At 41.9% G+C, this 72,089-nt stretch overlaps 2 protein-coding genes across 2 annotated transcripts; both read left to right on the top strand.

Annotated features, from left to right (window-relative positions):
- The first annotated feature begins 14,917 nt into the window (after positions 1-14,917).
- LOC141982951 (prostatic acid phosphatase-like) lies at positions 14,918-34,357 on the top strand. Its single transcript, XM_074945554.1, has 11 exons — positions 14,918-15,031; positions 16,340-16,435; positions 18,370-18,456; positions 19,317-19,469; positions 22,542-22,640; positions 25,850-25,945; positions 28,313-28,445; positions 28,958-29,040; positions 30,235-30,341; positions 31,754-31,922; positions 34,253-34,357. The coding sequence occupies exons 1-10, from the start codon at positions 14,918-14,920 to the stop codon at positions 31,908-31,910; spliced, it is 1,125 nt and encodes a 374-aa protein (XP_074801655.1). The 3' UTR covers positions 31,911-31,922; positions 34,253-34,357.
- A 7,068-nt stretch (positions 34,358-41,425) lies between these two features.
- On the top strand, positions 41,426-68,515 carry LOC141982950 (prostatic acid phosphatase-like). Its single transcript, XM_074945553.1, has 11 exons — positions 41,426-41,542; positions 49,247-49,342; positions 50,462-50,548; positions 51,595-51,747; positions 54,902-55,000; positions 56,998-57,102; positions 57,950-58,082; positions 63,401-63,483; positions 64,090-64,196; positions 64,800-64,959; positions 68,160-68,515. The coding sequence occupies exons 1-11, from the start codon at positions 41,429-41,431 to the stop codon at positions 68,169-68,171; spliced, it is 1,149 nt and encodes a 382-aa protein (XP_074801654.1). The 5' UTR covers positions 41,426-41,428; the 3' UTR covers positions 68,172-68,515.
- Positions 68,516-72,089: the final 3,574 nt, after the last annotated feature.

Genomic DNA, 72,089 nt, shown 5'->3' with positions numbered 1-72,089 from the left:
TTGCAATTGTATAACAGTGGTAACAGCAATGACACAAATGGTCATCTTTCTTATACATGGCATCACAGGCACCATACGTGCAAACTGAATGTGCCCAAAATGCATATCAGAAACTGATATGTCACAATAGGGTTGTGGTTCACCTCAATGACTAAGCGCACGTCCTTTACCCCAGATTCTGAGAGCACTGCAAATGGTACATAGGTTTTGAAGTTTCATTGTCTGTCAAATAGCATTTCACTTAATTTTTCACATCGTTAGCACATTTGCTATAAAACTTTATACTAGATACGTACAGATAAATACCCTTCCCTGAGTAAGTTAGGCAGAAACTCTGCTTGCTTAATACAGCCCTTGATTTTTAGTAACAAAATGGAAACACTAAAATAAATAATTGCCAGGGCATGGCTGCAAGCCAGACACTGCACTATCTCAAGAGGATTCCCCGGTACAATCGTTGTTATTTCAAGAGACTAAAAAATTAGGTAATATTTTCTTGTTCTTCTAATTAGACCCAGGGGAAAAAATGAACCAGCAGGACTCCCTCATTCCTTTTTAATATGAGAATATAATGTCTGAAGCTCATTAAAGATGACCTGGTTAGGAATTACGTCTTACATGCATACCCAAAAAACAGGATTTTATTTCTCTGGAACCTATCTAATTTCCTGTTCATTAACAAGCCTTTTCTTGCTTTCTGGTTATTTGGGCCCATTATTTTACAATATATTTCCCCATTTCCTTCATTTCTTTTGCTTCTCCCTCCTCCATTAGGTGTTTAAGTGCAAAAAATACACATTCATTAAGTGTGAAAATATACATTGTGATACCGGTGTAACTCCCCTCCTACTAGGTGACTTCATTCTTGTATGTATTCATAGCCTGGGTCCTTCAGTCAGGATGGTATTGGCCTTGACTGTGATAACGTCTGTTGATAGGCAACAGGATCTGAAGTCATCAATTCATGGTGGTTTTGCATGAGACCTCTCACTTTAATCAAGATGAGCATGCAATGGATGTAACCCAGCCTATAAGAATAGTCTTACGGTGCACAGTGTGGCTTAAACAATATTCTAGGGATTCAGACTTAAGATCATCAAGACAATGGGGAACCCTCTGGACCTCCTGAAATTAGATCAGACAACGTGAATCTCTTGGTATTTAATGTCTCCACAAGACAGAAGTGAAGTGACTCAATATAAATATGTGTAACATGCTTCTTATACTGTATTCTGTTAAATATATGGATTTAAAGAAAAGTATTGAAGGTTAAGAAATAATATAAATGCAACATGGAAGAGGAGCAAACGAAACCTATAAAGATGGACCGTGGAAGCTGGAGTTCTGTAAAAACAAACCCAGAATGAATTCAGGTTGGGTTCCATTTCATCTGAGTCACCACTGGGAAGGGGCAGTAGTAGCTGGATAATGGGTTTTGGGCCATTCGTCATAATTCTTTCTGAATAGTTATCTGGACCTCAGCTGTGCTAGGACTAGAGCCTTTCTTGACCACACAATCTCTTGTGCTGACAGGCTTTGAATCACATCTTCCTGCTCTTTGGAAGGAGTGAGTGGATGATAGCCAATAGCTTTTATCTGACAGGGATGGTCAAAAGATTTTTTGTTTGTTTATCTTTCCAGATTGTGGGAAAAGAAACAATGATTCTGTTCAGAAACAGCAATACCGTCCAGTGTGAGAAAATAATCATGTCATGAAGCTGTGACACTGCATTACGACACTGCCATTGTCACAGGGTGATGCTGTCTTGACAGTACTGCAGCCTCAAAAATAAATCTGGGACTTCTGGGGGACACAAGGCAGGCTTACAAAAGTTGGGTCTGCCTCGGGATTTTGGAGATGGAAGGCAAGCCTCCGCAACCATTTCAGAATTACATTTTGATATTTGTATACGCATTAGCCAGCAAGTTTTCTCCTTTTCCTTCTTCCCTGTCCCTCTATTCCTTCCCCCCCTCCCTCTGCCCCAACCACACAAGCAATATTCCCAGAAACTCCCAGGCTAGATATGTCATTACAGCAATACGCTTCTTAATAGAATGAGTGCAGTTAGATATAGAGTTCTAGCAGTGTATTAATGAAAGGTTCAAAAAAGAGCAAGCAACATTTAGCCTGCCAGATCAACATGAAATATTGCTTGCAGGAAATTAAAATGCCTGTGCCCTTATATGTGTTCAGATATCCTTTTTGTCACCAGGTGATAATGAAAACAAAAAAAAAATCAATGTCTTGAAATTCATTATTTTAAGTAATGCTGACAGAGGGTGAAGAAAATACAGTGCAATTCAAGAGACCAGCAAAAACTGGTTTTTGAAGCAGGAAGCTGAGTTACATTTCTCAGTGACAGAATTAGTCTGGGAAGAAATATGGCAGGAGTGTCAGAAATGTATCCATTTCTTACAGCTATAATTTTCCAGAACAAAATTTTATACATCTTCTGTCTGACACCAAAGCATCTTCATAAAGCAAGTTTAGCTAACCATGGTAAATTCTGGAGATGCACTACCCTAACACACAATCTTCTCTTGTCACAAAGATGGGGGCCATATTTGGTACAGTGTAAACTCCCAGGGCATGGATGACTTACCTAGTGGGTGGAGCAGGACTTTGCATGGTGGGTGTGGTGGCGGTTCAGAGTAATGGTGAGCACAGACCCAGGAGTCAAGTACCAAGCCGAGAGTCAAGTGGGAGTCAGGGTTGAGGAGCCAAACCAAAGGTCAGAACCAAAGTCAGAATTAGGAATAAGGCAGGTAGGCAAGACTAGACTGGAACTCACAGGAGTCAAGGCTGGAATAAGACTGGAACCAGGCTGGAGCAGGGGGCTGGAGGTAGGACCATGGCTACTGCAAGTATAGGCATGGTACATGTTGAGCAGCCTGTATGCTACTGCCAATGCAAGGCTGAAGTAGCAGGCTACTTGCTCCCTTGCCCAATCAGGAGGCATCACCCTTTGCAGAGGGTTCATTGGGCCCAAGCTGAGCTTGCTGGGTTGCCTAACAACCAGGCTGGGAGCCATCTGTGCTCCTAACATTCATATGCAACATTTGATCAACCTTTTCTTACACGTGTTTAGAAAGTTCGTGTAACTTTTGATGTATGTAAATACAACGACGCTGCCCTAAGTTTGAGAAAATGCTCTCTGGAAATTCTTTGGGGCTGAGAGGTAAAAGACCTCTTGCTTCCCATCCTTCATGAAAGCTTACTAGGGAAGTTGAGAGTGCTTAACACAGGCAAAACAACATATTATTCCCTAACCTCATTCTTGTAAATGGTTGAACCATTTGGCTGAATCTTTCCAAAAATTCAGCCTGAGGCAGATATGAGACATGGGAAATGTGTCCTGAACTGTCAAAGTTTAACAAAGTTATGAGCAACTGAAAACAGAGTTTTATAATGAGAAGTGTCATGCAACCTTCATAATAGGCTTATTATAGTGCTACCACCCCTGCCTCTAATATATACAAATTGTACAGTGTTCTATCATTTAAAAAGCATAAATTTGGATCAATCTGATTCATAATTAGGTGTTAATACAGGAAGATGTGCTAACAGAGGGAGGTATGAGCTTCATGCTTTAATTGCATGGAGCAACTGTTAATTGAGAGCTATTCATAAATTTGTTGATCATTACTCGTCCCTTGATTTTTTTTTTTTTTTTTTTTGTGAGGAGGTGGAGATGAATTTTAGGTACTTTTGTTCCTTGCTGGAAATGTACAGGTCATTTGGCTTAAACCCTGAACTTTTCAAGTAAGAGTTGTTACACATCTTCAAAATCTGTAGGACAGTATCAATTTTTCATAGGTCTTTCTCACATCCCACCAGCTAAGATAAGCATGTAGGGCAATTAAAGAATCCTGAATTTATTTGGGGCATGACTGTTCTGCATTGATCTGTGATTATGTTGGATCGTGGATGACATGGCTCGAACAGTCTCATTACACATGGAAGCAACTTGTACTGTAAACAAATGTACATTGCAGTATCAGTGCACTTATAAATTTCCCTTCAAAACAAATGAAAATAGGTGGAAATGCTGATTTTCTTTAGTGAAAATATACGTTTTACCAAAGATAATGTGAGATGACAGAGAAATTTAGTAAGAACAAATGAGTCTAGAGGTCAGACTTAAGACATGTAGAAATAAGACAAAGAAAAAGGTGTGAGAGGACGAAGAGAATAAGTTTTTATTTAGTCCAGCCTGATCTTAATGATTATGTTGTGCAAAATTAATCCATAAAATTAGATTTCTCAGTGAGTGTGCTGGATCCATGTGCCAGCAACAATGAGAGAGTCCAAAGGGGAAAGTTAATTAAGGGGTTATGATAAGAAAACACACACACCTTTTCACCAGTGCTATGGAAACAATTACTGGACACAAGATCATTTTCCATTCAAAGGGTTCTCCGGCCCCCCACCTCACCCCGCACTGATTGTTCTCTACTACCTGGTGTCCAGTTCCCAGAAGTTTGACAAGGAAACGACCGGAATGAGAGTTTCATGGCTCAGAAACAGCTGGTATATGCCTGTATGCCATACTGGCACTTCTATGAAGCTATTACCTGTCTTTCCAGAATCTCAGCTTTCATCATCAAATAAGTCTCAAGGAGAGTTGGTCAGGAATCTTCCATCAAAATGTGGTGGGAAGGTTTATAGAAAATGAGTTTTCTGCAAAAACAAAATTTTCTACACATAAATGTCAATTTTGCTGAAAAGTTTAGATTTTTCATTTCAGTTTCAACATTAAGCTACATTCACCTGACCTATTGTGGTGCCTCATGGGAGTTATAGTTTAGGTGCTTCATATATGCATTCTCTTCTATAGGCTTGGCTATATCTTCCAATGTTGCACCATGACCTCCCCTCTAGCTGAGCCAGCATGGTGCATTATGGGAGTCCCATGACCATGGTGCATCATCAGCAATGCAATATTGCTCAGCCCACAGGGAAGAATGGAGTCATCAAACATCTGTACTACAACTCCCAGGAGACACCACAGTAGCCGAGGAAGATGCAATTTAAGTTTGGAACTGTCCAAATGGAATGTTTCGATATTTATGAATTGAAATTTTTCAGAACATTTCCTTCAATTAAAAGTTTTGATATTTCAACCTTTCATCCCAATTAAGGACAAAAATAAATGTTACAGTTGAGAAGAAAGCCCAACCATGTGAATGAAATGTAACCAGTCCAGACATGAGTCTCCAGAGAGCACAGAGCAATAACTTGGGGAGGTGTGAACTCAGGTGCCCCAGTGATGATGATTTAAATGTCAACATTGTTAATTATTTCATTCTTCAAGTGAGAAAAGAGGGGGAGGCACAGGTCTGCAGATTTTATTCTCAGTGACATCTCATTTTGGTGCAACGCATGGGTAGTGCATGGCCGATACTACCACTTTTTTTTAAACCAATCTAGAAGCCAAACCCAAGGATTATAACAGAGTCCATTGGCACATTCAAGCAACTCCATGGGAGAGCCAAGATCAAGAAGCCTAGTAGAGCCAAGCAATACACATGATCATATTTTGGTTATCTGTACAATCTACTGTGAGCTGTATCTCATTTTGGTGAAGCTTATTTTGTGGGCAGATCCTGAAAATGTGCCACCACTTTTCCCCCCCAGTTTAAATCCTGAACAGTTTCTTCCCTGGCCTGTTCCACTAGGAAAGGAGACCCAAAAGGCTCCTACAATTGCACGAATCCTCCTCTATGAACTCCATTTCCCATGAAGCCCAAATTCTTCCTCACAAAACCCTTCCAATTAATCGCAAATTGTACATTGTCTCAGCGTGGGGCCAATCTCCAACTAAATCAAAATACCTCCTTTCCTTTTGGACCCATTTTCACCACAGAGTAACCTCTGTAAGTCTACTTCTGGAAGAGTTCCATGATTGTCAGCTTCCTAACTTCCACCACAGCCTCAGCACAGCACTGCTATAAAAATGAACTGGTAATTTTTCTCCAACCCTTACAGGAAACCTCTCAAGAGAGGCAATGAAACAGGTAAAACTCAAGCGCTACATCTAACACCCTCCCTTCCAACTCTATTCCCCAGAGAGAAGCCAGAGAGGGGGGAAAAAACTACTTCAGAAGACATTGTCCCAGTTCTCCCGAACCGGAAGTTTCATTAACAGAGCCGATATACACAAAGTTCATTGATGCATTGATTAAAGACTAGAAGGGTATCACAGCCAACTGCAGCTATTCAAAACAGACCTCTGTTTAACCTCTGCAAAGGTCCTCTCTGGAGAGTAATTTAAATTTGTTTTATTTTGTCAACAACCCCTGTCTTTGTAAAAGTTACTGGACTAAACTCTGTTAGTTATGTAAGCTTGTAAAATGGCTTTGGACAATGCATTCTTGATTTCTGGCTGAAAATCTACTAGTCAAAACTTCCCAGCATACAACTAGAACTCCAAACACAATTATGAAAGAGAAATAATTGTCAATCAAGAATATGTTACAGTTAGACCAAACAAAAAGAGAATGACTTAGGACAGAAGCTAGCACTAGATGGCAATATACCTTTGTAAAATAATTCTTCTAGGACACAGATATTTGCACATTTAATTTTGCTAAATAGTATACTACCTACTTACTGCTGTAGATACAGATATATGTTGACCTGGGTCTTTTAAAAATAAACTTAGTTTTTTCATTTCTTTCTTTCTAATTTAGAATTACACCTCCCCATGCGCTAGTCTAGAGATGGTTAAAATAGAAAAAGTGATTTATAATTTTAATCCAAAGTATGTTAGCCACTATTCATCATTTATCAGTCTCCTGTTTTAAAAGTTTCAGTCATTCAATCAGGAACACCACAGTGTGACTTAAGTGACCAATCATACAAACAATGAATAGCAGCTAATCAAAGTGAACTATATATGAAGATCCAATAGAGTGGGCTGAAATCTGTACACATTCTACTTTATTTGACAAATACTTTGTATATATCAGGGTTGGCTTGTAAAGGGTTTATGAAGAAAACATGAGTGCTACATTCGTTATATAATCCATACAGAATGAGCAATTCAACTTGCTCCACTCTAGGCACAGTATATTCACTCTCCTTTCCATCACCTTCATGGTCCCTTCTCAGCTGCCCCCTCCCCCTTGCCAGATAAAGCCTGGGAAACCAGGTCTTTCTTCCCATGTGTCATCAAATCTAGGATGTGATGAACCAGGGCAGGAAGTTCATTCCAGAACCAAGGACTCAACATTATCAAAAATATCCTGCCACCATCCCATTCTTTTTAAGCCAGGAGTGGGCTTTGAGTTAATGAGCATTAGAGGGTGGCAATTGCTCCAGTATCAGGTGTAGTCAGGGCCAAATTATTAAAGCTTTAGGTTTTAAAGAAGTTTACATTATTTTTTCCTGGGTAAGGGCAAGTAATGCCTCTTGTAGATTTGTATCCTACCTTTTAAGGTCATTCTAGGAAGAACAGACTGGTAGTTCATAGAAAACCTTAAAGGCCAAATTCTATTATGTCACCCCATAAACAGCTCATTTGAAGTCAGTGGAATGTACATCAAGACAGAGCTGGTTCTAGGGGCCCAACCTTGCACTTATTGATGTCATTTGGAGTTTAACCATTGACTTCAATAAGAGTATCACTGGGGTCTTGAGGGTAAAATTCCCATCTCTGATCTGCACTGGGTATCTCTTGATTGCAATACTGATCTTAGTTCTCTATTTTGCTCTCATGCTGTGCACGGAGCACTAACTGAAGTCTGCGTGTAAAGTACGGAATAGACAACAAAGATCACAGTACAGGCTGGAGAAAGAAATTTTGCCCTGTTTGTTTTTAGGTAGTGTTTTATAAAGTGTTGGGAATAAGTACAATATCACCCAAAACCACAATGTAGTGTGTGAGAATCACTACACAACAGAACAGTATAAGGCCTTGTCCACATTATAACTTTAAACTGAGTTGATAACTAGTTAGGGGCATGATGCATACTAAGTAACTGTGGCAGCTCACAGCAATTTGCTCTTGCCAGTGCCCTGTGCTGCTTCACGGCTACTTGTTGCTGGCACACTTTTTTTGCAGCAAAAAAAGGACTTCTTGGTCGTGACTGAGGACCTGCCAATCATCTTTGCTCCCAACTCTATGTGGTAAGATATCTCAGAGTGAAACAGCAGATGAGCTGCTGGTGCCATTCTGCTCATCGCTTTAGCCATTGCTGAAGCACTATGGGATGCCTGCCCAGATTTTCAGAGAAGGCACAGACACAAACATAGTTAGGGAGCATAGGAGGTGTGGATGTAAATGATCATGTTAGGAGTAAAGCTGCTGCCTGGGCACCCGTTAACTGTGCTTGTTGTAGTCAGATCAGATGAAATTCACAAACTAGTTTCAAAAACAGAGTGTATTTAAAGTGTAGACAAGGCTTTCAAGTTAAACCTCAAATAGCTCAGTCCTGCAAGGTGCTGAACATTCTGGCACTGATTCAGCAAAACATTTAAGCATTTGCAGGATCAAACCCAAAGTTATTTCCAAAGTCCAAACTACATAATTGTTACAGCCTCCAAAACACCTATTTCCATGGCCTTGGTGTACCAAGCCTGCTCTAGACTGCCTTTGGCTTTAGGTGAGGGATTCTAGATATATAATCCATAATTTAGCCCTAGCAACAACAGGAACGTTTTAATGAGAATCCCTCAGCTAAAAGGAACATTAGAAAACTCCAATGTGTACTTCTTAGTGAAATCACCAGATAAGCGAATCAGCATTGTTAGACACAGTGCAGTGACTCCCAGAAAAATGCAATTTGTGTGGCAGCAATTCCTACAGTGACATTGTGACAGAGTGCTGGGAGTTAGCAGGTGAGCCAGCACTCTGATCACTCGGGCATGAATTAGTTTCACCACAGAGGTCTGATTAGGGAATGGAATGGAATTAGCTAATCAGGCTGGGTGAGCTAAAATACTAATTAGCTCATCAGCTGAGGCACAGGAAGGCAATACTGAGATAGAAAAACAGGGCTAACTGAGCTCAGTCTCACAGAGAAGGGAGACCTGTTCACCTCCCAGGCCCTGGAGAAGGGCTGAAAGCACAGGGAACACTCTGAATAACATTGCTGCACAGGACTGTAAAGATGTTTGTGGAGGGAATATAAGCAAGCATCATGGTGTGGATACACAACCAGTGGAGCTGGAGCGGTTTCTGTGATACTAAAAGGCAGGAACAGCATGTGGCCTGTAACAGACATAAATGAAAATGATGTCAAAGGGGAATATTCAAAATATAGAAAAAATACGGAAACTGCCTAAGCAAGCATTGAAATCATCCCCCCCAAAAAATGAATCAAAAATACATTACTCAATGCAACTGTGTTACTATAGTAGAAGCGAGCCCCAGAATGAAATGAAGGTATGATTTAAAAAAAAAAGTAAAAACATTAAGAGCAAAAGAGAGCAAGAAAATATAAGAAAAATGGAAGAAAATGGTCACAAAAGAAAAATAGCATTTCTGAAACATATTATGCATCTGCTAATCCTTCACATCCAGTTCAGAATATAAACACTGGAGATGGAGAGCTATCTATCCATAGAGGTGTTCTTACTGTACGCATCATCATCATCATCATCATCTATGTCCATTATTAAAGAGAAGTTGCTGGGTCAAATTTCATCCAGATTTTATGTTTGTGAAAATTGTTGGATTTTTTTTAATGCCAATGGAAACAATTTTATTTAAAGCAAATATCTGTCTCCCTATAGCGTTTGCATTTTAAATATTGTTGCATTGTGCTAGCACAGTACCAGAAAGCATTCCAGCTGAATAGAACAATTGCTTTAATCACAGTTATTGTAGTTCACAAAGTTAAATACAATTATTAAAATTGAAAAGAAAGTATTCTGAGGTGCACAAGAACAATAGCTGGATGCCTGACTACACACACAAATCGTTTTGTGGCTCCTGTATGCTAGCACCTGGAGGAAAAACTGCTGGCTTAAACCTAAGACAGACTGCTGTGATGATGGTTGGATGGAAGAATTGTTGTCCTCCTCTTACATCAAAGGTATCTGGCCCTCTTTGTCAAAATCATGTGAAGTCTCAGAGACCTGCACAACTCATCAATAAGTCTAAATGATCAGGTAGAGCAAAGGGTGAAAATACTCTTCTTCCACATCAGGTTTGCTAGGGAAATAGCACCTATATAAAGCATATAATCATATTGGTTGGCATGGATGACGATGTGTCACTATGACATGGGCATTTTGACATACTATGCCATTGTTTTCCCTTTAAAGGAGATAGGACATGGGACAGGAGGGTGACAGGATAGGACAGGGCTCTGAGGTGACACTGAGCATTCACTCCCTCATGTGTTTAGCTGGGTAATTCTTGCTCACATGTCAGGATCTAACTGATCACCATAGGTGGGACAGGGAAGGAATTTTCCCCTCAGTTTCAGATTGGCAGTGACCTTGGAGGGGTTTCTCCTTCCTCTGCATCTTGGGCTGATAGTCATTTGCCAGGATCATCTGGTTATTTCTCACTTAATTATTTCCATACCATTGCAGGGGCCTCAGGCATTGGTGCACCTTGGTCCCTCCTACTCTCTGCCTGTGGCACATAGTCCCCTGTGGGCTGTTATACTTCTGTCTAATTTTAGTTGCTGGGTTTAGGGTGGGGTGCTACATGGTGCTGGTGACTGATGAAACACAAGAGTTCAGACTAGATGATCTGCGGGTCCTCGCTGCCCTTAAACTCTGGCTCTAATTCCTTCCTCCTACACGCTAATCTGGTTCTGTAATCCACACTCCAGATAAGGTTACTGGAACTTGCTGTATTTGGGGCTGCAGATGCAAGCAGCGGAGGGGCTCCATATTATGCAGAATTCATCAGTCTGCCTCCTCTACGAACCAAAGCCACAGCGACTGCCCCCCATTGTGTGTGATACCTCTGTTGGCTACCATTCTGCTTCCGTTACCAATTCAAGACCTTGATCCCGATTTTACAGTCATAAATCAGTAATGGACTAGCTACATGAGCAACTACATCTCAGTCTATGCCGACCCCCACCCACGTCAGCTGTGCTCATGAGTAAGAGGTGATCTTCAACTGCTGTAAATGGACGTAGCTCCGTCAAAGTTAATGGAGCTCTGCCATCCTACATCAAATGAGGACCTAGCACTATATTTATACATATCCCACGCACAGCTCCCTATATCCAGGAAAGGGACATGGGCAGAAAGTTCTAGGAATTGCACAATGGCCTTCAGATCATGGATCTAATTCACCTGTGCAACAATTAGCTGCAGTGATGGAGTCTATGCAAACCTTATGATAGATAAATCTGGAGTAAGTACATAAACTGGTTTAAAGTTAGACATAGAAGTTAAACAGAGTATAGTCTAACCCACTATACACAAAAGCACTTTTAATAGTTGCCGATTTATGTTACAAGGAAAAGTTTAAATCTATTTATTATACTTTAACTCTGTACTGAAGAGGGTTGAAAAATATATGCCAGTGTAAAAATCTTTAATAAAAACAGTACTTTGGCTTGGGCAGAATCCATTTTTGTTGAGGTGGGGGACAATGTGTCACTGTGACACGGGCATTATGACAAGCTATGCTATTGTTTTTCTCCTGACAAAAATAGATGAAGAAACCTAATGTAAGCACCAGCCTTTATCAGATTCAGCGACGCCCAACTATATAAATATTGCAGAATGTTTTTACTGCAATTAGTTGATTACTTCAACTGGAAAGGTTAGTTGAACTGACACTCACTCTTCTTCTCTCCACTCCCCATGATACGAGAGCAAAACAGCTTGGATGAGAAAGATATGGCCTCATGAAGGAGTCTATTCTTTCATAGGTGTGTTAGAGAGTTACCAGTGTAACTTTGACTAGATCAAATTCATCCCTTGTATAACGTCACAAAGGGAAAGAAGTTACACCTCCAGGGGTGAAGCTGATCTTATAGTATGTTTTAGAAAGTGTTAGCTAAGACTGTGTGAAGGTTAGCTCCCCTCTAATACTGTAACCAGTGTCATTCATGGCACAATTTGATCCAATTTGTCCTTTTGAATTTAAAAAATGTGCAGTGACACAATAGTGTCACTTTTAGGCATGTGCACTCTGAATACTAAACAAACCCTAAGTTTCCTAGATGCTACTGCAAAGATCCAGCTGACCAATATTGTCTCATTGTTTCCTTCTCCTCCCCGGTCAGGCTGTCTGTACCCATCTGTTGTCTGATACTTATACTGTATGCTCTTTGGGACAGGGACTGTCTTTTTGTTCGGTGTCTGTACAGCGCCTAGGAGCATGGGGTCCTGGCCCACAACAAGGGCTCCTCGGCACTATGATAATACAAATGATAAATATATCCTGTGAGGTTTTTTTTAAGATACCACCACATGGCATATGCTCTAGAGGTATACCTATATCTAAGTATTTATACCATGCTCATAAGCATCCTACCAAGTTTATCACAATCTGATATCACATGATCTAATTTTCTTCCTACTTGCCTAAGGGAGTCATGTCATTTATTTGTTTGGGGTTTTTTTGGTCGTCTTCTCCTATTGTCAGTTGCTTTGGCTGAGGATGTGTGCAAACTGAATTGAAGAAGCAAATTTGACATTTTTCTCTGAATGGGGTTAAATTTTGATGATTCTCATTAAAATCAAAAGGGAGTTTCCAAGGTTGCAAAGAGGTTCTGGCTGCCAAGAAAGCACTGCTCTCAGGAGATTCATCCTCCATGTTGATGGCTTCATAGTTTCTGTGGAACATAACTGATGAGGGAGAATGCCCCCACAAGGGAAGAAAGGTACCTACATGGGTAGGGTGGGATTTTCAAAAGGACTTTGCGTTCTCCTAACTTGGCTACCTTCAACTGGAGCAGCATTAGGTGAACACGTTTTGAAAATTCCTCCCTTAGAGCCTCTCTCTTATTAGTGCTTGCAACATAAATACATAAGACAAAACAGAAAATAATGTTAGCTTTTACAATGCCATTTTGTGGCCTACAGCCAGAATATTTTCAGCCTTATTGCTATAGTCCTAGAATAAAGTGGGAGATAGAGAGTGCTTGGAATAAAATAACATTTGAGGACTGTCACTCTTGGTACGGATATGTTTTTCCAGCTAGATCTACACAGAGTAGGTGTAGGTTTGCCAGAAGCTGGGAATGAGCGACTGAGAATGGATCACTTGATGAATGCCTGTTCTGTTCAGTCCCTCTGGGGCACTTAGCACTAGCCACTGTCAGAGGACAGGATGCTGGGCTGGATGGACCTTTGGTCTGACCCAGTGTGGCCATTCTTATGTGTATATGATGTATTTATTGTGTCCCTTGGAAATGGAAGATTGCACATTTTCCTCAAAGAAAATGTATGAAGCATGCCTGCCACTGGAGAGGGCAAGTTATATAGAGCATCGATGCCTTGCAGCAGTTGACCCTGCTGTGCCAGTGTCTACCATTTAAAAAAGAAGTCTTCCTCTCAACAGACTGAGGCAGCTCTGGATGTTGTTCCGTTACTGGGCTCAAGTGCTCACAAAAGCAGAAACAGTAGAAAAACCATCTTGCAAGAGGATTTTTTCCCCTGCCATCTGAATGCTTCTGAGAGGCATCTCTTCAGTTCTGATGAATGTGCACAATGTGAATGTTTTTATTCCAGGAATTAGAAGTGAGCAAACTCCAGATCTGGTAATTAAGGCAGTTTTTATTAATTCTTTCTTTAAACTATATCCTGTGAATTGTATACACTTGTTTTAGGCTGCAGCATGACATCTATGACATTTTGTCAGCTATTTCCCTTAACGCTACTATTTGCTGGCAATTTTTCATCACCAACAAATTGCTCCCAATTTTTACGTATTAAACAGGTCTTAACTTACTTATGAAGACAGGTATTATATAATGTAAGGAGGACAAATTGTTAACTGATTAAATGTCAAGACTTATGTGTTAAAATTTAGCAAGATCAAAAGTCACTGACACAAAGATGTAATTGCACCAGAGGAAGACCAATAAATTGATCAGATCCATGGTGTCTCAGCTGACCCTGATTGTGAACCAGATACTTTTTCTTTAAATTTAACAAATAGCAGGATGATTAAAGAAACATCTTCTGACTTACATATGTTGCGGCACTAAGTACGTCTGCTGCAAGAAAAGTTAACAAGCAGAGAAAGATTTACCAAGAATTATGGCACGTTAGGGGAAAGTTCTTTAAAGGAAATTAGTAACCATTGCCACTGGAGATATTATCAATCCATTGCGTGAGATGGGAAGTTGTTGGACACATTTTTATTCTTGCCAGTTAATTTAGAGCTAATAAATAAAAACACCTGTTTTATTTCTCCTAAACCCCACAGCCAAATCTAGAAATGCCCAAAGGGATCCAATAATGGAAGACTGACTATTGCCACCACTGTTGCTATATACATTCCAATACAAAGTACTGAGACAAAATGTGTTTGCTTCTCAGCTGTTGGCAGTTATCTTGGGAGACACTTTTGGATATGGCATATTAAAACCACACCAGCATACTTGCAATGTTTTCATTTATAAAGATGCAACACTCAAACAGATCTATGATGGTGTTACTAGGCTTTAGTTTAAACAGCGTAAGCACTCATGGTCAGCTTGTATCCAGCTGCACTGTCAGGGTGCATGGGGCCCGAGGAGCCCCTCTATCACGTGCATCCTGGATAGCACCAGAGTGCCCTGCTCCCTTCACAAGTCCCCTGGCATGCAAGTAACCCAAAAGGGGAATAAGATGAGCAGGAGGCAGGACTATGGCCCATTTCTAGAATTCATAATGCATAAGACTGACTCCTCCCCTCTTATTCATCTAACTGTGTGTCAGATCTGCAGTAGGGTTCTGTCCAGCCCAAGCACTTGGTGTACAAAACATTCTTAAGCTATTGCAAGGATGAGAGTGAGACGGCTGCTATGTGGAGTCTGGAGTTTATGCTTCTTGTTTAGTCTTTTCTTGATTTTGCTTCACCAAACCACAGCGAAAAGAAAACTGAAGTTTGTGTCTGTAGTAAGTATATGGCAGTGTTAATTTCACTATGTGAATGGAAGGAATTTTTTACAGCACCTGCGGTTTATTGTTCTTGTGTTAGAAAGTGTTCCCCAGTGAGGGAGGGGGGGGGAATGTTTTGTAGACATTTAAATATTTCCTGAATAGTCAAGCTGTATTATCGCTTCCCATAGAAAAATAACAAAGTCCCAAATTTTAAAGAACAGTTTGTAACTTTGCTTCCTTTTTGCAATCTCAGGTGATACTGAAGCAAGCGCCTTATTTGTGACATTAAATGATCATTGCAGAATGCCTCTTTTGAAGTTGTGAAATAGATGAGATGCCATAACTAGTGTTCACTTAGTGGAGAATTCCTCTTTGCCTTGGAACTAATTTATTGCTCTCAAGGGAAAGCAATGTCTCCCTTATGTGTAATCAAAAACAGATGTGTGCTGCATTGAATGAATAAACAAACAAACAGTCCAGATGCACGCCTGTTGCAAGTTGGCACAACTTGCGTTGATTTGCAAGTTGCCCTGGTTACAGGAGGTCTGAATATGGCCTATGCTGGACATAGCACATGCATTTAAATCACTTACATTTTCTTTTAGATGTAATCTTAAATTTTATTTTATTTCTATTTTGATGATTCAGGGAAAGAATTAATTGTGTAATACTTAGTTTTAAAGTCATGTAACTAATAGGTATGTGTGGTCAAGTGAATTATACAGGATTATAACATGGAATGGAATGAAAAGGGACTTCAGGATAGATTCAGAGTTTTCACAACTATCTTCCCTGAGTTTAGATTTTAGATTATGATACTTGCAATATTTGATATCTTCCTGCCTACACACTACTGTCTGAGAGGAACTTTTATCAAGAAAAATTTGACTGGTAGTTTTTTCCACACAGATTGTCCTGCCTGCTTAATGTAGTGTGACCTATTCCTCCTATGTTATCCTGACCTCTCCAAAATAGATCTGGCATATGATATACAAGACTATTATACAACTTATACAGATTGCAAATGAAACCCTGAGCTAGCTATTTTTCAAATGCAGAAGAATAGAGTCCCTATGCCGTGTAAAGTTCACAATCTAAAAAAATAAGTTACTGTAGGTCTGTGACTAGGGCTCCTAGGCACAATTGTAATACAAATAATTATTTATTATTAATAGATATTATAGACAACAAACACATGATAGATGTATTAGTACACAGCATATACAGCACTCGCTATTAATGAAAACACTGATGGAATTGCAATAATTACTTCTAATAAAAAAGAAACAATTATGTTGAATGGAATTCAATCTATTTTGTCAGGTGTTTCGCCATAGTGATTATACCCCGTGTGAATCTTTTCCAACTGATAAACACAAGGAAAATGCATGGCCACAGGGATTTGGACAACTTACTAAGGTTTGTTGGCTTTACGGGGGCCCATATTGAAACAGAAATTGTCTTTCACATGCTAAAGTTTTAAGGTGGTGGAACTGTATTTTGGCAAGCAATGACTCCGAAAAGGACTTAGAGGTCATGGTGAATAACCAACTGAACACAAGCTCCCGATTTGATTCAGTAGTAAGAGAGCAAATGCAATCCTTGAATATATACGCAAGGGAATATTAAGTAGAAATAGAGAGGTGGTATTAACATTGTATACAGCATTAGTGAGACCATTACTGGAATCATGTGCGCAGTTCTGGTATCCATATTTTAAACGGCTGTTGATAAATTTGATAGGGTTCAGAAAAGAGCTACAAGAATGACTCAACATCTGAAAAAAATGCCTTCCAGTGACAAACTAAAAAAGCTCAGACTAGTTAGCTTAACAAAGAGGACGTTAAGAAGTGCCTTGATCAAAGGAGAACATTTCTGATGGCATGAAGCTCTTTAATCTAGGAGACAAAAGCATAACAAGACCCAGTGGTTGGAAACTGATGCTAGACAAATTCAGACAAGAAATAAGGAGTGAGTTGTTTATAGTGAGGGTAATAAACCATTGGGCTATCTTACATACAGATGTGACAGATTCTTCCTCACCTGAAGTCTTTAATCAGGAGTGCATGTCTTCTTAAAACAGATGCTTTAGCTCAGCCAGAAGATATGCACTTAATTCAAAACCATGGGGTGAAATTCTATGGCCTGTGTTATACAGGTCAGACTGGATCATAATGGTGCCTTCTGCCCTTAAAATCTATGAAAGTTGGGGTCACATTTGCAGTACAGTCTTTCGTGCAGATGGTATCTACAGACGCTAATATTTCATCTGAAACAAAGTCAGCACTCTACCTCCATTCGTTGAACAGGTGTTCAGGTGCTCAGCACCTTCCAGGATCAGGTCTTGAATTTCTATCTTTGTCTATTATGACAATGCAAACATCACAATACAAACAGATGCACTGCTGCCTTTTTAATCCAATTTACAGAAAACTGCATCTAACTAAACAAGAAATATGGGAACTCGTCCCTACCCCATCCTGCTCAGTTCAATAAGATATAAATTTCAAAGGCTAACTACAATGATGTAAATTGTATTTGTACACAATGTAGCTTAATCCCAAACAACCCCCCTGCCCATTTTTTAAATGGCAACAAAATTAAATGTTGAAAGGACTATGTTCATGAAACTCTAATGTTTCACAATTACAGTCAGAGTGAGGGAATCCAAAAGCTAAGGCTGTAACATCAATTTTCCCCCTTCCTACATGCCCACCCCCCTTATAAAAATATTTTAAGGTATTTTCTTAATTAGGATGTGAATAGTGTTTACTCATGTGAGTTGCCTGGTTAGCAGACCCAAGGTAGTAATAATAAATGAAATAATAATGGATTTACTTAGCTGCTTTCATCCACTATTATTATTATTAAAATGTATAATACCATGTTGAGGTTAAAAACTGTTGCATTTCCTGATTTTTGTGCTTATGACTATGCATCTTCAAATTGTATGACTATAGATGTACTATATTTCATTATATATTACCGTATATGTGGAAAATGTTGCTTCTCTTGGATAGCTTAGATTCTATGCAGCGTAAATGTTGAGATACCTGATAGACAAAGATTTAAAATAAATCAGATAGAAAGAGACGTGAGTAGGGGAAGCATGAGTGCCTAGCTAAGGTTCTTGCACATAAAGCAATCAGATGTGATGTTTTCGGGTGGGTTTTCTTGGTTTTATTTTAAAAATATCCCAGGGCATCCTGTGTGGCCAGATCAAAAAGAAGGAAAATAACCTATAGCAATTATTTTATCTACTGCTCCCTCCTCTTTTTAAAAATCAGCTAAACCTGAATTACTCATCCACAGCTACCTTACATTGGCACTCATCAATATTGTTGCTTCCACAGCTTGGAATACAGCGGCAATATGAGCTTGGGCAATACATGCGGAAGAGATATAAACATTTCCTGAGTACTGTATATAACCAGTTTGAGGCAAGTATCAGAATTAGCATGAAGGACATTTTTTTCTACATACTAATGGGACTTCCTTAAGACATGAGGGGTCTGATCCTGCCTGGTAACTTACACTGAAGTCAACAGCAGTTGAGGGTTCTCAGACTCCCTGAGGTTGTGGCCCAAAGTTTTGTTCAAATTGATTCATTATAGAAAGATAACTGAAGAGTTAGTGCAGAGAGATCTTCACTTCAACTGTATATCAGGTTTGGCAAGAAATCAGATTACACAGAAAGTTGTGGTGTTTGGGTAAGCCTGAAAAATATCAGTGTTGTATTTGGATTCCAGTGAACACGGAGATCATTGCCTTAGGACCTCACTAATAGCAGCCTCACTTCAGATACTTCATCACTTCAGTGATGCAATAAGCCCTCCTGTGTAGGCCCACATCCTCCTTACCATGGACCTCAGCCACTCTCCTGCTTATGAGAACCTCACAACTGGAAATTCCATAAGACACTATTAGAATCTCTTGGCTGCTCTCTATTTGATATCTTTGTCTGTTTCATTTGGGGGTCCAGTAGCTCATCAGATCCATTGCTGCATCCCAAAAGCTAGCTGGCCAACTAGAGCCAGTTGAATTTTTTCCACTAGAATTTCTAATGGGGCTGCTATCACATTCCAGCTCACTATCCCCACCAATGTTTGTTCCTGCTCCAACTCACTGCTTCCTCTCTTCCTTACTATCCCAGGTTTCCTTTTTGGCCTCAGTCCTTTTGGATGCCAACCCTCCCTTCCCATTTCCAGTTCCCTCCTTTCCCACTAAAAGTCAGACAATTAATAGGAGCAGGGTTCTGTTCGTGAACACTAAGAAATAATTCTTTCTATCCTTGCTCCAGATTTATGTTCAAAGCACAGATGCTGATCCAACTCTTATGAGTGCCCAGGCAAGTCTTGCTGGGCTGTATCCACTGGCAGGTAATCAGGTCTGGAACCCCAAAATTCTTTGGCAGCCAATCCCAGTTCACACTGTGCCAGTGTCACATGACAAGGTGAGTACAAATTGGGGACTTTCTGCTTCAGAAAGCCAAAATATGTGACAAAGAGTGAATGAAGTGGATGAAAGTGACACTAAGCTAAGGCATCATACACTAAGAACTGATAGCATGGGCAGCAGCATTATGTTGAGATTCCTCAGGAAGAGAATTCCAATACACAGCCTTGTGCTTAATGAAAATAGAAAGATCTAAGTCTAAAATGTAAGGAAGTGAATTTGCCCACACTGTATGAGAACACAACTCAGAGCTGGTAACAGATTAACCCACTCTCTTGGCTTGCACAGATACTAAAAATAGCTTGCTCCACTTGAGAGCTGGGAGAAAAGTACATTTTTCTCCCACAATTCTTTAGGGCTGTGATTTTAAGTCTTTTCTGATCCATGACCCACAAAATGGCCAAAAGAATTGTCCCATGTCTCACCATATTCCACAGTGAGATTTGGAGTGTGGGATAATGTTTTAGCTATTTTCTCAATTGCTAGTTTTAAAAAAGTTGGGGTTGGTGCTGCTGAGGGTGAGGCTTGTGAGGTAAATAGATCATGCTACTCCTTTCCCTCTCTTCTCCTCCAGACCCACACAGTACTCCACTCTGGGGAGTGGGGAACACTTTTCCAAGGGGATGTGTTGAAGCCAGCTACACAGCCACTTGAAATGCTGCTTCCCCTGCCCCAGAGCTGGGACTTGGGCAGGGAAGGGGGAAATATGGGCAATGTCAGGAAGGGAGCAAGGCAGGAGGAGTAGGGAGAAGAGAGTGAGCTGTTCCTTCCTTCCCTTTCTTAGGCTCCCACTGAGTCCTACACACCTAGGAATTTTGCAGCTCTCCGTGGAGGTGCGCCCCACTGGTTGAGAACAGGTGGCCTAGAGCACTGGTATCAAATTCAGCAAAATGTCTCACATTTTTAACCAAGTGATCAGAGAGCCATACCCTGGCCATATAACATACACAAGTGAATCAAATTACTGTAAAACATTTCTGTCACCCTTATTTAGCTTGACCACTGAATGCTGCTGTCAAGGTTCCTTCCCCACTCTGAACTCTAGGGTACAGATGTGGGGACCTGCATGGAAGACCCCCTAAGCTTATTCTTACCAGCTTAGGTTAAAAACTTCCTCAAGGTACAAACTTTGCCTTGTCCTTGAATCCTATGCTGCCACCACCAAGCGTGTTAAACAAAGAACAGGGAAAGAGCTCACTTGGAGACATCTCCCCCCCAAAATATCCCCCCAAGCCCTACACCCCCTTTCCTGGGAAAGGCTTGATAAAAATCCTCACCAATTTCCATAGATGAACACAGACCCAAACTCTTGGATTTTAAGAACAATGAAAAAGCAATCAGGTTCTTAAAAGAAGAATTTTAATTAAAGAAAAAGTAAAAGAATCACCTCTGTAAAATCAGGATGGTAAATACCTTACAGGGTAATCAGATTCAAAACACTAGGCAAAACCTTAAGTTACAAAAAGACACAAAAACAGGAATATACATTCCATTCAGCACAGCTTATTTACCAGCCTTTTAAACAAAAGGAAATCTAACACAATTCTAGCTAGATTACTTACTAACTTAACAGAAGTTCTGAAGAGCATTCCTGACCTGGTCCCAGCAAAAGCATCACACAGACAGACAGACCCTTTGTTCCCCCCCACTCCAGCTTTGGAAGTAACTTGTCTCCTCTTTGGTCATTTTGGTCAGGTGCCAACAAGGTTATCTTAGCTTCTTAACCCTTTACAGGTGAAAGGGTTTTGCCTCTGGCCAGGAGGGATTTTATAGTTCTGTATACAGAAGGGTGGCTACCCTTCCCTTTATATTTATGACAACTGCCCTGGTCTGATGCCCATTGCAGGTACTGCAGTCACTAGAAACTAAATTAATAAAAAAATTCTCATGAATAGGAAAAATGTAAAAGTAGATGTGATTCCCCCCCTCCTCATTATTTATTACATTTTAAATTACTATGAATATACAGCAGACTTGACTTCAGAAGTGTCTTTCTATTCAAAGAAAGTGTCCATCAATTACATCAAGAAAAGTCATATCTATTCATTAACATATGGTTAGATTTCAGGATGAAATGGCTCAAACAAGTAGATTTTTAAAGCAACAAAAACACAGGTGTGCATATATCCAGGCTAACGATCTCTTCAATTCTCCAAGGTTTTATTTAAATCTCTTGTTTTAATTGTGCCACAAGTACTCCTTTTCTTTTTGCGAATACAGACTAACACGGCTGCTACTCTGAAACCTGTCATTATTCAAGGCACTGCATTTAGCCATATGGAGTAGAAATCTATCAACTTCATGATAAATCTCCTCACTGTATTTTCCACTGAATGCATCCGATGAAGCGAGCTGTAGCTCACGAAAGCTTATGCTCAAATAAATTGGTTAGTCTCTAAGGTGCCACAAGTACGCCTTTTCTTTTTGTTTTAATTGTGTGGCTACAAACAGTTTTATTAATTATTTTGTGAGAGAGGACAAAACACATGTTAGTAGGAAAGATACTTGCCTCTTCATTGCAAATTAGTTGTAATTTTGGTTTTTACTATTTAAATTTAATGCCGATAATTTCAAATAAAAATTCTCAGATAACGCAAATACACATTCTTAGACCATATAATCTAAGCCGTCTTTAGCTTGTGGTGAGAGTAAACAAAGTTTTCAAAAATCTCTAAGACTGAACATTAGGGGTGAAATCACCCCTGTGCAGAAGGCCAGCAAAAGGCATAGGCACCATTTAAGCCCTATTTTGAAGGCTTAAGCAGTATATGAGCTTGCAACAGCCTTCTGCACAGGTGCAGATTTCACCTTGACTGATTATGTTCTAATTTTCAACCACAGCGTCTTTAAGCAGGGACTTCAATAAAGGTTTAATAGTTATATTACAGAAGTGAGTCCACAGGGCTATTATAGTTTACCTTGGCTGAAAGGCACTGGGAAACAAACCAAAACCCCTGGTGCAGTTTGGCTCAACTAACACACACATGAAAAATGGAGTCTCTTGAGAGAACAGTAAATAGCCAAATGGGAAACACCCTGCCTAACTAATCCATTGTATTTTTTGTTTTAGTTACTACACTTACCTTATCCAAACTGTCCACGATACAACGAACTTCAGAAAGAAACCTTTGCAACAAGGGCATTTCGAAGACACTTTAAACACTACAGGGTAAAGAACACAACATATTTTCAGTTGTGGAAAAAGTCTAATTAAAAACTGTTTGTAAGGGGTTGTTCGACTGACCACTGGACAGTGATGCCTCCTGGTGGTTCTGGGGTTTAGCTCAGTCAGGCTGATGCCCCTGGCCGTGGTTACACCCAGTCTCCTAGGTTACCCTTGTCTCACTCCAGAAGCCACAGCATCCACTTTGTGACTCAGCTGTCTGGCTAGGTCACTATTGTGGTTTGCTCTTCCAAGGGGAATGTATCAAGCAGTCTCAGGCAGTCTTCCACTTCACTGCCTCACAGTGCCACTCCTGCAATGACAGGCAGGGGAACCCAGGCCCACCCTCTACTCTGGGTTCCAACTCCGGGACCTTCTACACAGCAGCCAAGGTGCATCCTCTGCCCCTTTCTGCCTTTCCCTGAGCTGCTTCCATATTCCCTGGCTTTCCCCACTTCTCTGGGTTTGCCAGTCTCTTCACTCCCTCCTCCCAGGGAGTAATTTGAGGCAAACTCATAACTGCAGCCCCCTCAAACACATCTCCCTTCTCCCAGGGAATAACTGTAAACACCTTCCCAGCAGCCCCATCTGCTTCCAATTTCCTGTCTTTTGTAGAAGCCCCACATGTCCCTCACAGGTGAGCTTCTCTCTAATTAGCTGCCTCCAGCCTAAAACTCCCCTATTTGCAGCCTAATTAACTTATTGGCCGCACCTGGTCCAATTCAGCTCTTGCAGGGCCAGTTTGGGGAGTACACTCCATCACACTGTCACTCATGACAGAATTAGCCAATGGTAGGTCATCAGAATGGAAATCAAGAGAGTTTGTTGTGATGTTCCCCTCTGGTGTTATCTGGACTGGTGATCTGCTGGGTCACTCCAATTCTTGACTCTGGGAGCCAGCCTTACCCTGTTCTGCTCTGAGAACCCCCCACTCCTGGGCTGTTCACGCACAGCCTCTAGCATGTAAACTGCTCGTTGGATTGTGCAACCGAATGACACTAGCCAATATCTCCAGTCTCAAACACAACCCTAGGAACGTCCATCTTGCAGTGCCCAGTTATGCCCGCTGGACGCTGCAAGTTCAATATGAGTTCGTCAATTTAACAAAGAAATTGATATGTGCCAGGCTTGTTATTCCAAGGGGAGTCTCTGACATGCTTCAAACTAAATGCACTGCTTCAGGTAGAATAAACAAACAGATTTATTAACTACAAAGACAGATATTAAGTGATTATAAGTTAAAGCATAACAAATCAGATTTGGTCAAATGAAATAAAAGCAAAACACATTCTAAGCTGATCTTAACACTTTCAATGCCCTTACAAACTTACATGCTTCTCACCACAGGCTGGCTTGTTGCTCTTCAGCCAGGCTCTCCCCTTTGATCAGTGCTTCAGTCACTTGGTGTGGTGTCTGTAGATGTAGGTGGAAGAGAGAGGAAGAGCATGGCAAACATCTCTCCCTTTTATCATGTCCTTTCTTCCCTCTTGGCTTTGACCCCTGCCCCACTTCAGAGTCAGGTGAGCATTACCTCATCGCAGTCCCAAATTGACCAGACAAAGGGGTGTGACTCACTCTAGAGTCCAACAGATTCTTTTGTTGCTGTCTAGGCCAGCGTCCTTTGTTCCTGTGAGTCTGGGCTGGGTTTGTCCCATACATGCCCTGATGAGGTGTGAACTGCCTCTCTGCTCTTGGGAAGTTTTTGCCTGGGCTTACTTTGAGCCATGAGGGCACATTTTCAGCCTCATAACTATATATATGAAATTACAACCTATAACATTACTGTAACAACAATTACTATAATATTACCATAACAACAATGCTCAGTACATCATGAGCCTTTCGAAGACACCCGACATGACAAATTTCGTATTGGATACTACACAATCATATTATAAAGATGAACATGGGGATGTAGGGTTCCCACGACGTACAGAACGTCACACTTATATATTCTTCTTTTAACGCAGGTATTTCATTCCTACTAACATTAACAGGCCTAACTACCACATATTGGAAGGAGATTATACCCACTAACTGATTATGAAATTGTAAAACCTGCTAGTCTGGCCTATCTACACCAAATGACAGGTGCAATTTTAGTGAAGATAAACTCTTGGCTACCATGTATCAAAACTCCACCTATCACTTGGATAAGTGAAATCTACAAAACAAAACTCAGCTCAGCTCCAGACCAACCTCTCCCTCTCTGCTCAGTCTCACATCCACAACGCCTTCTCTGACATCTCTCCCCACATATGCTCTTCTGCTAGTTCAGATGACTCCTCCTCCTCCACAAAAATCTCCTCACTATTTTTTCTCATTGTCATGTTAGAAAATTCCCACCATTTCACTGCAGTCTCAAACACCTCTCTCTCCCCTTCATGTCTCGCATTCAGGTTGTTGCTCAAATGTTTCACTTCTTTCACCACAACATCTCAGATGCCTCTCCCTTCCTCCACATCCCCACTATCAAAATCCTTACTGTGACTGGGTTAATCTTCTGTCAACTCCACTGCAACGTCCTGCTCTCTGGCCTATCTGACTTCCACTTTCTAACCCTCAAGTCTAACCAAAACTTTGCAGTCAAACTATCATCTTCCACTGCTTTGACCATGTCACCCCTTCTCAGACTCTTCACTGGCTCTGCAACTTGGCACCACATTCAATCTACTCATATTTTACACAGTTCTGCCTCTGCTTACTGTTCACTTTTGTCTCTTGCCACTCTCCTGCTCAATACATACTTTGAACTAGTTCTGCTTCCCCACATGGTCCTGTTTACCCCGTTCCCACAAAGTGCCTTGGTCCTTTTCCCCATGTTTCCTCAGACATCTGCAATCTCCTCCCTGATCCAGTAGGTTATGCAGCCTCCCTCTGCTCCTTCAGATCCCATCTCAAAATCCTTTTCTCCTCCTACAGTGTCCCACATTCCCACAACAATCTAAGAAGAAAAAAAAGTCAACATTTTTAGAAGGGGAACTTGTGATGTATATATCCTATAGGACAAGCAACCTCAACCATGTTGTGTGTAAACTTCCTTTCCTCTTGCCTGTTGTCATCTCTCCCTGACTTGTAGGTTCACTGGAACAGCATCTGTCTTTATTCTTCCTATAACAATTGCATATACTACTAAGGCATTATATAGGAATGTCATAAATGAGCAAAACAAAAGCCTTTCATCATATTTAATGTTTGTTGTTTTTGTCTTCCAGCCGTTTCTGAGATTTTTAGCAGTTCACACAGGATACTCATTGAAGAGGCTGAACACTGAAAGAATTATAAAAATATATGACACCTTACTATGTGAGGTAAAAGTATATAAGAAAATTCCCCTAAGATCCAATTCAGACATGCTACAGTACAAGAAGGATTGATGTACAAACTTCATCCTCTGCTCCTTGTGGTTAGAAAAAAGCTATACGTTTGCAAGGAATAGGTGTTTTAGAATGTCCAGAGCTAGGGATTCTTACCAGACCAGTTGCCTCAAATAAGTGACACACATATCCTTCATCCAGTTCTATGCCAACATAGCTCTTTTTTTTTTTTTGGTTAACTTTCTTGTTGCCCTAAGTACCATTTAGAAAGTCTATCAGTCATATTATCACCACAGTTCTGGAAGGGAAAAGATGAGGTAACTTTTAGACCCTCTGCTTGTCGTATTATTTATACAGGACCATAAAGATGCGCAGCGTTTATACTAGTAAAAATACATGGATTGGCCCAGAAAATATAATCTTCCTCCTCAAAGATTTTAGAGTCAAATGGTGCAAGCAGGTACAGTAATAATTAGGTAGTAGCAAATGGAGTAGTGTGTGGATGGAAACATCTGTAAGATTCATTGAACAAGTGGGATTATGGCAGTAATTTGAAGGAGGCAGAAGGCTACTGGTGAATATTGTTTGGGAGGCTATTCTGAACATAGGGACTCTATGTCTTCCAGTGCAGGAGCAAACAAAAATTGAAAGGTCTTGCAATGTATGTTGTTGGTTGTTGTTTTGTTTGTTTGTTTTCTTTTATTTAAATAACTGTTTGGCATATTACCTAGAAGACTAAAGCAGTTTTAAAGTAGATTACATTGTGGATGCAAACTGCCCAATTGTATCATATTATGCAATAAGTTGCCATCTGTCCTGAATTTTCCACGATAGTCCCAATTTTGCCAAGGCAATCCCACATGGGACATTTCCCAGATCTCTACATTAGTTCAATGACCCATGAAATGTCAACGTAATGGGAAACTGCAACTTGAGCATGTTGCAGCAAGTCATCACCACATACCAGACAGAGATGTGCCAATGCAAGGGCACAATGCTGTATTGCAAACATCATGGTGTTCTGAGACAGGAGTTTATTCCATCAGGTAAGCTTACAAGATTGCCCATCCTTGTTGGTCATCAGTGGCCCTTATGCCAGAGAGAATTTAACTAATTAGTAGAGTACTTCCTCCAGTGTTGGACTCTGAGTATGGGTCCTTCATGTTGCTCAACGGGGACTCCCACCACAAAAGCAACAACTCTACCAGCTGTGCAAAAAGAGTCTTGTTGTTAGCTGTTTTCATGCAGCCACAGTAAAGTCACCTCACCGTATTATTTATTATTGGTCATATGCCATTTGACTTCTAGGTAACTCCAAAGACACAGGCACTTGTTTGCCTGCAGCAATGCTATGAAACAGTATTCACTTAGCATGTCCTCTTCTTTCTAAACAAATCACGTTTGTTAAAGAAAGAAATAATACATTGTGACCTGAGCTGATTTAACCTGACATTATCCATTGTTTCCCCTGTTTAAACAAATCCTGTCAATAATTAGCAAGTCCTTGTCAGGACATAACAGGTAGTATGGAAGCAGGTAGTTCTGAGAATGCTCCCACTGTTTAGCTCACTTAAATTGTCACACTTTGATAAGGGTACACTATGTTATGACAAAATAGACTGGTTTTGTTAAACAGGAATTCAGTACAAATCTGGAGCATTGTGTGCATTTCCTACCTCTTCACAGTGGTAGCCTTTAACATATCTGACTCCAGCCCCAGAGGCAAACATAGCCTCATTCTACTTTGTTTTGGGGACTGAGGCAACATCTGTAAGAGTTGGTGTAAAATGGGCCAGAACTCCCCAACCCTCACCAGATGTTAGGTTGTTCCAAATCCAGATATAAATGTGGCAGTTTGAGCCATTCTCTGGCTCACTGATTTCTCAGAGCTGCCAAGCCAAAAAGTCTTGACTGCCATGTAAGTTTTGCTTGAATAGGGGCTTCTGGATGTGGCCCAGGAACTTACTGACAATAGAAAATTTTCACTAAGACACAAGATTCATCCTTAATAATTTTTGATGATGATCATCCCACTATACATGCAGCCATTTTTGTATATCCCTCCCTATTAGTGCTGCGCCACCTCCTAGTCTTCATGAATACTGTCATCTCTTCTTACCCTTTAAAAGTCTTTGCTGTCTTTGAGCAATATATTGATATAAATGAGAGTTCTACCACCACCCAAGTGCAGTGTCTGGTCCTTAGTTTAATATAAAATAAAGAGAAATCTTTAATTTGGTCAAACATTCAGGATTTGTATCTGAATGTACCAGAGCATTGCTGTTGGCAACAATACAAAAGGAAGCAACACAATCTGGTAGAAATCAGTGAGAAAATCATTGTTTTCCTTCTTTGCTGTAGGAGATCAACAATTACACTTTACCATCATGGGCCACTCATGGTGTCAGGACTAAGCTTCTAAAGCTCACAGAACTGCTGCTACGGGCAGAATTTGGGCTCCACAAACAAAAACAGAAGTCCCGACTCCAGGGAGGTTAGCAAAAATACTTAATTCTAAATGAGGTGAGAGTGTGATGGGAAAACAGAGTGGAAAGGGTGTACAGTCAACATTGGAATTCATACCATATTTAGAACTATGGAAGCTGCTATATACACATATATTACAAGGTGATCACTATCTATTCTTACTTGCACACATGGAAATCAGGAAGTTACAATGGAGTTACTCTAAAGAGAGGGCCAGACTCACCAGTACACTCTGGCTTCTTTGTACTACTCTTGTGAACCAACCAGTTAAACAAGTTTATGGCTGCTTTCAGCCACTGGGATCTACCAATGAATCTGGCCCTAAAATTGGTGCATGTGGGAACACAATCAGGCCCATTATTTATAAAAAGATTGGGTCAGATGCATCAGTACATTTCAAAAAGTAGCTATTAACCCATGTTAACTAATCTACCATGTGTTTAAGCACTTCCTCATGTTAAGAATATCAGCACAAGCTCCCTATACCATTATTGTCACTATTGCCCTATTTTCTTCTAGGTGTTCTTTTAAAAGATATTCTGAAACATCTCTCGACTGCCAGAAAGCCTTCCAACCAGCGAAAGATAATTATCTATTCTGGAGTGAGTAATTTTTTTTCTTTTATGTTGGATTTTTGAAGTTGTCAACTATAGTAAAAGACATGGGACTTCATTTCCTGCATCTAACAACAGTTACACTGGGTTTTCTTTCTTCTGTGGCTAGCTTTAACCATTTCATAATGATTTACTTAGGAAAATTTAGCTCAGGTACATACAGCATCGCATTTCCCAGTCCAGCCTAGTGGCTTACTTCATTCTTAAGCTGTTTTGATTGTTTAGTAAAGAAATCAAAAGGCTTGTCCAAGGTCTTGCACTGATCCAATAGGACTTCCTTGATCTAGAAACCAGCCTACTGCTGCTTTTTTAAAAATTAAATGTAGTGATTTTAAAAGGTGCTGGACTGGCTGTCTTAGATACTGAGGTTTTCTATTTTTGCACAGAACATGCACCTTCTCCCAGTGAACAGGGAGAGTCGTGGATTACTGATGGCAAAAACTATTTATAGCCCAGTTAGGTTGTCAGATGTTGGACCTTAGGGCCAAATTCTTTCAAATCTGACCTCTAATTCTAGATGCCCAACTGGAGAAAGCTTGAGCCCTACTGTAAGAAGACCGGAATATTCCCAACTCCCATTCACTTTCACTAGAGTTGCAAGTGCTCAGGTCTTCTGACGCAAGATGTCTCAGGTTGAACATTCAGAATTAGAGGGCACATTTGAAAGCGTTTGGCCTAACAACTGAGGTACTCAAAATTGAAGGCCACTTTTAAAATTTAGGCCTAAGTCTACCATTGGACTGGAACTGATAATTGCCAGTCCTGGACCTCAGCCCAGCATGATTCTGGGCAAATTAATATATATTTGGGATGAAAAAGAAGGAAACGTTTATGTGGCAAGTTGTTATTGTTATTTTTAATGGCAACTGTTTGAACCCGCTCTGAGATTTGGAATATGAGTAGTAGTCCCGGAAGGCTGATATAAATGCATTTTATCACATAGGTATCTCCACTCCAGGAGAGATGTATTTATTTCTGGAAAAAAGCTAACTTTTTTCAAAGCTATCTTAAAATAAGAATAATCAAGGATACAGAGATCAGAGGCCAAGTACCTATTCACAGAGTTGTGCAACTAAAGTGAACTGTGAAGCTGAACTGGTGGAGAAATTATCGAATGTTTGCTCAGTAATGATCACATCATTCTCAGGAACTCTTTAATGGGAGTGATTCTTCTGTTTACAGCACGCTGCTACCATTGTTGCCTTACAGATGGCACTCAATGTTTTCAATGGAAAACTCCCTCCATACGGTGCTTGCCATTTTTTTGAACTTTACCAGGAAAAGGATGGGTAAGTATCTGGATAAAGCTGTGTTACTGAAATGTACTTTTTAAAAACCAATTTACTGAAGCCCCAAAGTATTTTATAAATAAAACTGGTTTTGATGGCCAAAATTGAGCTGCCTGGACACATTGGGCCTTAAATAATAATAGGGACCAATTAGCTTAATTATTATAATCTGAGTGACTTTAGTGCTTGTGAAAGGCACCAGGTTCACAGCCCTGGAGCCTGAAGTCTCTCCCTACAGTATAAGCTTCCCCACCAGTGAGTTTCAACCCTGCTCTAGGATCACCTCTAGTGGTGAGAGGTTTTACTCAGTCCTCTGACTCTCCACTGAGAGTGGATCTGTAGAGTTGAGGATCCCCAGGTCCCTTCAGCTCCCAAATTCCCCCTCCATGCTGGGGACACAGGGAACCCTTGCGGAGCAGAGCAACATAACACCCTCCCCTGGCTCACAACACTCTTTTCACTGTGAAATCACACAATTCTGGTGCCTCAGGCTGAAGGAACAGCTTTTTCCAGACCATGACTAGTGCTAGTTCAGGGATACTAGATGCCATACAAAATGGCTGGACACCAGGTGGGATTGTCAAATGCATCTAACAGGACTTAGAAGCATAAGGAGTTGGGCATCTAACTCCCTTGGGTCCTTTTGAAAATCCCACCCCCATGAAAAATGCCCTAACAATAAGGTCAAGTAGAGAACATACAAATCTTCCAAGGAAAGATGGTGAAGTTTCAAAATAAGTTGTTAAAATTAGACTGGACAAAACACCTTGAGAACGTACAGGAAAGCCGGTCATGTCAGCGCAGGAAAATAGCTTAGATGATGGGTTACCTCGGGAGGTGGTAGAATCTCCTTCCTTAGAGGTTTTTAAGGTCAGGCTTGACAAAGCCCTGGCTGGGATGATTTAGTTGGGGACTGGTCCTGCTTTGAGCAGGAGGTTGGACTAGATGACCTCCTGAGGTCCCTTTCAACCCTGATAGCTATGATTCTATGATCTAATGCCAGTAAATCCTTTTGATTCTCAATATCTACATACAAAGGCAGATTTAAATGTTAGAGTATAGGACAAAATTGACTCATGCTGTGTTACAGCACAGGTGAAGTTGATCCATAATGTTTTACAGACATTTATGTATCAATATTTCATTTAGACCTTGTTAAAATGGTGAAATACACCCCTCCAGTCTACCCATGACACGCTTACTAACAGGAGGGCACATGGACCGCAAGTTCCTGTCTCTTATAATAAAGCACTGTTTCTCTTAATAATTCATTCCATTTGGCACTTTTTATAAAGAGTTAGACAAAGTGTGTCAAACTTGTCCTTGGTGTAACTGCATTTAATAGGGTCCAAACACTGCAACTTCAAAGAAGGCGTACCTAATTTTACTTTTATTTGTGTGCTGTGACTCAGGCAATACACCATTGAAATGTACTATCGGAATCACTCTTTGAAAGATCCCCACCCGCTCACTCTGCCAGGCTGCAAATTTCGCTGTCCTATCGAGCAATTTAATCAGCTACTTTCGTCAGTCATAGTGCACCACTGGACAAAAGAATGCAGGATGTAGGGCATAAACAAGGTAAATGTGGTGCTGCTAAATGTTGTGTGTGCGTGTGTCATCCTAAATGTGTGGCAAGAGCAGATACAACCCTGACTACACAGAACTTTGAAACGGCAAAATTTTTGTAAAGGTTTGATCTGAAATGAATGGCAATCCAGATCCATTAAGATAATTTTCCTCCTACCTCTCTATTGATGCATATGCCCGGCCAACCCCAAATCTAAACTGCTCTTCTGGTGGAAGAAAAATTCAGGTTAAATCTACCTTGCAACCAAGGGTGTAACTTGCAGCTTGTGTAAACGTACCTGCGCTAGCTTTAATATAGCTAGCTTGCTAAAAATAGCAGTGAGGACATGGCGGCACAGGCTTCAGTGCGAGCTAGCAACATGAGTACATAGCTGATGGAGGCTAGATAAGTTTGTACAGCCTGTGCCGAAGCCATGTCCTCACTGTTATTTTTAGTGAGATAGCTAGATTAAAACTACCATATGTACTTCTCAATGAGCCCCAAATTGCATCCCCAGTTGCACTGTAGATGTAGCCTCAGAATGAAATCAAGTATTATTATATGACTGAAACATTGTAGGATACTATTTTTTTTATTTTATTTTAGCATAGTCAAAAAGACATTTAAGTTACTAAAATGAGACAACAGGAGTTGGAAAGATATCTCAAAGGACTAGGCTATGTCAAATCTCCCAATCTTCTGTACATGGAAATATACCTCCCAGCTGATTGGCAAGTCCATGCCAAGTCCTTTGATTTTTCAGAGATATCCGTATTTGGGAGGGGCAGGTGGAAAAATCATGCTTTCCTTCCTATATCTGGCTTCACATTCCTTACTATAGAGTCCAAAAACAAATAACTGCCAAGAACACAAGTGCACACAGAAAACTGTCAAATTTTTCAAGGAACAACTGTTGTATGTCGTACTTGGAAATCCCATATGGCTTTCTGAATCACTGGTCTCAAGAGGAATTTGGAACTGCAGATATTAGATGAGCATGAGCTAATTCACTTGGCTCTAAGTATTTTCTTACTACACTCTTCCAAATCCACAAACAGAAGGAAGATGTTTTAGCTGGAGTGAGTGAATAATCAGCAATGAATAATTTACTCAAGGAATTTCACAGACTGTCAGTAAGCTGATCAAGAAATCATGAAAATTATTCACTATTGAATGTGATTCCTGTAGTTTTTGACAAACGTGATGAAGAAGAGTGTGTTGTAAATATCCAACACCTGCACTGTGCTGTTTAGCTACCTAAGTCATTGGGATACTAAATCTGCTCCCTGATTGGATAAATTATGTAACTAACCAACAAAAAAACAAGTGAAAAATTACTATCAAATACATAATCAAAATTTGCTGTTGGTAACTGTTTGGGTATTCAGACTTAAAGTACACCTCTGTTAAGAGGGCCAGCATAAGGCCTCTGCACTGCTTAAATTCTCAAACCAGGGGCAAGTCAGGTTTAGGTGATGCCTAGGCCTCATACTGGCCCTTTGCACTGACACAGATTTCACCCTTGAGGACTGTTTGTCCTAGTAAAACTTGAACACTTAAATATATATGAAAAACCAAACACAAGAGGTCACAAACCTGGTTGACTTTCAAATCTGAATGAATATTTTCAGACCATTTTCTCCACTTTCTGCTAAATTATAATTTCAGCTGCTGCCCCAAAGATTACCAAGTCACTGTGAATCAGGACAGAAGGGAACAACCGATCCTTAATATCCTGAAACTGAAGCAAATTCACAAGAACCTCACACAGATTCTGGGCCAACTTCAGTCCCGGTGTGCAAATGGTTGCAATTCTTTTTAATTTCACCTGCAACTTTCTCAGAATCATCTTTAATATTGTCCCCTGGTGCTGCACATGTACTTTGTGTTGATACTTTGAAGAATAATGTGCTTATGAGTGAGCATCCATTGGATAGAAACCCCTAACATGTTTATCTCAAGTAAAACACTCCTGGCAACCATAGAGAGTCGGAGGGGTGTTTCTAGGCAAGGGCCATGTCTTTTCACTTGAACATTAGGACAACTATGCTGAGGGGCAGAGTGTTCACTTTACATGCATGTAGGAAGAGAATCCGCTTCTCACACTCTCCTTGATGCTCAGGGAGCATTATGCCTTTCAAAATGGGCTGAGTCACCACTGCTACAAGCTTTTAATCACCCATGTATCAGCCTTTTCTGTGTCTAGTTACACCAGTCCCCATATTCAGATGCTGTTAATTCAGCTAGTAGCTGAAACTATCCCCTACTCCTCTGCTTCATGTTCATCATGTTTTGTGAGAACAAGGCTGCTTGCTAAAAGCTATAATTCATTTACCTTCAGATGCATGCTCTAAGATCTTCAGGTGACTAGATTTGTGAAGCAATTCCCCCCACACAACAAAGTGACATCAACCTTTCAGCTATTTCAGCATTAACTTCCATCAGCGTGACCAGAGCCAGCATTGTACCTGTCAAGAGAAAATACATCTTAGAACTGCAGTGGACTATGAAAACTGTACATGGCTGTGACTTTTCTTAAAGAATGTTACTTCTGCTTTAATCAAATCATGTACCTTAAATGAAATATTGACTTTACAAAGCCATAGTAATTTACCAAGATTTATGACTGTTGAGTTGATTGACATTAGTTCAGGTAGATTACTTTCAACTTTATGGGTATACTTTTGATGCAAACTTTTTGGGGGGGTTATAAGTTTAACTTTTAGCAAAGATGTGATATTGCCCATTGAGTGCTGCTGCCTCTTTAAGAAACAACAGGATCCTTTAGGTCTATGGTCAGGTATGGAAAGCAAAATCAGAAGGAAAGATGCATGCAGATAGAAGAGTCAATCCAGTCAGCTCCTACTTTCATCTATTCCAGGAACAGTTAAACATTTTGTACAAAGATCCAGAAATCCCAAGAAACAAGGAAAATTGTTATTTAAGTGAAGGTGTGATACACAAAAGAACCCCCATATGAGCAGGAAAAAAGACAAGAGGGATGGGGCAAAATGGACTGCTGGCCTGCAACTGAAAAATAAAAACATTCCCAGGTGGCACGTCTGCTGTAAAAGCAGCATAGACGGTGAGCTCGAGTGACAAGGCAAAGGGGCTTCAAGCCATTCCCCTCTTTTTGAGGAGGCTGCAAGTCTCAGTTGTCATGGGTGAAAGAGAAATCACTTGTTGCTTTGTGTGTCATCCTTTCACACAAAAAATGTACCTTGCTTTTGGATATAATTGTCATTACTCTGATCACAGTAAAGTCCCTGCTTCAGAAAAATCCATGGGTCAGTGCAAAGTCTGAGTTTAACAACAAAAAATGAAGGTCTTCCAAAAAGCAGAGAAAAAAGCCACAAGCTGTTAAGTGCTAGATAAAACACAGCAGAATACACTGTAGGGAGCAATCCTCCATTAATTGGAAAATGGGCCAGTTGACTTACAGAGCCAGAACTTGAGAAGTCTGCAAGTGCACAACTGTGAGTATAATTTGTGGAAGCAACTACCATGACTGCACACAGCTGACAAATTAAACATGTATCTGGTCATTTTCACATGCAGTTACCACTTTTTCAGCAACCTAACCTAGGAAATTACAACATGCCAATTTGCATACATGGGTGGAATTCACCCCTGTACAGAGAACCCATACAAGGCTTCAGCACCTCTTCAGACATGAGTGTTAGTGATGTATAGCCTTTATACTGGGACTGGCTGAACAAGAAGACTGGGGATGGACACTGGGAGTTGGGAGGGAAGAGTGGGATCAGAAGAGGAACCTTGGGTTGTGGGAGACTGGGATGAGGAACCCCAGGAGGGAATCTGGGACTGGGAGCCAAGGTGGCTGAGCAAGAAGCCAGAAGAAGAGACTGGAACTAAGAGTCTTTGGGGAAAAGCTGAGACTCAGATGAGGAACCCAAAAGTGGGGACTGGCTTGGTGAAGAGGTCTGTACGAGGAGCTGGGGGAAGGAGGAGTTACAGACGAGGCTAGGACTAGGAAGGGACAGGTTAGGCTGGAGGGAACAGCTGTAGGAGGGGTCAAGTGTGGAGGAACAGTGGCAAAGAAAGTCTATGACCATTAGAGAACACTCCCTTCCAGAAATGGGAATGGAATCCAAGATTCCTGGGTCTCACTTCTCCTCAGCAAATCGCTGTGAAGCCAACAGGCAAAGTGAATCAACTTCCTCTAGTGGCTGGGCCACACAAAGGATGACAATATACTATTCCTCAAGTGGCAGAGGTCTTTATTGTAGATCTAAAGGTTCCAGCCCTACTGATGAACAATATGGGTGTCACTCCAGTTCCACCTGATGGAATTTCTGAGTTTATTGTGTAGCTCTCTATATATTTATAATAATCCTTTCCACTTCAGTCATGTCTGATTTCCATGTATACAGGGTATTGATAGTCCTATTTTGCTTCAAACCAAGAAAAGCATTTTGGCTGGAATTTTCAAAGCAGCTTAAGTGAACTGGAATTTCAATGGGACTTGGGCACCTAATGGTCTTTTGTGCCTTTGCAAATTCTGCCCCTTGCTCAGTCTATACCCACACACTTTCCCCATCAGAAAATAAAGAAAACTGGAAAAGTGCTATTTTGCATGTCAAACAAGTTCTTATTGTGATTTTTCCCTCTCGGTTTTTCTAATCTCCCTCTTACAAATGTAATTTCTGTAGCTCCCATGGAAGTTGACTCAAACAGACTGAGGTTGCTAACCTCTGGAAACAGAGGGTGTTTCTTGCCACCCAAAACAGACCCTTTTTTTATGAGGGGCCTCATACTGCTGCCATTGCCCTCAATGGGTGCAGGATCAAGTCCTTAAGTAGAGAAACTGTGGTGATATGTGAGAAAGGGGGCCTTTTTGACATTCCAGCTTCCTTTCCACTGTTTTGAAGAATGAGGTGCATCACAGGAGATAAAGCCTTTTAATGTATCTTTCTGTCTCCATCAGCCAAGGTGTGACTGGGTCCCTACACCCTTGAAGAAAAATAAAATACCAAAAATAAATGTGGTTAAAACACACAGATTCTTTTCTTCCTTCAGGCAGGTAACACAGATTCGGGATTCTCCTCTTAGCAGGCAGACCCCATTCTGTCCTCAGCTGGGGCCAAATAGCCACTTCTCTTTCCTCCACACTAGTAGGGAGCTACAAAGAGGCTCCCAAATGGCAGGCTCAAGAAAGAATAGCCCTGGGTCTGCTTTGTGGCAAAGAGGAGTGAAAAAATAAACAAAGGATTCCCTCTTGGCAGCATAAATAACCAAAAAACCTTCTCCCTTTGGCATAGCAGCAAAACAAAGATAAAAAAATGTCTTTTCTCTTTAGCTTAAGGGCAGCCAATTCCAGGTCGTTCCTAATCAAGAGAGCAGCTTCTCCCTCCCACAAGCCTTTTTTTCCAGTATAACCCTAATCCTTTTAATAAGCTACAGCTAAAGGCCTTTCCAGGCCTGGCTGTGCATGCAGCCTTTACAGTGTAAGCCAGTGTAAGCCAGTTCAAGCACAAAAAGCATAGGGTCAGTCAATCACGTCTCCTTTTCCTGGGAGAAATTTATCTTTTGCGATCAAAAAACTAGTAAAGACCAAATTTTACTTTTAACCTCTTCTCTGTCTAACCACTTTCCACAGTGCACACAACCCTTCAGGCACTTTTCCTTTCTACCACCAAAACTGCAGAAGCACAGCAGGGAATACTTTGCGTACATCCTTCTCTGTTTTAGAGAATATTAATATCAGCTTTTGTGAAAGCTGAACCACAGGATCCAGATCTTCAGCTCTTCTTTATAACTGGACATTTGAAATGGAAATGAATGTGGATTTGGTCTTTTCTTTTAAAAAACCCCTCAAACAATTACAGCTCAGCCTCAGTGCTATTTAGGTATTTACAACTGCACAGAAACAATGGTACAGTGGATCATGTCATAACACCCGTATCACAATGACACATGGGACCCTCATCAAAACGCACAAACAAAACATGTTTATCAAGAAAAATATTTTAATGAGGTTTTAACACCTGAAGATTTATAGCAGGAGAGGCTAAATACCATGTGCCATAACTATGGTCCTTCGAGTGGTATCCCTATGGATGCTCCATTTCAGGTGCGCGGGCACTCCATGGCCCCTTTGATTGGAGATTTCCGATAGCAGTGCCTGTTCTGCCCACGCATGCGCTCCAGACATCCTCATGCCCCACAGTGAGGATATATAGGACTGTGCAGGTGAACCACCCTCAGTTCCTTCTCTACCATGAAGTCCTGTGAGACAAAACTCTGAAGCAGAGGCGAAGGAGGGTTGGTAGTGCAACACCCACAGGGACACATATATTGAAAAAACACCAGCTACTGCACAATTAAGTAACCTCTCCTCCTTCCTCAAGCAGGGCCTGTCAGCCTCCTTCCCAAGCAGTATCCGCAGAAGGAGAAGGGAGCGTCGAAGTCGGATCTAACGCTGAAGACAGACCCGCATTGCCAACCACAGCCTCCAATCTGGAAGCATGAAAATTGAGGCCCAGGTTGCAGCTCTGGAGCTTTCAACAACTTGGAACATCTTGCAGTAGCTGAACACTGGTGGCGTCATAACAAGAGAGAACATACCCACAGTGCCGAGTCTTTGAGTGGAAATTGTGGGTCCTTTGGCTCGGCCCGCAAATGAAAACCATCAGTCTGGGAGACTTTCCAAACAGTTTGGCTTTGGTTCTGTCCAGATAGAAGGTAAAGTAAGTAAAGAGAACTATACCAGAACTAGAGTAGAACGGCTAAGCTACAGCTAAGCTGAAAGCAGGCACACAAGATACTCTGCCTCAGATTGTAGGGCGGTTGAGAAGGAACTGAGGGTGGTTCACCCATGCAGCTCTGTATGTCCTCAGGATGGGGTACAAAGTTGTTTAGGGCACATGTGCAGATCCAAAAGGCACCACTTTTTGGGTTATTCCCTCACAAGTAGACTGTTCCCATGAGAGCAAACAGACATCAGTACTTACTTCTCCAGCTGCAATAGACATCTCCATCCCTCCCCTTCCATGTTACATGGATATCCCTGCACCCCGGAGCCTGCACTCCCCTTCCCACACCCCAACCCTCTGCCTCAGCCCGGAGCCCCTCTTCTGCACCCCAACCCCCTCATCCCCAGCCCCACCCCAGAGCCCACACCCCCAGCCAAAGCCCTCACCCCCTCCCACAGCCCAACCCCTTGCCCCAGCCCCCCAAGCCCCTCATTTCAGGCCCCAACCCAGAGCCCTCACCCTGTCACACCCGAACCCCCTCCCCAGCCAGGTGAAAATGAGCAAGTGAGTGAGGGTGAGGGAGAACAAGTGACAGAGAGAGGTGGGATGGAGTGAGGGGGGGTGGCCTCAGAGAAGGGGCAGGGCAGGGGTGGGGAAAGGGTGTTCGGTTTTCTGCAAATACAAAGTCGGCAACCCTAGCCCCGCATACTCACTTCCAAGCAAGCAGAGGCCAACAGGAGATCAGGGAAATACAGATGGAGGAAGAAAAAAGTTGAAGCAAGAGCTGAAAATTATCTGCAGACAGAACTGCAGAGAGGTTGGGGCAGATGGAGATGTGGCAGAGGGATACCAGATGGAGCTCTGAAGGCCTTGTGACTTATAGGGTGCCAGATGCCTCTTGATACATTGTTAAGCAAAATTAAAATGGTAAGGGGTACTTTGTACCCAGTCCTGAGATCACTACTGCAGGAGCTCAATGGAGGACACCAAGGCATGTTTGGGAGTGACTTTGGACAATTCCCAAGAAATCATTACCGATAATAATACTTGGTGCTTTTTTAGCACTTTGCCAGCACTAATTATTCTGCACACAGCCCTTAGGAGGGGAGTGTGAAAGCATCATTGTACCTATTTTATAGAGGGGAAAGCCGAGGCAGGAAAGTTACATAACCTGCTCAAAGCCAGTGATTCAATTTCAGAACCAGAACTATAATTATGATTCATTGTTTGTATCATGTCTAAAACGTACGTGGCACTTTACAGGCACAGTCTGCATCCAATCGATCACAATCTATGGTCCCAATTCTGCAATGGGCTCAGTGTGAGCTCAGGGATCCACCCACACAGCGTTCATTGAAGGATTGGGGCCTAAATAAGACAACACAAACTGGTACAAAGGGGTAAAACAGACTTGCAGCAGAAAGTGAGGCAAGTGGTTACAAGTACAAGATCATACAGTAGAACCTCAGAGTTAGGAACACCTCGGGAATGGAGGTTGTTCGTAACTCTGAAACACTTGTAACTCTGAACAAAATGTTATAGCTGTTCTTTCAAAAGTTCCCAACTGGACATTGACATTATACAGCTTTGAAACTTTACTCTGCGGAAGAAAAATGCTTTTAACCATCTTAATTTAAATGAAATAAGCACAGAAACTGTTTCCTTATCTTGTCAAATCTTTTTTAAACTTTCCCTTTATTTTTTTAGTAGTTTACGTTTAATGCTGTATTTGCTTTTTTGTTTTGGTTTGGTTTTTTGTCTCTGCTGCTGCCTGATCGTGTACTTCTGGTTCCAAATGAGGTTTGTAGTTGACCGGTCAGTTCATAACTCTGGTGTTGGTAACTCTGAGGTTCTACTGTACTGTTGCTCAGAGCTGCACATGCATCTAGGAGGTTATATTACAGTTGTTGGGAGCCGGGTAGTTTTAGTATATTTTAGTTTTTGTTTATATTATTTTTAAAAAGTAGTTTGACCTGGTCATGGGAAGTTGAGTTAGACAGTAGGAGGAGAATGGTGGGGGAATGGAAGAAGGGCCTTAAAATACTGGTGAAGTGGGAGGAGAGGTGACTGGGAGGGAGGAAAGGGAATTAAGGATTGCCCTTCTCCTAGTTCAGCGCTTATTCCTCCAAGCCGTATTGCCTCCCGCAAAGTGTCCAAAAATATAGACAGAGCAGAGATGCAAAAATCTGCAAATCTGGTTATTTATGGAATGATGACCCCCTTATTTTAAACCCCCCCAAAAAAATCACATGGGAAAAAACAAAACCACAGTATTCCCAACCCAAAATGTTCAGAAAGCATGAGTCAGGCTCAACAAAAATCATGAGATTGGCCTTAAAATCACGAGAGTACGGAAAAATAACAGATTTGGCGTTCTTTTTACTTGCCTTCTGCTTTTGGAGCCTTTAGGGTGCACTGGGGTCACACTTCGAAGCTTTCTCCACCGCCACGAGGGCTAGAAACTCACTTTTTCTTTAAGAACGAAGGCTGAAATCATCACGTAATCACTTGACTCCAGGAGCTGGGGCTGTAAGGAAAACCATAATTATCGTGAGACTCATCACAAAAATCATGAGAGTTGGCAACACTGAATTAGGTTAAAAAGAATGGAAACAGCAACTTGGAAAGAAAATGATTTGAAAGGATAGATATGTTACATAATCACCTCCAAGTTTCTCCTGCATTTGAAATGCACAGGAAGCAGATCCACCCCTTTTGTCCTTTTGAAAGTACAGCTTCACTTCAGGCTGATAAACCTGAAGAGCTACTATAGCTACAAAGCTTTTTCAGCTGCTGCCAGGATGGGAACGACACAGCTTCCATGCAGGTCCAGGAGTTTTTGCTTCGCTTTTAGTCTTTTTGTCATTCTGCTTCACCAAACTGCTGCAGAAAGAACGCTGAAATATGTGGTTGCCGTAAGTAGATGGCCTCATTATTTAATTGCTGGCAATGATTTCAATGTGGTGTTCCTTGAATTGATAAAAATGTAAGATTTCAACCCCTCTTTGTACAGATTCCACAAGGAAAGAAATATTGTAGGCATTTCTTTGTACAGTGGATAATCAAGCCTCAAAGGCTCATCTTAATGAAGATAAAATAAGTCAAATTGTAAAGATTTTTTTACAAGATAAAAGAACCCCCAAGATGTGTGGGTAAAGCACATGAATGGCAGTCAAGAGATTGGGGTTCTATCCTTGTCTGTCCCTCCCAGCCTTTGTGTGCCCATGTCAATCTCTGTGTGCCTCCGTTTCCCCATCTGTAGAATTGAGGATACTTACCTAGCTCGTAGGTGTTTCAAAGGTAAATTTATTCATGTTTTTAAAGTTCTCTGAGATGTTCAGATGGAAGGCATGCTAGAAATGCGGCTATTTTATTTCTTATGACAGCTGAATTGGCCTAGCAGTGTGCAGAGGCATACAAAGCCTCATTTATTTAGTGTTGTGATGTACATGCTGCATTAACTAGGATGAATTTGGAAACTGTCTGCAACAATTTTTCATGGCCCATTTCTCGTTTTAAAGTCAAAAGAATGACAATATAGCATCCATTTCCCCTCAACAGATTTGGGGAGGCTTTCCCCCAGTCGATCTGGAATTTCAGTAGTATGTTTTAAAGCTGGCCCTTTATATCTTTTTCTTTATATACGGGTGGCAATGATTAAGAAGATGCAGTTTAAAGTGTTGCTTCCAATATAGAACTTTAGGCAGTGAAATTTATTGTTTGTAACAAGGAACGCTGTTATCCAAACATTCTTGTACCTTCCACAGTTCCCAATGAGTGCTTATTGATCCTTGTAGAGAAAACAGTATTACCTATTGTGTCCTTACTCAACTGTCTGTGCCAAAGAACGAAAATCTGTGATATTTCTTATGTCTCTGTTGGCTGACGTTAGTAGGAGTACCATTTGGCTTGTGGCCAAAATGCCTTATCCTACTCCCGTTGACTTCAGTGGGAATCTCAGAGGGAATTGGATCAGGCACCAGGCAAAGAAGAGACCCAAGTTCTATTTTCAGCAACATGTTCAAAGTCTGTCCCATTCATTAGTGCCTGTATATAGGAATATCTTAAGAGTATTAAAGTGAGTGAAAAAGCAATGAATGCACAGGTGGCATCAGGCAGATGGCATCATCTGGAGACTGGAACTCTCTAAAGCAGTGGTTCTGCAACGTATTGATTGGGACCCCCCTTCTTTGTGTCTGTAGTCGTTTATGTCCCTGCTCTCTCTCCCACCCCCGCCCCAGCTCTGAAGGCCAGGCATCCAGCTGTGAAGGCAGCGCACACCAGCAGCGACACAGAAGGATGGCAACATAAGTGTGGGAAGTAGAGGTGTGGGGGGTGCTGCAGCACCCCTAGGTTTTGCGTAGGGGGGCTCCTGGCAGCTGGCCCCGTGTCTGGGGTTTGCTTCTGGCCCCGTAGCCAGGGCTCCTCTCCTGGCTCCAACCTCCGCACCCACCCCAAGCTGTGGCCACAGCCTCGGCCCCCTTACCCCTCTCTGTGTCCCCCCACCCGAAGCCACGGCCCTGCTCCCAGCCTCAGCTGGAGGGGCCACTGAGGAGCGTGGACAGGGTTAAGGGGAGGTGCAGCTCAGCACCCCCACTCTGAAAACTGTTCCAGTGCCACTGGGTGTCAATGCGAAAAGTGATGTTTGTCAATATCACTTTTCACAGCAGACTTAGAGTCCCATTGCCACCCTTACTTTTGCCCTGCTGCTGCTACCCCGACGTTGGCAGCTGGAGCCCCACCGCTTCCATGTGATGGACGTGGGGGGAATGAAAGCCCAAGCCGGCTGCCTCCGGTGAGGGATTGAGGCGGGGTGGGGGAATAAGAAGAGGCTGGGGCTCCAGCTGTCAGCCCCAGGCTGCTGGGACTCCAGCTGTCCCCTTTATCCCCACCTCCCAGATGTGCATGGCCCTTCTGCATGAGCCCCAGCCACTCGTGACTGACAGCCAGAGCTCTTTCCCGCCCGCCCCTCCCACCCCCCCCAAAAAAGGCTACAGCTCTCATGCCTTCGGAGGCCCGCCGCATAGTTTGAGAAAGCAACTTAAGCTTGAGCTGAATAGGTGTAACTATGTTCTACAAATTGATGTCCCGACCCAATTTATTAATTGAGAGTTCTGCAGAGCCATTCATAGGAGGTGCTCACTTTCTTGGAGAATCAGGTCCTTAATATCTAAGAACCACCTCTTTACCTCTGTTCCATTCACTTTCTGCCACCCACTGAAAAAGAACATAGTACTCCATTTATTTCTAGGATAGCATACACCATTTTATTTATTTCCTTACTTACAATAATTGCTATTCCAGAGAATTTTCATGTAAATTGTCCTCCTTTTCAGATAAAGGCTAAATTATTCTAGTATTCCAGTTACACTTTAGCTGGTTGAGCAATCAGCTATACAATTCCTTTTGATCTGGTCTTACTATCAGAGTATATTTCCCCTTCCCTGGCACAGCTTCACTGGGTTGAATTCTTATCTTTTAGGTGTTGTCTCCTGGACTTGCTGATTTGAATTTGAATGATATACTGAAATGATGTGCCAAAATGGAAACCATTTTCACCCCTTTCTTTTTCTTATTACTGTACTTTTCCCTCCTAGCAGCAAGTCACAGCATAAAGCACACCTGCAGCAGTAAACAAGACAAATGTTTCCCTTTCTTACTTTCAGAACTTTGCCACATTCTGAAAAGCTGCCAAGCTTTCTCCAGCTGACGTTCACCTTTGCGCTGACTCTGCACTTTGTGCTTTACAGACCACTAGTTCTTTTCCCTGAACAGGAATAATTTAAGCCATTTTATCAAAATGCTATTTTGACTTTCCTTCTGATGTGTAAACTTTAACCTCCACTGGAGCTGCTGTGCATGGCCCTGATGCTGAATGTCAAATGCAATCTGGTAGAAAAAATGGGAAATATCTAGCAGAATCCCATTAGGTAGAAATGAACTTCTAAGACATTGCATCTATAAATCACAGATTCCTAGAGACATTTATTCCCCACCCATGGATATAGGAAAGAAGTCACTCGCCCAAAAGGTGAGTCGTTTCTGAAAAGCTGCAGCTGCGCCATATCCTCCCCGTTGTAACACAGGATAGGCAGCATTGGAGAAGAGGCAGAGGGGTGTGGCACACAGGCAAAGAACCCAGGAATGATGATAGTCCAAACACTTTGGAACCTTGAGCAAACCTGCTCAGCTTCCCAGCCTCTGTGGATTTCCTGGCACTGGTAGCATGGCTGGTTTCACTGCATGCTGCTTTTGCGTCCCCACTCTCTATATGATCTCTCCGTTGGGGTTAGTATGGCACAGAGTGAGCATCAGGGGTCATAATTACCCAGAGCCATATATTTCAGCATAATTTACTATGTTTTCCAATGGACAATACCAGACGTTCCCCGCCCACTCAATTTCCCCTTCCCCTCTTTTTTGTGCATCATGGTTCTGCCACCTAACTGGTGCACAGGAGCAGGTGGTGGCTACATAATGCCTCCATATGATTCACAAGTCCTCCCCTGCCCACACTTGCCATTTTCTCTGCTCTGAGGTATGCAAGGAGAGATGGATCCCAGCTGTGAAGTTCAGATTCAAACTTCTACAAACTTGGTGGAGTCATTCGAATGCAGGGTTTTAGCTTGGGCCCATCTCTGGAGAGATGGAAACAAGATAAGGAAAAATCAGGCAAGGAAGAGATAGGAAAAGGACAAAAGGGAAGGAAACCCCGCTTATAAATATTGTTCAAACACTCCAGTATTGGGAGGCAATTTGTTTTTGTTAAACCTACATACTCAACCTCCTCCTCTGTTGTGACATGGGCTATCTTAATTGCCAGAAACTTGTCGATTGGTAATATGTTCTGGATGGTGTTACAGACACATTTCAAGTTCAACCTGTTTGAAACTCAAGAAAACAAAATTCAGAGATGACTGGAGTAACTCACCGTGACCCCAAGATCAAGAGAGGACATTGGGGTTTCTAGTCTAAACCATGGGGGAGATGTCCAAAGGCATAAATGCCAGTTAGGCACTTAACTTCCACGGACTTCCAATGGGTATTAGATGCCTAACTGCCATTTGTGCCTTTGGAAATCTCTCTCCCACTCTCCCCAATATCTGCAAAGCTCAGAAGCAGTAAAATACACAAACCAAATTCTGTGTTGCATAAAGGCATTAAACTGAAGCTGGATGAAAACAAAACCACAATGAACGCCTATGCAGTCAATGAACATAGCATATGACACAAATGAAAGAACACTGATGTATGCTTTCATAAAACACTACCTCCCTCCCTGAGGACTGGTTGAGTAAAATATTTGAATTAATGATGCTGAAGTGAACGCATTTATCAAGGGAAACTGCTCTCATTTTGTCCCATCTCCATATCTCCTCCCTGCTCTGCCTTTTTCTGTTTCCCAGTGTCACCAGTACAAAAAGCTACTCTTGCCATCACACAATCCCTTCTCTCTTTTTTCCCCTTTCATCCTGCCGTTCTCTACTGAACTGCCAGGTGAAACTAAGAAAGCTCCAAGTTGCTACAACATGGGTGTGCTTTAAACTTAACTGGAAGTAACAGCTCCATTTTAACAAGAGGTAAAAGGTCTAAGTGTCAACTTTGAAATACACATTTATAGCACCTGGATCTTGGACCACAGTTGAGGTTTATGAGTTTCTTATAGCTGCCTACTTAGGGTGGTTAGTCCTTTAGATCCACCAATAGCAATTCATGCCTTTAGTGCGAAAGATATCAACTTCAATCCCCTCTCCCAGCCTGAGCAAGGTAAGTTTCAAAAGTAGCACACCACATTTGGGGCTTGAACTCAAGCAGACCTCAGATGCTTGGGAAGCTCAGTCACATGTATTTCCTAGAACCATGGGCTTAGGCCTCAGTCGTCTTTATTCAGCTCTTCACCCTTCCAATACAGAGAAATGGAGTTACATAAAGGTTATGCTATGCAGTGATCTTTGGATGAAGACATACAAACCAAGGTCTTTTCTGCTTTGTGTGGACTTAAAGAAGCCATGGCACTTTTTAGAAGAGGGCAAATCCCTCCTCTTCTGAAAAAAGGTTTCTTTAATCTATACCGAACAGAAAGGATGCTGGTTTATATGTTTTCATCTTAAAAAAATTCCCATGCACATTCCCACTCTTTACCCACCCAGACAGAGCTACAATGCTGTTTTACTCGGCACGATAAATGCTCTTGAATGAGAGAATTGGAACTGAAGAGTATGCAAGAAGTTATGTTGCATACAGAGTACAGGATGCTGAGTGCTACTATTACAAATCTACCATGATTTTAGTGACTTTCTACTAATTAACAAATAAGGCACGCTTCTGTATCAAGGGCTCGAGCCAACAATCATTGAAGTCTACAGAAATCTTTCTACTGACTTCAATGGGAGTTGGTCTGGGCAACTTCCATGTATTTAAAATTAGAAAAAAGTATCTTGCTATGAAGTTATATTGTGGGCGCATGCAAATTGCATAGTTGACTTTTAATTGGGAATTTAATCTTCATTCTTAGCAAAGGCATCAGCTTCTTCAAAAGAGCAAATTAATCCCACAAGAGACTTGTGGTATGTCAACATGACAAAAACGTGGCCAAAGAAACAAGCGACTTTTCTTCCCCATCTCCCCAGCAGGTCCCTCATTCCCTCCCACCCTGTCCACTTGATTCAATCATCAGGGAACACAGCTCTTTACTTAATTATCTTGTCATTAGAGGTGCCCTGAGAAGGGATTAAAAACACTGTTTTGAGATTTTAAATCAGTAACAAAAAATGTGTGGAATTAAAAATTACATATAAATATATGTAATATACATTATATTGAATAATATACATTATATTGAAAATCAGATTCTCCTTTGCTTACATCCCAACATCTGAGTTCAGGAATTTAGGATTATGTGTTGTTGATAACATTAGCACCTTACAGAAAGCTTCCTTATGCTGCTTTAGGTGTTAGTCGGGACATCTACTCTAGCAAGATGAACTCTGAATTGGTAAAAATACAGTTACATTCACCTTAAAGGACTGGCAGCTTTTCTTTATTTTTAACACTCACCTTACCACCTGCTGTTTGTGCATATTGGTACTGAGGGCTACCAGGAACGTGGGCATGGTAACTGGCACTTTTAGGGGAGTGGTTAAAAGCTGCATGCTTTAGTTTACCATCTGTAAAGTGAATATAAATAATAATAATACACCTCACAGCAGGTACTGGGGGACTTAATTAATATTTGTAAATTTTTGTGAGCTTCTGGGATGAAAGGTGCACTTGCAGTGGAAAGTATTATTTACAATGAAACTGTTTGCAAAATCAAATTGCATTGTGGAAGTGTGATGCATTTATTCTCAAAGAGGCATTCAGTCCATAGTACTGCAAAGGCAAAGTCAGGGAATGAGTCTGAAATTATTTTAAAAAGGGTACAGGATAAAATGGGGGGGGGGCGTTGGGGTAGGAGGGAATTTTTGTGATGAGAGAAATTCAGTTATTCAGAGCTATTTAAAACAGAATATGTAGGGCTGGCATTTTCTTTGTACCCTGGAATAAAAGGACCACAAAAGCAATCATATATGCCCTCTGATGCATGACTCATGTCACCACTTGCCTTGCATGTGCATGCACAGTAGCTCATGTGTTCTGCTTATCAGACAGACCAAACTCTCACGGCAAAATTCTGGTCCCGTTGAAGTTAATAGCAAAACTCCCAATGACTTCAAAGAGCCAGGATTTCACTCCAAGTCCACCCAAAATCTAGGTGGGTACCTTCTTAAATCAATCAGATTTCTATGGCACACCAGTCATTTCAGACATATGTAAAGGACAAAAAATTCAATACCCCCTGTTTTCAGGGTTAATGGAAACAAATTCTTGAATTCAAACTTTTAAGAACAGTCCTATCATCTGAGGAGACCAAAACAGGACGTAACATTGAGATAACATATTTTAGGATCTAGATGCAATGGAGCCAGATTGTGCCTTGCCCTTATGCAAGAGTGTGTATGTGTGTGGGGGGGGGGCAGGGGGAGGGGGGAATAGCAGTCAGTAGATATTTACTAAGGTAGTGATATTTTTTTATATAATGTGACCACATTGGAATGACTGTGGAAATGGAAAGGAAGTATCACAGAATTAGACTTCAATTGCAATACATGGAAATAATATTCTAAATTATATTACTAACAAATCAATGGCCAACTCTTTCAAACTTGGGTGTCAAAGCTAAGAACCTAAATCCATATTTAGGCCCCTGAATCTATGGTCTGGTTTTCAGAGGTGAGCATTCACAAGTCAATCAGGCCACTTGTTTAGGTGCCTAAATATGACTTTGGATGCCTACCTCTGGAATTCAGGTTCAAAATTTTGGCCAATATACTTTTATGTCCTATGTGGGAAAAATCATCAGACTCTTCCCATTCACAGTTCAGTGGGCATTGGAATGATACCCCAATATCTTAATATATACTCCAATCCGACTTGATGCGTTGACCTGTGTTTCTGCAGACTCTCCAGTTCTTTGGATTGCCCAAGAGGTGCTAGGACTAAAACGATATGCTAGTCTTCCAGACAAGTAAAAAGGAAACCCAAAGGGAATTAATTCAGTCTTTGATTCATCTCACTAGATTTTTCGACATGGTGACCGAACTCCAATTCAAAACTTTCCAACTGGTCTACACAAAGAAAGCAAATGGCCACAGGGATTTGGACAGCTTACCAAGGTTTGTTGGCTTTTCACAGAAATGAGAACATTAATGCAATAAAAATTATGCAAGTGTCTGATCTGTGATTGAAAAATATTAGCAACTAACCAGGTAGGTGTAATTCATAAATTAAACCTTTAGTGCAGTGATATTTCACCAGTAGGTGTTAAATTCCATCTGGTTCTTTATAGGTAGAGATGTGACTCTCAGCCTGGGGGGAAGGTATTGCACACCTTCCTGATGATGTGGCTGCATTAAGACAAGAGGCCATTTAAATTTTAAAAAAGCATGCCAGTTAGACCTGTATTTGTGTTGGTAATCCATTTAAAATAAGAAAAAACTTTTGTCTTAGCTTGTAGAAAGCTGCTCTAATTTATTTTTATTAATAATTTTTAAATGTTCCATTCATTATTTTTTATTCTTAGTATGTGAAAATTTTTTGTGGATATCAATAAAAGTGCTTTTTTGGCTGCTAAAGGTTAAGGGATCCTACCCACAGCCTTGGAGAGATCTAATAGAACAGATAAAATACCACTCCAAGACATGTTAGCAGCTGCTGTTAAACCAAATACAAGTTGGCAGAATGTAATTAAAGGGATGAGAATCAATCTACAAACTCAGGAGTCAGATCAATAATTTAGTAACAATGAGTTGCTATGAATAAGCCAATAATTTTCTTCATAAGTATTTGGATCACATAAACACACATACTCATTTGACACTAACTGACCACTCAACTTAATGGGCATGAGTCTCTTCACACACCCCACAGTGTAAATCAGGAATAACTCTGCTGAAGTCAGTGGAGTTACATCAGTGTGAAAGCTCTAAGTGAGAGTAGAATTTAAGTGACAGTATAATCCATCTCTCCCAGCAGGACATGAACTATGATGTAACACCCTCAGTATCTTAGAAAGTATAGTGTCCTAGTATACTGAGACTAGTTTATGGATATAATTGAACTTTCCCGTTAAAAAACAAGATGTAAACATGCACAAAGCATACAATATGGCATAAAAATGGTTAATGATCACTGGAAAAATTCACTGAAGACAGAAGGAAGAGTGGAAAGGAAAGCTGTATTAAAGTTTCACAACCACCTTAAACTGACACTCACCTGTACTGCTGTCCACACAGATTGGAATGCAGCAGCAATATGAGCTTGGACAGTATATGCGGAAAAGATACTCAAACTTCCTGAATACCACATACAACCGGCATGAGGTAAGCATCAGAATTTGTGTGAAGGAAATTTCTCTTGCACCATTGGACTGTGAAACTTGTACTTCTGGGTCAAAAAAAAATCAACCCACCATATTAAAGCAAGAGATAAGGTTAACAAAATTTCAGCATTTTTGAAAATCAGGCCACTTAATTAGCTGCATAAATATAAATTAAGGAGACTAATGTTAAGCACCTAAATTTGGAAATTCTGGCCACACAGCATATCATATAAAGGATTAACAGAATTTCAGAAAGTCACAAGAGAGGGAGGGAAACTGCATTACAGTCCCACATTTCCCTAAAATCCTGCCCCACTGGGCTAATGGATGAGGCTGAAGATGAGAAATGCTCTAAGCACGGCTGAAACGGCTGATACTCAGATGATATCCTTATCAGGGTCCTGTTATCTGAGAAAATTCTTCTTGAGAAAAATGTATATAATGGAAGTAATAGGGTATACTGTGAACTATGATGGGCAAGGGAATGAAGGCAGCCACAGCAAACACCGTGTGTAAACTGTCAACCTTGTCCCAGAAATGGCACACAGGAGTAATTTAAAACACACCTTAAACATACAAACCTATACACAGAGGTGCTGGACCAATTTTTATAGTGGGGGTTCTGAACCAAACTGTAAACCCTGTATATAATAGAAACCACTTCAAGTCACGGGATGCTGCAGTACCCCTGCATCCCTAGTTCCAGCTCCTATGCCTATACATGCTTGTATCTCAGAGGAACGGATAAATGTTTTTTTTAATCTAGATTTTAGTGCTTCTTCATAATTTTTTCTGTGTTTAGATTCCAAGGTGAAAGGTGCCTTTGAGAAATTCCATTTAGACTGATGAAGTAGAGTCCTAGAAAAAGAACTTAAGTGTGACTTAAGTGGTGCACAAATCTACCGCTAGCCCTCTGCACAAGGGTGAATTTCACCTTTTGTGATTTATGCAAAACAGGAGAAAGGAAAAGAGGGAAGCATAGAATGGGAATTTGGATCATTGTTGTTAATTATTAGGAAAAAATTATTTTTGTCATTTTACTTTCAGATTTTCATTCAAAGCACAGACTATGATCGAACCATTATGAGCGCTCAGGTATATCTCGCCGGACTCTTCCCCCCAGTGGCCAATCAGATCTGGAATCCCCAGATCCTTTGGCAACCCATCCCGGTTCACACTATGCCACTATCACAAGACCATGTGAGTACCAATTGGGAACTTTCCACCTCTGATCAGATTTTTCAGTAGGAACACAAATTAGGAGATGAGAACATAACTTTCCTCTCAACATGTTCAATCCAACAGAAAACACCTTCCATAGCTGGTGGGCTATAAAAGTGCCACATGCAGTCATGCAGGCCCAGCCATAATTGTTGCATGAAAGTAAACAGGGACTGAACAGCTGACATGCATTCCTCATCACCATCTCCTCCACAGGGAAGCTCTGACATTATCCTGTCAGGAATGAAGCTGAGGAAGTTCCACTAAAATCTTTTCATGGGGGCTGGTTCTTTCTTTCAGACAGACAGACCTTTAAGGTGGTTTCAAGTTTAAATTTGCTTTGAATTCTTCCCTGCCTGACAGGTTTGCTCCTGAGGTCAGCCAAGGAGAGAAGTTTACATCAAAACTGTAACACTCTCTCTGTGGTTATTACTAATTTATATTGCAGTAGCACCCAGGAGCCTCAGTCATAGATTGGAGCCCCATTGTGCTAGGTGCTGTATAAACACATAATTGAAAGACAGACCCAACCCTGAGAAGCACACAAACCAAGTGAATGTATCTAAGAAATGATAGGGCAGGTAGAAGCTATGGCATAAACAACTCTTTCTGACTGACTCAGGTACAGATCTGTCAGCCAGGGGGTGCTGCTGCAACGAGGCACTGTGCAGGCCAAAGATTTAACAAGAACCAAAGCTGCAGAGAGCAGGGACAGAACGGGCTTCATTCCTCGTGCTACCTCCAGTGCTTTGAGGAAACAGAAACAAGGAACAATAAAACCACCACCCGCCATGTCATCAAGGTCATCAGAGGACGGGTCACAGTCATTAGGCCACCATGCCTGTCTACTCCAGAGCTGTTCATGAGCATTACGCCATTCTAAAGCCATGTGTGAAAGTGAGATGGGGGGGGGGTACTTCAAGCAAACTGGATCAGACACAATGTGACTCAGCTTGAACCTTCACTCTGTCCTCCAATGAAGCAAGAGGAAGGGAGGTTTACAGGTGGGAAGGGCTTGAAAGTGGTTTTGATAAGCATCAGACCTGTCAGATGTTTATCCAAACCAAACCTCCAAACCCTCTGAGTCACCACTTTAAAAGGAAAGGGAGCTGCGGGAGGAGGCAACATCATTTGCATGAGTGCTCTTCTTCCCTGTCAGGTCTGCAACTTTCCCAGATGGGGGAATTAACCTGGTCACAGATTATTTTCTTGTGATCCATTAAGAACTGACAGGTAGCAGCACTGTGTACTACTTAATGAAACCAAAGGGAGTGGCTTAAGTAATAACACCCAAAGGGTGGTAATTAAGCTATACAGCAAAAGGAGTATTTGTTATGATGCAATAAAAACAACATTCCAAAGCCTTCCATCTTAGCCTTGAACCTCCAAGGTGTGCCGCTATTGCAGAAGATCACACACTCTGGAGGTCATGCAATATTTCCAATTTAAAGCGTTAACTCCTCTCTGCTAGCATCTGCTTCAGTGAGGAAGGCCTACGTCCAGGGGGAAGCACTAGAGGTGCATTCTGCCCAATTTACCAGGAGTGAAATTCACATTAGGTCAGAGAAGGCCAATACAAGACACGTGACACTTAAGTCCCACTTAAGCCATCAAAGTTGGGCTTAAGCAGGAGTGAAGTGATGCATGGGTTGTGCAGATTCTTTGAATAGGGATGAATTTCACACATGGCGTATTAAGCAGTAATGACGCTATTACATAGGCACCCTTTCAATATTTAGGAGCACAGTTCACTTCCGTCTCTTGTTTATTCCCAGGAATACTCAATGGCAAAACAGGTACCAGGTTATTGTGGCTCCACTGAAAAAATGCCATATTTTACACATGAATCGAAGAGCAGGATTTGGACTGAGAAATCAAACTTTCAGCCGTCTCGTATGCCGTTTCCAGTGCTGGGCTGCATTTGGTGTGACTCAGGAGCTGAGAAGTGGGGAAAAAAGGAGTTTCAAATGCCTTTACACTGTGGATCCTGGGAACTGGGCCAGTTCTCAAGCAATTCTAAGATATACACAGCAGCTTAAGAGGGTCATTCTGACAGCCAGGGATCAGCTAGATTAACAGCTTCCTGGACATGCCAGCAAAATCTTCCACTGCCCAAATTCACCAAATGTATGAACAACTTGCACCAATGGATTGGCACAAAGCAACTGCAGCATGTCCATGAATCTGACCCACAACGGTTAGACACCACAGTGATAGATGAAGCTAAGTTGGGTTAGATAGATGGTGACAATGGTCCAGACCCACCAAGGTATTTAGGTGCTTAAGCTCCAGACTGTTTAAGTACTTATCCACAATGGAACACTAACTGGGCTCGAGAGAGAGAGAGAATGAAGCTGTAGGTCAGTGATTAGGGCACCACCTAGGAGATGGGAAACTCCAGGTCCAGACTCTGTGCTCCAGTCACTCTTTCATTATTTACCCATAGTGCAACAGCTTCCACAGGAGAGACTGAAGGAGCCCTAAATCAAAATATCCCATAACTATGGGGCTGGACAATGTACCTGAGAGTGGGGAGATCCCTGATCATATCTTTTCTCCCTCTCTGGCAGAGAAGGGGGAGTCGAACCTGGCTCTCACAGATCCCATGTGAGTGCTTTAACCACCGGGCGAAAAGCTATCAGGTGGGCACCCCCACCACCTCCTCCTCTGGCTGTTGTGTGTGGAGCAAGGCAGGTGCCTCACTCGGTGCCTCAAGAAGTGGCTTAGGCACTTCAGCTGCCTGACTCCATGTGGCTGATTCCCATTCATGGATTGCTAAGCAAAGATACATGCCTCCCTTCAGCCTGGACTTAGGCACCTAACTCAGAGAGATGGGCAGTGCTTAGCACACATCCCTGTCATCAGCATCTGCAATTGGCTAGCTTGGGCAGCTCCCCACCTAGCCATGCTGGCTTTTGTGGATTGCAGTCTAAGGAGTCTGCCTCTCTCCTTCACTGGATAGGGAGCTTCGATGCCTTTCTTAGGCTTTGTGGATCCCAGTGTTGTTCCTGTTATTTTCTAGGCACCTGAAAGTTAGGCGCTGTGATTCCCAGCTTTGCAACACCTAAGTCCCTGTGTGGATCCCATTCAAAGTTCCTGCCCACTTGACAAGTTTAACTTTTTTTTATTTCAGATGCTCCACTTTCCTACTTCTAACTGTCCATGTTTTGATGAACTTCAGAATGAAACCCAGGCATCATGGCAATTACAAAACAAGTTGCAACCCTATATGGTAAAACAAAAAGGAAAGAATGTAAACTTAAGGGACTGTGACATTGGATTGTTTCCATTTACTGAAATTCTGTTACTGTCTCCCAAGGAACATCAGCCTCTTCAAAATAAAATTACCACAAGACAGGCTAATATTACTATAAAAATATTAATATGCTTGAACTCTGAACAAGTCTCAAATATATATTTTAACTTGAGTTTTATTTTAATTTTAATTTTTAGATGTGAATGTATCACTAACTAGCTCAGGCTATTTGAGTTATATTTAATTTGTGATAAATAGTCGAAAGAGACTGAAAATATTCCAGAGGCAGTAATTTCCTGCACTACATTGTAGCACAAAACCAATCATACAGATGCAATTACTCTGCTGAAACTGAGGAGAAATAAAGGATGTGACTGTTGCACATGTGAAATAAAGTCAGGATGTGACTGTTGCAATGCAAAACCAATGTAAAAACAACTCAAGCATTTCCACTTGTGCAAGTTTCATTACAATGCTATTTATTTGCATCCTCTTACCCAAAGTTGAGCAGTGTTTCTGCTTTGGCCTTGACACACCTCTTCACCCAAATACCCCCCAACTTTTCCTGCTACAGAGGCTGTAGCAGGCAATAAGTAAATAGGGTGAACAGGCCTTGAACATCACAGCACAGTCTATGGAGTAGCCACCGCTACATTGGGTAGCCTGCTGAAGCAGTGCCTAGTTGTGCTGCCTCAGTGTCACTAGTCAGTTCCTGCTTCTTCCTTGTTTTATGGGGTAAAGCAAGCTGTGCCCGACTTTTTTCTTGTGCAGCTTACTTCCCACTCTTCACCAACTGCTGTGCTGGCCAGCATCACCCATTCCCATAGCTAACTGTATGGGAGGGGAAGTAACAGCCTGACCGCCACTACTCCCTCTTCCACACTGTTGCACATGGTTCAGGTAGAGAACACATAGGCATAAAGTGGCTTAGAGTCCCCTTACACCCCCTGCAGGAGCACAGAGCAAGGGTCCCTGCGGAACCAGTTGTGAAACCCTTACATGAATAAGTGCACAGTAAGGCCTGGTAAATTCCTATTTTAGACTTTGCTATGGTTACATCTCTCATGGATGAGACAAAGCCTGCCCCCCACCCCGTGAGACCTAGCTGTACCAACCTAACCCTGGTGTAGACCAGCGCTAGGTTGATGAAAGAATTCTTCCATCGACCTAGTGCTGGTCTATACCAAGAGCTAGGTCAGTATAGCCAGGTCTCTGGGGGGTTGGATTTTTCACATGCCTGAGAGACATATAGACCAGGCCTACCATGAGCAGGGCTTCACAAATGGTCTCTGGAAATGGTACATAAATAGGTTATTGCAAAAAGAGAAGGAAGGCAGGGCCCTGCATAACCTCAGGCAGTTTCAGGCCCCTTGGGGTTAGAAGGAAAGACAACTCTCACAAAGAGTACATTGCGGGTACTTTTTTTATAAAGTCAAATTGATACAAATCATTCACAAGGAGCGAGGGATATAGTGGGGCTTCCATATTTCACATTCATTTTACTCCAATGTAATTATGCTTAATTTTCACAGAACTGGTAGTCTAGGACTGTGGCTCTCAAACTGGTTTCCATTCTGGTGGTCCAGAGGCAAGGTGCAGGATTGCTCAGTTTTGAAAGATTTTTCCAAAGTCATTCCTAGAGGTGTAGAGGTCTCCTGGCTGCCAGCTACAGTGTACATACACATCCTGGTGACATTTAGATTGTGTCTCATGTGATTCATTTAATTATCCAGAACCCCAAAGCTGAAATGGTATTTCAGGCTGTTTCAAAGAGCTGATCCTCCTCCTGGATTGAAATTCCCACATTCACTACATTCTTTGCCCCATACATTGCAACCTTACATTAGGACTATTCACATGTGTAAAGTTAAGCACACATGTAAGAGTATGCAGGATCAGGGCCTATGAGTCCACATGAACATGTATCTAAGTGTATTGAGGCATTCGTTATTCCTTTTGTTTTTGTCTTTCAGGGGTTTTTAAAAACTATGGCAGCTAACACAGGATATGACGTGGACAGTCTCAAACAACTGAATAAGTTCAAAACCTGGAATACATACGATACTCTGCTTTGTGAGGTATTTAAAAGAGAAAGCAAGAGGGAGACTAATCCTGAAGATCTGATTCAGTTAAACACAGCAATTTGGTTTCAACCAAACACAGTAATGACTGACCTTCTGTTCTGCCCTGGGCTTGGTTTCTTTTCAGCACCGTTTGAAGAATGGTGAATGATAATGAAGCATAATTTAGTGCATTAGAAAAGGATATTCTCAAATCATCGTTTACAATTTAGAAAACTAATCTTCATTCATCCCTGTTATTTATCATCCCTTTAAAACAGGACACTAAAATCCATCTCCTTATATTATTTCCCTTTCTGTACAACCCAGTGTGTTACTGTAGTTACTCAAGCATGCTGAGAAGCTCATAATGATTTTTGCTAATAGAAAAAGTGAAGTATTTTCTTTAGAACCACTCCTTATAAGTATAGAAATACTTACCTGGAAGTTGAAAATAAGAGGTAGCAGCATTGTCTAGTGGTTAGAACAGGGAACTGGGAGTCAGGAGATGAGAGTTCCCCACGAAAAGCTAGATTACGCCTTGCAGATCCAGTGTTAGAGAAGGGGCAGGAGTGAGTTGGCCAGGCAGGACATGCATCTTCCTCTCCAAACCCACACACTAGCAGAAACCAAGAAGGAAAGCGACTGCAGTAAGAGAAAGAATTACATTTCCATTGGGGCCCCCTCCATGATGAGGAACCTCCCTAAAAGGGTGTTCTGGGGGAGATACCAGGAAATGAAGCCACACAACAAAGGAACTGGGAGAAAGCCACAGGGAGTCCAAAGGCAACAGTGTAAGGGTGGACTGGGGGGAAAGAAAATGAATGGGAGAAAAAATAATGTTCACTTTCCTTTTTTACTATAGAGTATTCACAATTATACTCTCCCTGAATGGGCTTCCCAATATGTAATGAAGAAGATGAAGGAGCTGGCAGCATTGTCCTTACAGTCACTCTTTGGGATATACAAAACAAAAGACAAATCACGACTACAGGGAGGTAAATAAAATATTGCACAGCACTGAAAAGGGAGGAGTGATACTATACAACAAATCCAGTCTCCTTATTCATGCAAAGCTCCTTGTTGAAATGGCACTACAGTGTGTTTCTAAATATACCTGGACACAGTAATAAACATTTAAAAATGTATTTTGAACACTGGTATTTGCATGATCCCTGGGATATCCTAAATGTATGTTTCCTAAATGTAGAAATGTCTTTGGTTACCCTAGTTCAAGTTTCAGAGTTGGTTGCAGAAATCCTAGGAGAAGATTCAAAGTCATTCTGACCTGAGTCTGACATATAATCATAGGACTGGAAGGAACCTTGAGAGGTCATCTGTCCAGTCCCCTGCCTCACGGCAGGACTAAGTATTATCTAGACCATCCCTGATGGGTGTTTGTCTAACCTGCTCTTATAAATCCCCAATGATGGAGAGTTCACAACCTCCCTAGACAATTTATTCCAGTGCTTAACCACCCTGACAGTTAGGAAGTTTTTCCAATGTCCAACCTAAACCTCCCTTGCAGCAATTTAAGCCCATTGCTTCTTCTCCTATCCTCAGAGGTTAAGAAAAACATTTTTTCTGCCTCCTCCTTGTAACCACCTTTTACATACTTGAAAACTGTTATGTCCCTCTCAGTCTTCTCTTTTCCAGACTAAACAAACCCAATTTTTTCAATCTTCCCCCATAGGTCATATTTTCTAGACCTTTAATCATTTTTGTCACTCTTCTCTGGACTTTCTCCAATTTGCCCACATCTTTCCTGAAATGTGGTGCCCAGAACTGGACACAATACTGCAGATGAGGCCTAATCAGCGCAGAGTAGAGCGGAAGAATTACTTCTCATGTCTTGCTTACAAGACTCCTGCTAATACATCCCAGAATGATGTTCACTTTTTTTGCAACAGCTTTACACTGTTGACTCATATTTAGCTTGTGATCCACTATGACCCCCAGATCCTTTTCTGCAGTAGTCCTTCCTAGGCAGTCATTTCCCATTTTGTAAGTGTGCAACTGATTGTTCCTTCCTAAATGGAGCACTTTGCATTTGTCCGTATTGAATTTCATCCTATTTATTTCAGACCATTTCTCCAGTTTGTCCAGATCATTTTGAATTTTAATCCTATTCTCCAAAGCACTTGCAACCCCTCCCAGCTTGGTATTGTCCACAAACGTTATAAGTGTACTCGCTATGCCATTATCTAAATCATTGATGAAGATATTGAACAGAACTGGACCCAGAATTGATCCCTGTGGGACCCCACTCGTTACACCCTTCCAGCGTGACTGTGAACCACTGATGATTACTCTCTGGGAATGGTTTTCCAGTGAGTTTTTCACCCACCTTATAGTAGCTCCATCTAGGTTGTATTTCCCTAGTTTGTTTATGAGCAGGTCATGCAAGACAGTATCAAAAGCTTTACTAAAGTCAAGATATATCACATCTACCACTTCCCCCCATTCACAAAGCTTGTTACCCTGCCAAAGAAAGCTATCAGGTTGGTTTGACACCATTTGTTCTTGACAAATCCATGGTGACTGTTACTTATCACCTTATTATCTTCTAGATGTTTGCAAATTGGTTGCTTAATTATTTGCGCCATTATCTTTTGGGGTACAGAAGTTAAGCTGACTGGTCTTTAATTCCCCGGGTTCTCCTTATTTCCCTTTTATAGATTAGCAGTACATTTGCCCTTTTCCAGTCTTCTGGAATCTCTCCCATCTTCCATCACTTTTCAAAGATAATCGCTAATGGCTCAGATATCTCCTCAGTCAGCTCCTTGAGTATTCTAGGATGCATTTCCTCAGGCCCTGGTGACTTGAAGATATCTAAATTGTCTAATTTTTAACTTGTTCTTTCCCTATTTTAGCCTCTTCTGATCCTACCTCATTTTTCACGTCAGAGTATCTCAGAGCTTAGTGGTTAGCGCACTCCCCTGAGAAGTTTGAGGCTCCTGTTCAGATCCTTCCCCACCTCAAGGGAGGATTGAATTTTAGGTCTCTCATGCCCCAGGTGAGGGCTCTAACCACTAGGATAGAAATTTATAAGGTGGGTGGCACCCTCTTGATTTTGAATGGGACCTGATCCAATAGGTGCCTCTGAGCACGCTTACCAGATTGGGCCCATGGGTGAGACAGGCATTCTTCTGCCTGTCTTCTCCTGCTTTGTGGCTCGCTCCGGGGCTTAGCTTGGAGATAGGCATCCAGGGACCTGGGGTGGGGTGGCAGTGTGCACATGCAGAGGCAGAAACTTAGGCGCCTACAAGGTTCGGTGTCAGCTGAGCGGGACTTTTGTGGATCACAGTGGAACCCAAAACTGAGACTTAGGCACCTCACTCTGGGGTTTGTGGATCTGGGCCTTATGCTTCCATGTTTACCTCCTCAAAATGAAAGGACAAATACTGTATTTAGCGCCGAACCCGGGTGAAGCCTACCTCTCCGGCTCCTTGGAAAACAAACTTATGGTCGGAGAGCTTGTTCTTTGTGATTCTTAAGGCTGCGAAGATGCCAGCTACTGCAACAGAGGCAGTACCTGAAAAGAGAACAGAGACACAGTGAGCAAGAGGAGCAAAGGCAGAAGGTGCCATTCACTAAATCCAGCTGCTAGTTGTTCGAGAACTTGCAGGAAAACATCTCTTGGGTACTTGGGTCACCATAGTAGTATCTGAGCACCTCACAACCTTTCATGTATTTATCCTCATAGCCTCTCTGTGAGGCAGGGCAGTGCTATCATCTGTTTTACAGATGGGGAACTGATGTGAAGAGAGACTAAGGGTGTGCCTACACTGCAATCCGAGATTGGACTACAGCTTGCGTGGGTATAGCCATGCTAGCTTTAATCTAGCTAGTCTAGTGTATTATAATACTCATGGTTCTAGCCTGTGCTATTGAATCTTCACTGCTATTTTTAGCCATGTTAGCTAGATGATTTGCGCATTGGCCTGCTAAACCCAGGGTTGTGAGTTCAATCCCTGAGGGGGCCATTTAGGGATTGGGGGCAAAAATTGGGGATTGGTCCTGCTTTGAGCAGGGGGTTGGACTAGATGACCTCCTGAGGTCCCTTCCAACCCTGATAGTCTATGATTCTATGATTCACTGGTATTCACTATGTTAGACGTCTAGTCACCACCAACCTTCTTGGTGAAAACCAAAACAAAGAAGTCATTAAGCACCTCTGCCATTTCCACATTTTCTGTTATTTTTCCCCTCTCATTGAGTAATGGGCCTACCCTGTCCTTGGTCTTCCTCTTGCTTCTAATGTATTTGTAGAATGTTTTCTTGTTACCCTTTATGTCTCTAGCTAGTTTGATCTCGTTTTGTGCCTTGGCCTTTCTAATTTTGTTCCTACATATTTGTGTTATTTGTTTATATTCATCCTTCGTAATTTGACCTAGTTTTCACTTTTTGTAGGACTCTTTTTTGATTTTTAGATCATTGAAGATCTCCTGGTTAAGCCAGGGTGGTCTCTTGCCATACTTCCTATCTTTTCTACACAGTGGGATAGTTTGCTATGGAGCCCTTAATAGTGTCTCTTTGAAAAACTGCCAACTATCTTCAATTGTTTTTCCCCTTAGACTTGCTTCCCATTGGGATCTTAGCTACCAACTCCCTGAGTTTGCTAAAGTCTGCCTTCTTGAAATCCATTGTCCTTATTTTGCTGTTCTCCCTCCTACCACTCCTTAGAATCATGAACTCTATCATTTCATGTTTCAGAGTAGCAGCCATGTTAGTCTGTATCCGCAAAAAGAACAGGAGTATTTGTGGCACCTTAGAGACTAACAAATTTATTTGAGCATAAGCATATGGTGAAGTGGGCTGTACAGAACTCCTGTTCTTTTATCATTTCATGACCACTTTCATCCAAGCTGCCTTCCACTTTCAAATTCTCAATCAGTTCCTCTCTATTTGTCAAAATCAAATCTAGAACAACCTTTCCCCTAGTAGCTTTCTCCACCTTCTGAAATAAAAAATTGTCTCCAATACATTCCAAGAACTTATTGGATAATCTGTGCCCTGCTGTGTTATTTTCCCAACAGATGTCTGAGTAATTGAAGTCCCTTATCGCCACCAAGTCCTGTGCTTTGGATGATTTTGTTAGTTGTTTAAAAAAAGCCTCATTCACCTCTTCTTCCTGGTTAGGTGGTATATAGTAGACCCCTACCATGACATCACCTTGTTTTTACCACTTTTATACCTACCCAGAGACTTTCAACAAGTCTGTCCCCTATTTCCATCTCAACCTCAGTCCAAGTGTATACATTTTTAATATGTAAGGCAACACCTCTTTCCTTTTTTCCCTGCCTGTCCTTCCTGAGCAAGCTGTACACTTTAATACCAATATCCCAGTCATGCATATTATCCCACCAGGTCTCTGCGATGCCAGCTATGTCATAGTTGCATTTATTTACTAGTATTTAAATGAATGACAGCAGCCTAGGTTTAGGTTCTATTTCTCCAATATTAAATCTAATTGTTTATTGAGCTTTGATTTTTTTTCTCTGATTTAATGTTAACCTTGGAAACACCTTCATGGTGACCTCACTGAGGCCAGATATAAACCTGCCCCCAAGCAGCTCTGGGCACAGCTGATGATAGGGGATTCAGAGTCCTTGGTAGCCCTCTCCTCTTGGGTCTGGTTCTACACTGGTTCCAACCGTAGAGTAAATTAGAAGAGCCTCAAGCCAGCTCTAAACTGCACTGCCTGACAGCTGGCCCCCAGGGCTATTTTAGCAGGCAGGGATAGACAAAGTGCAGGGATACCTCAGCCACATCCCTTCTCCCTGTTCTGGGAGCAGGAAAGGGAATGGTGTAGGTGCCCCTAGAAGGATTCCTCCACTGGCTGGTTCTGCTGGCTTTAGGACACTTTTGTATTGCGAGAACAGCACAAAAGGGCCCTAGGCTAAAAAGACTCAAGAACCAAGCCTTGAGGGAAAAGGCAACAGTCAAAGTTATGGCAAGTGAATGGTTGAAATATTTATCTGAGGTGCAGCTGTTATCAGTACGAAATGTCATTGGGGAGAAGGCAGCGCAGCCTAACTAAAGGGGCAGGCATTGTAACCCTAATTCTCAGCCATATTCTAGCCTGGGTTCTAATGCTCCTGTTTCTCAAACTATCTTGGATTCAAAATATTTTTTTCATTTCTGTAACATCCATTGTCGAGCTCTGAATTCCATGTGAACTAAAAATGAATTACTGTTGTACACTCATGAACAGATCTTTCTGTTTAATACCTGGGATCTTTGAGTTTGGGCTTCCATCTGAATAGACTTTATTCATCAACATCCTCATTGCTCTTCCTCCATCTTCTTTAAGGTGTCCTGGTGAATGCTATTCTAAAAAACATCAAAAACGCCACTCAACCATCAAACAAGAGAAAAATGCAGATCTTTTCTGCAGTGAGTAACTTTATTTTTCCTAAATGTTGGTGTGATATGTTTACTAGTGGGAATTCAACAGAATGGGCTTTATTTGACTTGTACTAGGAGCAAATGCAGGGGGAAATTTATAAGCAATGTTACCAATGTATTTTGATGCAACAACTTTTCAATGTTAAAGAAAAAGATTACATTCCTGCTACAAATGGTGCAAAGGGGCTGTATGAGATCTATATTTTTCATTTTAACATATTGTAACCAAATTCATGCTTGGTGTAACTCTATTTATCTGTTCCAATTTATAAAGTATCTATAGTTTAAGACACTGTATAGTGATTAAAATACAACAATTAGAGTGGTATATAAACAAGCTCAGTAAACACACAAACAGGAGACTTACTTTAGGGAAAGATTTGGATTCCTTCCTCCCCCCTTCAACAACCTGTCATGGGCTTTCTTGCCAAAGGGGGCAATAGGTTTTTCAAAAATAAAAAACAGACCACAACTGGGGTTTTACTTTATTATCCCTTCCTAGAACTAAAAAAGGTTGTTGGAGGTAGGGGCAGCAAAATCCCACTTAAAAGCAACTACTGTATTACATGGGAGCATTATTTTTCTTTTTTATAGCATGACACCACAATTGGTGCCCTACAGATGGCGCTCAATATTTTCAATGGAAAACTGCCACCGTACAGTGCTTGCCAGTTTTTTGAACTCTACCAAGAAAACAGTGGGCAAGTATCTTGACACATCTGCAGCAACCAAATGTGTTTTGCTTTCAGATACCAATTCATTAATGCCTTAGATTATTTTTGAGAGAAAAGCATCCTCGTGAAATATAATTATATTTTAAATGAATTTTACTGAGCAGTCCTATTCACAATGTTGCATTAAATGCATTCAGAACCAATAACTGACTGAAATATGAGAGAGAGAAAGAGAGAGAGAGAGAGAGAGAAAACACACTTAAGTTTAGTGGTGGAAATTAAGTGAATGGATAAATGTGACTGCTTCCCTAAATGGTGGCAATAGTTTTCAAGCTACCCCTTAGAGCTTATTGCAATCAGACATCCTTACATAGGGTCTGGTTCTGTTTTCATTTAGTTAAAGATTTCAAAAGGGCCTGCTGACATGACCTGTGACATTAGCAGTGACATGACTGTTCTAAGGAGCACTGAGCTTTGAATGTCTTTGCCAAGGTCTCTATTCTTGAAGAATTTGTTCCACAATAATTTCCATTAACGAAGGCTGTAATTTGCAGAGGGCTGTGTCTCTGAAGAGGAAATCTTAGATATAAGGATCTAATCTTTCTTTTTCTTCCGGGCGCTGTAAATCAGGCACTACAGCATTGAAATGCACTATCGGAATGACTCCTTGACGGATCCTTATCTACTCAGGCTACCAGGCTGCACGTCTCCTTGTCCACTTGAGAAGTTTGCTAAGTTGGTCTCTCCTGTCATAGTGAAAAACTGGTCAAAAGAATGTGGAAAGTGTCAGGTGAGGGATTCCTAGGGTTGAGGAAGCAGGTCCCAGGCGCACACCTCTGCACAAACACCAATCCCCTGCCCCCTAAGGGGTCAGAGTTCACTCCTGGATCAAGCACCATGCTTAACAACAGAACAACACTTATCTAACCCAGGCAAAGCCAGGAGTAAACCCAAGGCAAGATCTCTGGTTAGAGATAACAGACCTCCTCACCTCGATAGAGCACAGAGCCCCTGTCCCCATATCTGGCTAGACACACACAGACTCTCTGCCCCAGGCCCATGCAACCGCCCCCCCACCCCACCCTGGGGCAGTCCAACCTCTCTACATTCTGGTGCTGGTATGCCTTGTGAGCTCAGACTGGTGGGTGTTGCTGTGTGGTCTCAGCTGACCTGTCAGCTCCAAGCTGTGTTTGTAAGAGTCCCCCGGTGCAAGCACCAATGCAGCAGTACTGACTGTCCTCCAAGCATCTCCCTAGTTCAGACTCTGTCTCTACCTCAGCTCAGGCTTGCTGCTTCTGCTGGCTGCTGCTCTTTCTTTGTTCCCTCTGCAAATCTTCCTTGGCTTATTTCTCCCCATTCCCCCACCATCAACTCATTGGTTTAAGCCCTCCAAGGTGGTCTGTAGTACCATTGTTTTGGAGTGGCACTCAGCCAAACAGGTTTGTGTAGAGTAGCAGGGAGGGGGGAAAGAGGGGATAAAGGAAGGCAGAAGGGCTCTTTACCCAGTCCCACACCAGTCACCACGTAAACACACCTGTCCTGAGGCATGCCCCGTGGCTTGGCCACCCTCAGCATTACTGTATCAGTTGGGTAGGAGGCTGAACCCCCCATTCAATCTTTGAGAATGTCTGAGAGCATTGCAGTACTCCCACCTCCTTGTTCTGCTCCTCGCCTGCCATGGGGCCAGATTTGGGTGCCTCTTCCATAGATGCTGGAGCTAGGGGTGTTTGAAGTAGTAATAACAACCCAAATACATGGTGCCTTCAGCACCCCCACTATAAAAATTGTTCCAGCACCACTGGCCTCTTCCCTGAGACACCCAATCTAATTCTACTTTCCCCTGCCTCAGAGCCAGGAGAAGGGTTGGGTGCTTCCAGCGGGGATCCCCCCCATGTGAGCCACCCTACTAATGGGAATGGAGTGACTCCTTCTAGCCCTGCCTCTCGGCTACTGGGACTAAGATCTGCTCCCCCTACTCTGTTTGGTGGCTTGGGTTAAAAGCGTCAAGGCCTGAGCATATTCTGGTGGACCACCTTCTCCAGTCTCTCTGCAGACTGCTTGGATCTTCTATACTGGAGCCATCTGAAGTATGGGATCCCACAGATGATGCACAGTTTGTGGCACCAGGCTGCATCCAGTTTGGAGCTCCTCTGCTGCTTGAATAGGACCTGCCAATGGTTCCCTACCACCAATGGTCCGGCAGCAACGTTTTCTATAGCTCCATTTCTGTGTCTCGAGCTTGGTCCAGGTTCGCGGCTACAAGCTAACCTGCTTATGGAGGTGTTGGTGATGCTCATTCTGAGGCCCCTGGTTGGATGCCCAAGGTCATGTGTATTGGCAGCTGCCCATTCCTGCCAAACATCAGGAAGCAGGGAGTGTACTCCATAGATGTGTGCAGCATATTGTTATACAGATAGGTCAGCTCTCGCAGGCAGGAAGTCCAGTGTCTCCGCCACATCCCTGCTAGGAGCATCTGGTTGACTCACGCAGAGAGGCTACTGCCTTGTTGGGGGTAGGCTGTCATCCTTAGCTTGTGGCTGCCAGATAGGGAGCACAATTTCTTGAACATCTGTGATTCAAAGGGCATGCCTAGGTCTGTGAGCACCTTGGTGAGGTAGCCATAGGCCAGGGCAAAGTAGTGCCAGAAAGCTTCTGTGGATGCTCTGACCATGATCTCCCTGAGGGGTGCAGCAACCAGGAATTTGGTGTGGTGATCCACCATCATCAGGATGTAGGATGCATCGCTCTGGCTAGGCTCTACTTTCAAGTGGTCCCGTGCTCCCAACGTCAAGGGCCCCGTGGGCTCTGTCCCCCATTCCAGGGTTCCTTCTGCTGGTGCAGACCCAGCCTGCCTGTTCAGTAGGTGCTGGCATGCCCTGTGAGCACAAACTGGCGGGCCGTGCTGGGTGGTCTTAGCTGTCCTGTTGGCTCCAGTAAGAATTCCCTTTTGAAAGCACCAGTGCAGCAGCTGGCTCTCCTCCAAGTAGCTTCCTATTTCAGACTCTGTCTCTGCCCCAGCTCAGGGCTGCTACTTCTGCTGCTCTTGTTTTGTTCTCGCTCCAAATCTTCCTGGGCTTCTTTCATTCCCTAACCCTCATTGATTTAAACCCTCCCAGGTGGTCTGTAGTTAATTCTGTGTCCTTGTTCTGGAGTGGCACTCCCCACCCCCCAGCCAATCGGAGTTGTGCAGAGACGCAGGGGTCGGGGAGGGAGTGGAAGAGGCTCTTTACCCAAGCCCACAAAAGAGAAACAAAATGAAAGGCAATGGAAGAGGATTGTGTTTTGTCTGCACACAGCATTTAAGCAGTAACTGCAGGAATGGCTTCAAATTTTCTATGTGCCATGATTCTTTAAAATAGTAGACTGATCTTCAACTAAAGGATATGGGCCACATTCATCACTGATGGGGAAGGGAGGTATAGATTACACTGCCTTGTGCAAGTGAGCTCCCTTGCATGCAAAGGGGAAATGCACCCAAAAGGAGTGAAGGCAGTGTTACTCCCAGCACTTTTCTCCAGTGCAGCTTTAGTACATAGCCACAACTTGATAAGGCCCATATAAGTTTGCAATTGAGACTCCTAAGGGAGATTAACTGAATCAAAGCATCTTCCAACACTCTTGGCCATGCCCTCTTCCCACCCATACTTGGTTTTGCTGACCCCCACCACACCTCCCACTGGCACCACCACATATGTGGTACATAGCTCTGACCCTGTGAACACTTATGGCCATGAACAAGAACTATTCACATGCATGATGTTTGTACATCAGTGTTTCCAGGATTGGGGTATATGTATTTATATACGTGTAGCATATGTATTAATGTACTGGCACACATATAAACTTACCAGAAGAATAAACAAAATTCAGCTACAAAATACTTTAATGCAAAATATTAAAAGTTAAGACTATGGTCTGGAACTCTAAGGTGACATATATTGATACCTCTTCCTCACATGCATATTTTCCCTTTACTATTTTATCCCAAAGATACATTCCTAGGATTTGACTTTGCTGTTGGCCTGTTGTTCATCTTTGATGCCGTGCTGTTGTACCTCCTCTATGAATATGGAAGCTGCAGGCGTAAAAACACTTACCGAAACTTTTGAAGGTAAAAGAATGAATAACTAGAAACTGCAAAACTTCTAGACCAGCTAGATGTCTGCTGCTGTTAAGTTGCCCTCAGTGTTTTACAATCTACGATGATCTCTGGTCAAATGTTTCTACAAAGTGCATTGAATGACGAGCATCTGCAACCCAATTTATAAATCACTGGATCATCACTGAAATAAGCTCATGTTTAGAATTTACCCTTGTGATTTTGTTTCGGAAAACAGGGCTTAGATCATTTTAAACAATCTCTTTACTCCATATGACTGATAGCTGTTAGGATATAGATATTCAGGCCTGTCTGCAAAAGCCTGTACTTTAAGAATTTAGGGGTATTCTTATCACTTGGCTAGTTCTAGAGGTATAAAAGAAAGAATCAAAATCACTGTCTGCTGGTGTAAGGGCCCTCTCTTACTGTGACTGTTTGAGGCCCTGTTCTTAGGCTAAGGCCTTTGGCTAAGCAGCAGAGGCAGCCATAAGCCAGGAAGCGAACAGTCACATCCTCACATTCCAAACTAGTCACATTGAAAGAAGGTGCTATTGGGCTGTTAGGAATACAATCCTGTCCTGAATACAATCCTGTCCTGATAATTCCTATCACCTCCAGAGAAAGGGAAGTGCCTAGAAAATGTAAAAGGAAACTTAGTTTGATAGCATCCTGTCTGGCAAGAACTCACTTATCAATAGCTGGGATGTGAAATCCTCACTTCTGAATTGTTTTGTCATTAGAGTTCCAACTTTGCTATTGTTTGTCTGTATAATCTCTGTCTGGTTCTGTGATTGTTTCTGTCTGCTGTATAATTAATTTTGCTGGGTGTAATCTAATTAAGGTGGTGGGATATAATTGGTTAGCTAATCATGTTACAATATGTTAGGATTGGTTAGTTAAATTTCAGTAGAATGATTGGTTAAGGTATAGCTAAGAATATTACTATATAAATTAGGGGCAAACAGGAAGTAAGTTGGGATTCGAAAATAAGGAAAAAGGAACTTGTATTTAAGCTTGCTGGAAGTTCACCCCAATAAACATCGAATTGTTTGCACCTTCGGACTTCGGGTATTGTTGCTCTCTGTTCATGCGAGAAGGATCAGGGAAGTGGCAGAGTGAAGGAATAAGCTCTCTAACAATAGCTTTTACAGCTGAGCATCATTTATGTTGTTCACTCAGATTTTTTCAAAGTCAAATCTTTATCTGTGGTTTTTATACCAATTATTGATGCAACCACCAGAGAAAGCAGTGATATACTGTCCAACTTGATAAACGTTATTACCATCTGTCCCTCTCTCACCTCCACCAAAATAATCTTTGTTGAAAATCAGAGTCTATATTGTTTTCCTTACTTCTTATGTGTGGTCGTTCTGTCAGCGTAGAGGAACACATTTTCAGCAGGTGGAAACTGCAATTACTGTGCAAAGAATGTTTGTACCAGCATTTGTGTCCACAGTTACCACATTTATTCATGCAAACCATGCCTAAGTGCTGGCCTCAGCTTCCACCTGCAAAAATGGGTGACCTGATTTGCAAAGGTGCTATACTTTCACACTCTCATTGAAGTCAGCTGGAACTGTGGGCACTCACTAGCACATCTGAAAATCAGGCCAGAAGCCAATATTGTGTTTATTATCTACTATTTCACTCCCCTCTCTCATCACTCTTCCCACCCTTGGACCTCCCCAAGCCATGGCTCTCCCCTCACCTTTGTTTTCTCTGTCCCTGGTCCCACTCCTATACCTAGAGTAGCCTCTCTCCTTCAGTACACTACCGACCTCACACTCTTCCTTCAAGTCCCTCCATAAACATCACTCCCTTCAGCCAGCTTTTAGGCACTAACCTTCCATATACCTGATCTTAGGCCACACCTTATCTTTTATTTTAATTCACATTGCATGTTAACTCCCTGGCAGAAGCAGTGCTAGCCCATTGGGGTTGCTAAGCAGGAATATCCCCCCCCCCATACTAAGTCCACATTTATTATAATAATAATAAAAAGCGAATAAGGGCCACCCTTGAGTTGCTTGGGGCCCTAAGCAATTGCTTGGTCTGCTTATGCCTAGCGCCGGCTCTGCTCCCTGGCCTCTCTAAAAATCCTCAGAACTAACAAGACGTGTTGAAAGAAACTAATCAGTTGTTTTGCTTTTCATGTTGCATCTCTTTCCTGAACTGCATTTAATCTATTTAGATTGTAAATTCTTTGGGCAGAGAACTTGTCTCCTTCCATGTCTGTAAAGTGTCATACACAATGATGGTGCCATATAATTTATTAATAATCATATTTTAAGGGCCAGTTTGTATCTTTTCTGCCAGAGCTCTGTAGGGGGTGATGTGGGCCACATTACCCCAGTAGAAACATCATGAATAAATTTCTCTCAGTGCTGCTCCATGCACAATCGCCATCATTGCCCTGGGAAGATGAAAAATTAGAATGAAGGAAATTGCTCCCCTCAGTGTAACAGCCCCACTCCATGGGTGTGGAGAGGAGGCAGCCCCTGGCTGTGCCTCATTTTCAGACTCCTGTTACCCGACAGTGAGCAAGCACTCCCTCTATCATCCTTATGGTGACACATTATGAGGAGAAATTTCTTGGTGTCCCCTGTTGTAATAACTGGGCCTAAAGATTTACCCTAATTATGAACTCAACTGTGAAATGCGAGTGAAAGTTTATAATATGTCATAACCACCTATAAACAACAAATGCTGAAGGGAAAAGGTACAAAAAAACCCAGACAATGACTGAACAAACAAACAAATAGTCCAAACAAAAAGGCTTACGGATATAATTCAAGGGCTGTGTTAAGATCATGACTGGTAAACAAGAGCAGTGAGACAGTGAAAATCAATTAACCAACATTGGTGTATTGGAAATAGGCCTAATTGGTGGACAAAATAATGAGGGGATGGGCTATTCTACCGCTCACTCCCTTTTGGGATCCTTAAAACACCCCCCCCCCCCCACACACACACACTTTGGGGCATAAAGCTGGCTACCATGATGCCAGCTGACTGAAAAACAAGAGAAGAGGAAGGAGCAAACTTTATCATCATGGCTGCCACCTCACCGTCTCCTGGGACCCCAGACCATCGTCTTTCTAATCCTGAGAGATGCCCTGACCAGTCCAGGTCAGAGAGAGGAACCCAGATGACACCACCACTTCTACCGGCTCTGGCTGAATCCTGAACACCTGCGATGTGTGATTGTGTCTCTGCCACGTGTCCTTTTCCTCCCCTGCCTTATTTCTTCTCTTTCCTATCTCTCTCCTTTTCCTTCTGTGTAGTAAGAGTCTGGCTTAGCTGCACAACACTGCATATTTTGCAACACTGCTGTAAGCCTGTGACCAGAAAGGCAGCAAAATGCAATACCCTAACCAACCCAACATTGGTACAAGGTTGCCAGGTCTTGGAGTGGTAGAGAAGACTGTATACTGTGCCTGTGTTTTTCCAGCAGTGAGGTTGCAAGTGAAAGTCAATGCCAGAGTCAGATGCTCCATTTTTTAATCTTTGCTATTCTTTTCTTTCCCCTTTTGTGAAATGAATATGAAATCTTGTTAAAATAAAAGCCTTACTTAATTTTATGTTTTAAATGTATCTTTAATAACAGATTAAAAGGATTTTTAATGGTGTTTACGCCATGGTACTAAGCAGCTGAGGTCTCTGTATACCTGTTAGGATATAGATATTCAGGCCTGTCTGTAAAGGCCTATACTCTAAGAATGTAGGTATATGTTTATCATTTAGCTAGTAATAGAGGTATACAAGAAAGAATCTGTGTAAGGGCCTTCTCTCACTGTGACAGTCTGAGGCCCAGTTCTTAG

Source organism: Natator depressus, chromosome 2 (assembly GCF_965152275.1).
Source record: "Natator depressus isolate rNatDep1 chromosome 2, rNatDep2.hap1, whole genome shotgun sequence".
NCBI lineage: Eukaryota > Metazoa > Chordata > Testudines > Cheloniidae > Natator > Natator depressus.
This window is presented reverse-complemented; position numbering and strand designations above follow the sequence as displayed.

Excerpts from the sequence above, each read along its gene's own strand:
- LOC141982951 (XM_074945554.1), top strand. The coding sequence starts at position 14,918 with ATGAGAGTGAGACGGCTGCTATGTGGAGTCTGGAGTTTATGCTTCTTG. Across the intron at positions 25,946-28,312 it reads ATGACACCTTACTATGTGAG|GAGATCAACAATTACACTTT; the intron begins GTAAAAGTATAT and ends TCTTTGCTGTAG. Across the intron at positions 28,446-28,957 it reads GAAGTCCCGACTCCAGGGAG|GTGTTCTTTTAAAAGATATT; the intron begins GTTAGCAAAAAT and ends ATTTTCTTCTAG.
- LOC141982950 (XM_074945553.1), top strand. The coding sequence starts at position 41,429 with ATGGGAACGACACAGCTTCCATGCAGGTCCAGGAGTTTTTGCTTCGCT. Across the intron at positions 49,343-50,461 it reads GATTTGGACAGCTTACCAAG|ATTGGAATGCAGCAGCAATA; the intron begins GTTTGTTGGCTT and ends CTGTCCACACAG. Across the intron at positions 64,197-64,799 it reads CTCTACCAAGAAAACAGTGG|GCACTACAGCATTGAAATGC; the intron begins GCAAGTATCTTG and ends GCTGTAAATCAG.